Genomic DNA, 72089 nt, shown 5'->3' with positions numbered 1-72089 from the left:
CTTATCGTCAAAGTAATCAAAAGTGATTGAGGAAACTCTGCTTTTAAATAAAGATGTAAGATTGATTATGGATAAACTAATGGCAGTCATAACTAGACCTGCTGCTACCCCAATGCTGAATGCATACAAACTTTTTTAGATCATTTTTTAGTAGCAATAAACAAAAGAACTATGTCAATTGGACATGCTTTGATACTATTTATGCACTTGAATTTTTACTTGATAACATTTTTGTTCGCTTTGGAGATTCCGTATATCGTCAAGTTATTGGAATTCCAATGGGGACTAACTGTGCACCACTTATTGCGGACCTGTTTTTGTATTGTTATGAGTTACAATTTATGACTAAAATTAGCAAAGACCCATCAAAACAACATTTGATACAAAAATTTAACAATACTTTTAGATATTTGGATGATATATTGGCTCTAAATAATGACGACTTCAGTATGTATACTAAAGAAATTTATCCTGTAGAACTTACTTTAAATAAAGCTAATGATAACAATGACCACTGCCCTTTCCTCGATCTTGATATCTATATCATAAACGGGAAGCTTAATACAAAAATTTATGATAAAAGAGATGATTTTTCATTTCCTATTGTTAATTATCCATTTTTAGATGGTGACGTTCCCTTGTCACCATCTTATGGTGTTTATATATCTCAACTTGTACGATTCGCTCGTGTATGTAACAATGTATTAGATTTTAGCGAGAGAAATTTATGTATTACTGAAAAATTATTACACCAGGGTTTTCGATATCACAAACTGGTCAAAACATTTACTAAATTTTATCACCGGTATAAGGAAATAATTCGTAAATATAACTCAACATGCAGACATCTTATACGTTCAGGTATTTCACATCCAAAATTTTATGGAAATATTCTTTATAAAGCACAAAAATGTCAGTATTCTCCTCAGAAGCTAACAAAACCTTTAAATAGACTTATTAAAAGGGGATATAGTTACGATACTGTTGTCAGGTCATTAAAGATTGCATATTTTGGCTTTAACATTGATTCACTGATAGGGTCTTTGCATCGGAACTAAACACATTTATTTCTTAATAAAACAGTTGTTGGCATGACACGGGTTATGTTCTTCTCATATATTTTATGATAGTATGATACTAAACCCCTAACGGGAGGGATTGTACCTGATATTCATATGATGAAGACATAATCTTTCAATCAGTTTAATTGAGGTCTGGAGCTGGCATGTCAGTTAACTGCTAGTAGTCTGTTGTTATTTATGTATTATTGTCATTTTATTTATTTTCTTTTGTTACATCTTTTGACATCAGACTCGGACTTCTCTTGAACTGAATTTTAATGTGCGTATTGTTATTCTTTTACTTTTCTACATTGGCTAGAGGTATAGGGGGAGGGTTGAGATCTCATAAACATGTTTAACCCCGCCGCAATTTTGCGCCTGTCCCAAGTCAGGAGCCTCTGGCCTTTGTTAGTCTTGTATGATTTTAAATTTTAGTTTCTTGTGTATAATTCGGAGTTTAGAATGACGTCCATTATCACTGTACTATTATGCATATTTTAGGGGCCAGCTGAAGGACACCTACGGGTGCGGGAATTCTCGCTACATTGAAGACCCATTGGTTGCCTTCGGCTGTTGTTTGCTCTATGGTCGGGTGGTTGTCGCTTTGACATATTCACCATTTCCTTTCTCAATTTTATTTTCTCAAATTTGTAATAAAGTATAACGGCTATTACAATTCCTACTGCAATGAATCCTGCTGCGACTCCAGCTTGCACCAGAAGAGACGGTAATGTGGAATCACTGATTGTGCATAAAACTTTACATGGCATATTAGTATTTTTAATTACAAAATAGCTTTTGTTCGTTATACAATTTGTAACTTTGTCCAACTCAGTATTGACCATATTCCATTGCTGGTAGCTAGAGTTATCTTGGTGTTCAACAGCAAGGATCGACCCAGAAGAAAGTACAACATTACCATATATATCCACAGCGTGCAAATAACCATTTTGGTATTTCCATTTCTGATTTATATCCCCGTCGTGTGGCAAGGCTCGAATAGAGCTACCAGCAGTTGCTGACGAAAGATATTCATGATTGTGTGCGTTTCGTATATATTGTCCATCCCAGTACCATAGCTGTCGTTCAATGTTCTCTTTATTTACATTCTGAACAACTAGATTTTCAGTTTCCGTGTTTTCAGTTAGAACAAGGCATGACTCATTGCTTTGAATAAAGAAGAAGCAAACCAATTTGTTAAAAGTTTCTTCTGCAGATTCATATGGTATGAAATACCAGATTTGATTTGCACCTTCACAATTTGTAACAAGAGTTGCTCTGTTAGAATCGTATTCAACCTCTATAACACAATTGTTCGTTACATTATCAGAACTTAAATGGTATCCATTGGTGACTAGTTTTAATTCCGGTACAGATTTTGAAAGTGCAATATTGCTATCGACATCCAGAAAAAATTCAGTTTCGTAGTTCTGTATTGTTCCATTTACCAATACCCACAACTGATTATACATATTTTCTTTGTCGTAATTGTCGAAAGTTAGATAGAATTTGTCCAAATTTCTTTTAACCATCAGTATCTTGCATGGTATCATAGAATTACGAAGAAAGAAAGGCGTGGCAGTTAAATCATATGTATCCAAAACTGATCTTTGATAGCGTTTTTTTAAATTTGAAACAACTTCATTTGTCTTTCCGATGTTAATATCGTCATTTATAAATTTCCCAAGCAACTGTTGGCGTTTATGTTCGAAATGCTGTTGTACAATTTTGTTCGTATGAAACTTCTTTAAATGTATGCTAGTAGAAAACCTCGACTGCTGGGTTCTATCCACGCTTCTTTTTTTTCTGTGAAAATCTGAATCAAGAACATTAGAGAGTACGTCATATTCTTTAATTGTTTCGTCAAGAATTGATTCTAAACCATCAATGCTTCTGGCTGTTGAACTGTTCATATTTTGCATGATGTCTGAAAACTGAGAAATACTATCAATATTGTCTGCCACGAGGTCTGAACCTTCCACCATCTGGATATTTACTTCATCGTCAATATCAACGTTTTCAGTAATATTGTCAGGCAAATTAAACTGAAAGTCGTCTCCAATCTGTTCCAGAAAATCGATAACGTCAGGTTTGTCTACAAGATTTATTAATTCGTGTATTCTTGTGTCAAGTTCATTAGAACATCCAATTGAATACAACCCAATAGTTGTTAATGATAGGTACATTGGATACACAGAATACTGTCCTTTCCAAAAGTTTAAAGTTTCAACATCTTCAACAGACGAACAATTCGGAAACCATTTTTTGATACTTGAATCAAATGAAGTATCCCTTTGGCGCAGTTTATTTGTAGTTTTTTCAATAACAGAAAGAACGTCTCCTATACCGTTATCAGTATTTCGTTTTTCTCTAGCAGATCTGGAATGCATCACATCATCCTTCATTTTGTTAATATTTTGCATGAGGACAAATTGAAATAACTGCAGTATCAACAGACATGTCCAAATAATCCCAAACCGACATTTGAATCTAGTAGAAAGGAACATGTTACAAAGCCTGAAAAAGCAAATATTGATTGCATCAATACAATGTTTGAGGATAATAATATTTTCTCGCGGTTCGAAGTAAAGCGGGAAAATATTGTATTGACGTTATGGGTAATATGCGTATGGTCCAATCAGAGGGGTTGATTTAGATCCGGGTATGTAGGTATGTTTGATTTGTTTGTCACTTTCTAGCCGTCGTTCGTACGTGCATGACTTAAACTTAAGTCATAATGTATATATATATATATTTTGAAGTATTTTATTTTTGTTCAAAATTGTTTGTTTGTCATCTCTCTCGTTATATAAGGTAAGGTCTGACTACCTTTTTCCTGAGATAGGCGTGTGCATTGTTGTCGGATGCAGGTTTCCATTTTTAAAAAATTGGTTTTTCCTGGACGGCATCGACTATCCGTGAGGGAAATGTTGTGAAAAATTTAAGAGAGAGTGTATAGAAGCATGGAGTTGCGACATGTTTATTATTTGTTGTTTGAAACAATATTGTATGTGTTATAATAAAATTACATCCGGCGTCCATCAAATACGGCGGGCTGTCGACAAATCGATATTTGTGTTTGTCTTGTTTTATGTATAGGCATATGAAGTATAGATAATACTATACGGTTAACCAATACATTTCAAATTACACACGTAGTCTACTGTCATGTAAAGAGTTTCGTATAGATGAAATATGGCTTAAGTCGTCTTATTATATGATTCTGTAATAATTTACGTAATTGTACATACACGAATACAATTACTCAGCCTTTCAGGTTTTTTGAAAATGATAGATACGTTATATGATTTTTCACGTTATGAAAAAGAACTAGAAATTATAAGGATGTGATGGGATATAACGTTGTGTAATATCTACGATGTGTAGCGCTTTTTCGAAATGTCCCGTTTAATCGTTATCAAAGGTTTAACTTTCTGTATTGATATTTTCTATAAGAACAGTTTAAATTGAACTGTCAAAAAAAGGAAAATTACAAAAATACTGAACTCAGTGGAAAATTCAAAACTGAAAGTCCGTAATCAAATACATTAAACGAATGGAAAACATCTGTCATATTCCTGACTTTGAACAGGCATTTTCAAATGTAGAAAATAGTGGATTGAACATGGATTGAACAATTGAGAGACACTTCATTTTCGTAATGTAAAATATATGTTTCAATAGCCGTAGAATGCATTAAAAAGCTCTATAGCACACATACAACCCTTAAAATATGACGAAAAAAAATAATCCACTATTGGGTCATGACTTTTGTCAAAGTCATTGGTTGACGATGTTATTACAAACGACTTCATAGGTATAAGACATTTGGTTCAAAGTTAATTTTTTCTTTTCAAAAACAGTTAACAAGGATTATGCCAATTACCGATAGGTCAAATCTTTTCGTTCAAAATGTAAAAAGGTTGCACCTTTACACGTATGACCGAAATATATTTCACTATTTTCGATTTATAAAGTATAAACGATTTTGAGAAATCTAATAAAAAAGTTGTGAGGTCAAAACTCAAGGTCAACTTTTAAAATCTGAAATCGACACGCACAAAATCTTTTAAATAAGGTCAAAAATAAATAATTTGCTATCCTGGGACATGACTGATTTTGTCTTTTAGAAACCTTTAACAGGGGTTATGCCCCTTACAGAAAGGTCAAATCTCTTTCTTTCGTAGTTGCGCCTCCATAACACGAACATTTCACACTAATCAAAACTTCTGTAAGTATAATGGTTTCTGAGATTATGTCATAACAAGGTGTTAAAGGTTAAGGTCAATATACTAATTTGACCTTGAGGTATTTTTTAAAGTCAAATGAATTAATGATCATTGGCGAAGATTCTTGGTAGCTACGACTTAAGATTTCTGAGTATAATTGGCCAACCGACATCGGTTAATTTTCAAAGGGACATTACCCGACTAATGAGCCGTTGAATCTTTTCGATTCAAATGTAGCTAAGAACCTCTGTCTAGTCCTGAACAAATTTCACCCTTCGCTTTTTTCTACCTATTACTGTGACGGTGTTTGAATGAAAATAAGGTTTTCAAGTTTCGGGGGGATTTCTCAAACCGTCAAAATTTTTCAACTCACAGGATGAGTTTGAGATAGGTATTTATGACACGGATACAAGGGGTGAATCTTAAAGCTACACGTTTACGGTAAAGTCTGCTAACTTCGTCGAAGTTTGGTAGAAAAAAAATAAACATAAATCAATTGCTGTAATAAAAAAATCACGATTACTTTGTTTGTTTGTTTGTTTCTTTTATTTTTTCAATGAATTTTAACGTCTACCAGTCAATTTTTCACGTTTCAAGGACAGAAGAAGAAAAAAGACCGATAGGTAATAGAAAGAAAGAAGTGGAATAGGTCCCCCTAAATTTAAAACGGGGATGGACCAAAGATCTACTTTTTAGACAATAGTCCATAGTATTGTGTTGGCATGCTATGACATCCTCGCTAAAATTCTGATGGACCTCCTACGGCAACCATTAGTTGTTGAAGATTGGATTTCTTTCAAAAAATTAATGTATGACCTTCGTGTAATTTGCTTTATGGGATGTTTGCAAAACTTTTACGTAGGCAATGTCTTTGCATGTTAATTATATATTTAGTTTTGAAAGTTTATATTCTATTTCAGTTCCCGCGCGTGTTCCTCGCGCCAGATTTAGACATCACGTATCGCCGGTTTAGAATAGCGAAAACATTATTTCTTTTTAGGTGGAGACGTTAGACAGACAACACTTACAGCGAAGGAAGAACGCACAATGTTGTTATTTTGTCATTGTAGGTAACTGATGTTTTAATCACAATTCACCCGCAGTGCATGCTTTGAATGTAATTGATCCTTGGTACATGTAAAACACGTTTATCGATTATTTTGTATACCAATGTACATTTTTAAGCAGCAGTCTGTTACACAGATTTGTATTTCAATCTAGGAGCAGACATTTAGCGTTTTAAGATTTAAGGAGCTAGCAAGCGATTTTTACGGTATTGAAATTTCTTTTCTCTACGACAATTCTTGGGAGGTAGCTGCCCAATGTTGGGAAAATTGGATGAACTACATTATACTCTGGTGGCTGCAAAGTGTTGGGTCGACTAGACATGTAGTTTTAGTGACGTAGCAGACACAATAAGTAGGTCAATGTTTTTTTTAAAAGAATTGCAATAAAAATATAAAAAAAACAATTGTTTTTCAGAGAATAATTGAAGGTCTTTTTACCTCAATGATAAAGCATGCACAATTGAAGGTTTTTACACCTTGATAATAAAGCTTGAATAATTGATGGTCTTTCCACATCGATAATAAAGCATGAAATTTACAAAAACGGTGTTAAAACCAAATGTCACACCTGGTTCATGTCATTTGTTACTTGTTAAAATAAGAATACTTTTCATAGGATAAGTCTCATATAGGCTACTTCCGGTTAAAAATCCGGTCATTTCCGGTTGACCTGATAAATGGTGAAATGTCTCAAACAAATGCAGTAGACTTAATTGTTTTACAATGAATCATTAGGAATTTTTAGCAAAGGTCAAAATTAGAACGTCAAATTGACCTTTGACCTTTACCTCAATTTCAAGGTAAAAGATCAGTGATATCAAATCGAAAGAACTCAGGTCAATCACTTGTATAGAGGCAGAATAATAGACATAAGGATTGGCTAAAACACTTCGACTTAATTGGGTTGAAGTTGCGCCCAACCGTTAACAATTATTTGGTAAACACACCACATCATTAAGGATGTTTGTTTGTCATGTTTTGGAATTTTTGTCAGATTTCGAAATTTTCTGGTTTTATCCATTTGAAGGCCTTAAAATTTTTTGCCCATGAATCCCCATTTTTCTTTTCATTAATCTTCTTTTGTAACGAAGTAGATGCACACAGATGATTAACAGTGAATAGGGAGATAACTCTTTCAAAGAAAATGGTTCGGCTTAGCAGGGTGAAATTTAAAAGCGCATAAACTATACAATACAATATGAGATATATCTAAGAGACATATTGCGAAACAAACATCAATCACAAGAACAAAATTTATCAGAAAAAAATAAATAATTAAAAACCAATTGTTCAGAGAACAATTAAAAGTCTTTCCACATCAAAGAAATTATGAAAAGAAGCAAGTTTCTTCATACTGATTCAATAAATGAATGGTTTTCATATACTTTTAAGATCAATAAGGGAGATAATGTACTACTTTTTGTGAAGTTAATGTCTCTCCCAGTCTCATATGATAGCTTCTTTAACAGTGATTCCGAAAAAATAAAGTTTCTATATACTTTTACCTTTTAACCAGAAGATAATTGGCCACTTCCGGTTTATCAAAAGTCACTTTTAGTCTACAGTGATAAGTTAATGTATTTAGATTACAAAGTATATGGATTCCGAGTACTTTTTCATGAAAAATGTGCAAAAATGGCTACTTCCTGTTTTCTCAATGTCACTTCCGGATGAATTTTTCAAGGTAATATGTCACCCAACATTTTGGTAAAGGTCATATTGCTATATAATGAACCAAGTTGCAGTAATAATACAAAAAAAACCTGATAATTACCCATTTCAGGGGCACTTACTCCTATAAGATGCCATTAGATTGTTTCAGACAAAATGTAACATAAATCCATTACAATTAAACAGACATTTTGCACGAGTTCTTTTATACATATCTTTGAAGGTGTTGGAGAAAATTCCAAAACAAGGAAGAGTCAACATTGAGAACTTGACCTTGACCTTTGATCTTGACCTCATTTTCTAAGATAGGAACCAGGGGCCTCAATTGAAAACATTCCAGGGTTATGTAGTTAGCAGTTTATGAGTTAAAAAAACATACCGACAAATTTATTTGGTAAAGGTAGATAACTCCTATAAAATTTCATCGAATCACTTTGATTCAGATAAGCCAAATATTCCTGAGGATGTAGCGAACAAGTTACATAAAGAAATTTGTCGATATTTTTTTTGTTACAAAGAAGATGCACACATTTATACAGTGAATAGGGAGATAACTCGTACAAAGAAAATTGATCGGCTAAGCAGGGTGAAATTTAATACGCATTCACTGTACGATACAATGTATGAAATATCTAAGCGACATATTGCGAAACAAAAATTTATCGCAACAACAAAATTAGGCGTAAAAAAGAAAAATGCATTGATCGTCCAAAAAAAGGGGGGTTCGGACAAAAAAAAAACCCAACCCTACCCTTGGACACTCTCAGGACAATAATTTTTGCGTTGATAGAGACTCTCTTTAAATATAATATAACCATGACAACAGTGATCGCCTTGGAGAAGAAACCTTTTCATTTTTAAGAGCAAATATACTTTATTTATAGTATACATATCTTCATAGTACAGTGAAACCTGTCCAAACCGAACACCCACGGGACTTTGCGTTTTGTTCGGTTTTCACAGGTGTTCGGATTGTAGAGGTAAACGGAAGTCGACACCAAATAATTTAGGCATATACTGACAAGGGATAATGGGTGACACAACAGACGACAGTTTCTTTTTGTGTTGATTTAGATGTAAATGTAAAAATAAAAGAAGATGAAGATAGACGTTTTGCTACATTTTTGTTTATAAATCAAACGCCACTCCGTCAATCACGCTCGTCGTTGGGAGATGTCCGACGTGGAGCGATTTTGCTTTTTATAATTATTTTCTCATCCGTTAATTCACTGACCAATTCAGATTCACAGTCAATGTCAAATGACGATTCCGTAGTTGAATCGGGAACATCATTGTACACACGAACTCTCGGACTAAACTGGTCACCCGCTGATTGATACTTCGGCACACGATAACAGTGAAACAACAGCAGGGGTCCAGTTTATTCTCGGACTTTATCGTTGCCAAATAGCTAAAGAAAGTCTTCGGGGGCATTCGCATCAAATATATAGGGCCTATAAAGGGAATCCAGCAATCGAAATCCATTGACCTTGTTGTGTTGCACGACTTCTTAATCCGGTGAAAGGCTTTAAAACTATTATTTAATTAAACAGTTTAGCTACAGAATGGCAGTTTCGATATTGTGGTCGTACTTATTTGAAAAAGGTGCATTTAATTGATCTGAGGGAAAGTTCTTTTCTCGTCATTATCGGCGATGGGGGTAGCTGACGTTTCTGTACAAAAAATCACTTTATACATGGACACAGACATGCTAATTAGTTTGTAATAACAACTCACAAGTTCATTAAACCTCAAATACCTTCGGGGATACTCTGCCATCCTGTGTTTGTTTAATTAAATCATGCAAATAATTAATAATATGTTATTGTTTTGATTGGTATTGATCGATTTTGACAGGTAATTTTTAGATAATAATTTACTAACGAGCCTTCAAAAAGCGTGGGACTTTGAAAATTGTTCGGGTTAAACTGAAATTCGGTTTTATCATGGTTCGGTTTACCCAGGTTTCACTGTATACAGAAATGGAATAATGGAATTTAACAGAAAAAAAATAACGGACTTTGGAAAAAAGGAAGAGGGCTAAATAAAATTGTCCTGTCTCCAAATACCTATGAATTTTGTTACCTTTTCTGAAATTTTCCAGACACAACAACTTTTGCAAAAATACTCCCTACAGCAACAGTCTGCATACTTTCAAACCAAGCTCTAAATGATGCCCTCGATTCCAATATATAATATTCCAGTGATCGCCTCGGAGAATAAACTTGAAATTGATAGTTGATGACATACATATTATTTATCGTATACGTATGTTCATAGTATACAGAAACGCGAAATGATGGAATTTAACAGAAAACAAAAAAATAATGGACTTTGGAATAAAAAAGGGAGAGGGCAGAATAAAATTGTCCTGTCACCAAGTACCTATGAATTTTGTTACCTTTTCTAAAATTCTCCAGACATGAAATCATTTACAATAATTCTCCCTGCAACAGTTTACATACTTTCAACCAAGCTCTTAATGCCCGCAATTTCGCTGGTGTGTTCTAGTAATAATTAAAAACCAATTGTTCAGAGAACAATTGAAGTTCTTTCCACATCAAAAATATTTTGAAAAGAAGCTTGTTACTTTATACTGATGCTATACATAACTGGTTTCGATATACTTTTGAGTGGAAAAAGGGATATAATTGACTTCTTCCGGTGAAGAAAATGACTCTTCCGGTTTCATATGCTCATGATGATAGCTTCTTTCACATTGATTCCAAAATAATATTGTTTATATATTCTTAAGTCTTTAAACCAGGAGATAATTGTTCCCTTCGGTTGATCGAAAGTAATTTCTAGTATTGAGTGATAGGTTAATGTGTCTAAACAACAAAATATATGAATTCCGAGTACTTTCTCATGAAAAAAGTGCAAAATGGCTACTTCCGGTTTTATCAAGGTCACTTCCGGTGGTTATTTTTCAAGGTCATATGTCACCCAATCTTTTGTAAAAGATCATATGGCTTTATAATGAACCAAGTTGAAGTAATAATAAATTCACCTTATAATTAAACATTTCAGGGACAATAACTCCTATAAGATGCAATTGGATTGCAAACATATCTTCATTACAATAGAGCAAAAATTTGTCAGTTTTTCTTTTATATTTATCTTTAATAGTGTTGTAGAAAATGCAAAAAATAAGCAAAAGTCAAAATTTAGAACTTGACCTTGACCTCATTTTCTGAGTTAGGTGCTAGGGATCTAAATAAAAACATTCCAGTGTTATACGGTTAACGGTTTATAAGTTTACAACACATATCAAAACAAAATTTGGTGGAAGAAAAAAAAGAATAAAATGATTAAAAACCAATTGTTAATAACCCTGTATTTTAATATGAAAGTAGTGAGAATAGGTTTAAAATGTCATTCTAATCGTCTAATGGTAGCTTATTGTACGCTGATTCCAAAAATATATGGTTTATATTTTTTAATAGGGGAGATAATTTGTTACTTCCGGTTTGAAAAATGTTACCTCCGATACTATTTGAATATTTAATTGAAACTAGTATTCCAAATAGGTCTGGTTCTATATACTTTTATATAAAAAAGTACAAAAAAATGCTTCTTCCGGTTCACACAAGGTCACTTCCGGTTGTATTTTTCAAGGTTAAATGGTTCGAAACTCATTGTAAAAAGTCTCATGGCTTTATCATGTATACATATCAAATAAAAGCAAAGGCCAAATTCTAGAAAGTTAAATTCAGCTATGACCTTGAGATCAAAATCAAGGACCTCAAGTAAAAAGACCATAGGTCTAAATTATATTTTGTTAATGAGTTATATCACCGTACGCGTATTTTTGAGTACAATAGGGGAGAAAATCCCTTTTACGTTCAATATACCCTTGCATTCAAAATTTACGTGTTAGGACATGTCGCAACTATCAATTCAGTAAAAATAATTTGTCGATATCTTATATTGTTTCAGAAAATGAGTGAAAATAAGCCTAATTCAAAAATGTTAAAATCAATCGGGTCCAGGACCAATCCAGTATATCTTATCATAATCCTTCGTTTTTAATTTTTTTCAATTTTTTATGTGCATACATTTAGAGTAATTAAGAGCTGGAGTATGCTAGATATTTCCTGTTATGGAATACATTCTTCTGCATTTATTTCCATATTTTTTCTAGAAATTCACAATTGCATGTTTGTTGTATAATTATTGTGTGTGTACTAAAACTAAAGTGTTTCGGTTATGGTCATGTAGACCTAGGCTTATCCTCATCAAGTATTTTTTTTGTTTTTTTGTTTTTTATCTTTTTCGTCTTTCTCTTTTTTGTTTATAAATTGTTTTATTTATAAATTGTTCAATTAGTTTATTGTTCGCGATATTTTTTTCCTTTTTTATTGATTTCGTCTGTTTATATGTTTTTTTCTTCTGTGAATTCGTTAAATACTCTTTAGGGTATGTCTTTTTGTATGCTAAACGTTTTCTCATTGCTTTTAATACTCTATTTGAGGGATTAAATATCTTTTTTTTGTTATTCTTTTGAAAACAATTTAATTATTAAAGCAGTCTCTATTTGAGAGATTACTTTATTTTTGCTATTCTATTTCAAAATGTAGAATATGACCTTGACCTTTAACCTTGACATAATTTTCATTTTTTGGGCCAAAGATCTCAAATCAAAAGATCCTAGGTCTCTATCACTTATGGTTTACAAGAAAGAAATGCATATCACTTATATTAAATGCATAAGGGAAATTAACTCTCATATGGAGTGTTCATATCGCTTCTGTCAAAATAGGACAAATCATGTGAAGGATCTAATGAGCAATTTTTAAAAGAAAAATGTCGCTTTCTTCAAAGGTTACGGAGGAGATGTAGTCACAAGGAAAATAGTGTTCAGGGAGATTACTCCTACAAAGAAAAGTATATGGTTTCGAATGGGTGAAAATAAAAAGCGCAGAGAACACTGTATGATACTATATAAGAAATATCTTAGCAACATATTGCGAAACAAAAATATGTCGCGAGAACAAAATTTGGCGGAAGAAAATAATAATAATTAAAAATCAATTGTTCAGAGAACATTTGAAGGTCAATCCATCACTAGCAATATATTTTTATATGAAAACCTTGAAATTCAGTTTAAATTTTAATTCGTATTGCTTTAACATGCATACATATGAATATAAAGCAAAGGTCAAACTCTAGAACGTCTAATTTGACTAGGATCTTGACCTCAATTTCAAGGTCATAAACAAAGGACCTCAAAATGAAAGATCATAGGTCTGTAATATGTATGGTTAGTGAGTTATATCACTTTACACATTATTCTAAATATAAAAGGGGACAAAACTCCCATTTACGGTCCACATACACTCGCAATAAAAATTTAGGTGTTACGACATGTCGCAACTAACAATGAATTTAGTATATATCAAATACACAAGGTGAAATAGCTCTCATATGGAGTGATCATATCCCTTCGGTCAAAACAGGACAAATCATGCAAAGGATAAAACGACCAATTTTATAAAATAAATTTGCCGTAATCTTTTACGGTTGCGAAGAAGTAGTGGACACAAGGAAAGCAGTGTTTGGGGAGATAACTCCTAAAAAGAAAAGTATTCGGTTACGCAGGGTAAATTTCAAAGGCGCATAAACTGTTTGATATCATATACCAAATATCTAAGCGACATATTTCGAAACAAATATTTATAGCAAGAACAAAATTAGTCGGAAGAAGAAAAAAAAAATAATAATCAGAAGAAATACAATAGGTCTTCCACAGAAAAGTGGAAAGACCTTATAATAATTAAAAACCAATTGTTCTCTGAACAATTGAAGGTCTTTCAACATCAAAACTATTTAACATAATCTAGTTCCGATTTACTCAATGTTAAAATTGGCATCCAATCATAAGTTTCCTCATACTGATAGGATAGATAAATGGTTTCTATATATTTTTGAATGAAATAAAGGAGATTATGTGGTACTTCCGGTGAAGTAAATATCGCTTCCTGTCTCATATGATAGCTTCGATCAAAATTAGTCAAAAGTTCCTGAGGATGTATTGAACAATTTGTAAAAAGAATTTGGTCGATATATTTTTCTGTTATGAAGAAGATGCACACATTTGATAAACAGTGAATAGGGAGATAACTCTTACGAAGGAAATTGTTCGTCTTAGCAGGATTATATTTAAAAGCGCATAAACTGTACAATACAATATAAAAAATATCTAAGCGACATATTGAGAAACAAAAATTTTAGAATTTGGCAGAAACAAAAATAATAATCAGAAGAAATACAATAGGTCTATCCACAGAAAAGTGGAAAGACCTACATGTAATAATAATAATCAGAAGAAATACAATAAGTCTTTCCACAGAAAACTTGAAAGACTTACATTAAAACCAATTGTTCAGACAACAATTAAAGGTCTTTCCACATCAAAGTTATTGAAAAAAATCTAGTTCCCGTTTACTAAACGTTAAATTTGGGTTTCTATATATTTTTGAGTGATATAATGGAGATAATTTGCTACTTCCGGTGAAGTTAATGTCACTTCCGGTCTCATATGAAAGCTTCTTTCACACAGTTTCCAAAAATATATAGTTGCTATTTACTTCAGTGTGTAAAACGGGAGATTATTGTCAACATCCGGTTTATCGATAGTCATTTCTAGTCTTGAGTGATAAGTTTGTGTATCTATATATAACAAAACATATGGATTCCGAGAACTGTCATATGAAAAAAGTGCGAGCATAGGTACTTCCGGTTTTCTCAAGGTCACAACAGTTTTCAAGGTCATATGCCACCTAATCTTTTTTTATGAGTTCACATGGCTTTATAATGAACCAGGTCGAAGAAATAATCAATTAACCTCATAATTAGACATTTCAGGGGCACTTACTCCCATAACATGTCATTTTATTGTATCAGACCAAATGTAACATATCTTCACTACAATTAAGCAAAAATTTTGCACATGTTCTTTTATATACAATACAATATTTTTATTGTCAATCAAGGACGCCCTAATAGAGTCGTATAATTATATATATCTCTAAAAGTGTAAGAGAAAAAGCTAAAAACAAGAAAAGTCAAAATTAAGAACTTGTCCTTGACCTTTGACCTTGACATCTTTTTCTAAGTTAAGGCCTTTCGGCCTCAAATAAAAACATTCCGGGGTTATACGGTCAACGGTTTATGAGTAAAAAAAATCGACAAATTTATTCTGTAAAGATAGATAACTCCAATAAAACTTCATCGAATCGCTTTGATCCAAATAAGACAAAAATTCCTGAGGATTAAACAAAAAATTTGTAAAAAGAAATTTGTAGATACCTAATTTTGTTATGCAGTAGATGCAAACATATGACAAACAGTGAATAGGGGGATAACTCTTACAAAGAAACGGGGTGAAATTTAAAATCGCATAAACTATACGATACAATTTGAGAAATATCTAAGCCACATGTTGAGAAAAAAAACATTTATTGCAAAAACAAAATTAGACGGAAGAAAAAAAAAAATTAAAAACCAATTATTCAGACCAAAAACAATGCATTTTAATATGAAAGTAGTGAAATTAACTTTAAAATGTAATTTCAATCCTCAAATGATAGCTTATTGTACGCTGATTCCAAAAATATATGAAATTATATACAACATTTTTTCAAATAAGGGAGATAATTTGAACCTTCTGGTTTGAAAAATGTTACTTCCGACAATATTTTAATATTTACTTGACACTGATTCCAAAAATATCTGGTTCTAGATACTTTTATATTAATGAAGTACAAATAGTAGCTACTTCCGGTTTACACAAGGTCACTTCAGGTAGTTTTTTCCAAGGATAAATGGCTTCATACCTATTGCCAAAAGTCTCATGGCTTTATCATGTATACATATGAGGTAAAAGCAAAGGTCAAAATCTAGAAAGTCAAGTTAAGCTATGATATTTTAAAATAAGTGAAAATAAGTCATATTAAAAAATTAGAATATGACCTTGACCTTTGACCTTGACTTATTTTTTGGACCATGGACCTCAAATCAAAAGATCCTTGGTCTCTATCACTTATGGTTTACAAGAAAGAAATGCATATCACTAATTCCAATGAATTATGGGAAATAACTCTCATGTGGAGCGTTCATATTGGTTCGGTCAAAATAGGACAAATCATGCGAAGGATATAACGAGCAATTTTATAAAATAAATTTATCGCTTTCTTTTACGGTTACGGAGGAGATGTAGGCACAAGGAAAACAGTGTTCGGGGAGATAACTTCTACAAAGAAAAGTATTTGATTACACAGGGTAAATTTCAAAGGCGCATAAACTGTTCGATATCATACACCAAATATCTAAGCGACATATTGCGAAACAAAAAAAATAATCAGTAGAAAAACAATAGGTCTTTTCACAGAAAAGTGGAAAGACCTAATTAAAAACCAATTGTTCAGTGAACAATTGAATTTCTTTCCACATCAATTTTAAAATATATTGATGAGATGCTACTTCCGGTTTACTCAAAGTTAAAATTGGCATCCAATCATACTTTTCTTCATACTGATACGATAAATTAGTGGTTTTTATTTACTGTTTAGAAAAGCAAGGAAGATAAGCAGCCATTTCAAGTGAAGTAAATGTCACTTTTAGTCTCTTATAATGTATCTTTCACACTGATTCCAAAAAAATATATAGTTTCTATATACTTTTGCCTGTAAACCAGGAAATAAGTGGCCACTTCTGGTTTATCGAAGGTCACTTCGAATTCGAATCTTTAGTGATAATTTTATGTATCTAAATTACAAAATATATGGATTCCGAGTAATTTTTCATGGAAAAAGTGCGAAAAGGCTACTTCCAGTTTTCTCAATGTCACTTCCGGTTTTCTCAAGGTCACTTCTGGTTGTCATTTTCCCAGTTCAAATGTCACCCAGCCTTTTTTAAAAGGTCATCTGGCTTAAACAAATTGAACAAATTTGAAGTAATAATCAATTAACCTTATAATTAGACATTTTAGGGGCGCTATATCCTATAAGATGCCATTAGATTGTATCAGACCAAACGTAACATATCTTTATTACAATAATACAAACATTTCGCACTTGTTCTTATATATATATATTTAAAACTGCAAAAATAACACATAAGTCAAAATTTAGAACTTGACCTTGACTTTTGTTCCTGACCTCATTTTTTATGTTAGGACCTAGGGACTTCAAATAAAAAAAAAGTTCTAGGGTTATACGATTAAAGGTTTATAATTTAAAAAAACATACTGACGAATTTATTCCGTAAAGATGATAACACCTATAAAATTTCATCGAATCACTTTCATTTAAATTAGCCAAAAACTGTCGATAAAAATTTTTGTTGCGAAGGAGATGTACACATTTGATAAACAGTGAATAGGGAGATAACTCTTACAAAGAAAATTGTTTGTCTTAGCAGTGTGAAATTTAAAAGCGCTTAAATTCTCCCTCATCATGCTCGTCCGTATTTAAATTATTTCTTTACTAAATCATTGGTATAATAAATATAACAAAACTCTAGATATAGGTTTAGTTGCTATTATAATCACATACATTCTTATGTTCAAACTCTTTTAGGTCATTTTTTAGTAGCAATAAACAAAAGCTATGTTAATTGACATGCTTTGATACTATATATGCCCTTGAATTTTTACTAGATAACATTTTTGTTCGCTTTGGGGATTCCGTATATCGTCAGATTATCGGAATTCCAATGGGGACTAACTGTGCACCACTAATTGCGGACCTGTTTTTGTATTGTTATGAGTTACAATTTATGACAAAAATAAGCAAAGACCCATCGAAACTACATCTAATAAACAAATTTAATAATACTTTTAGATATTTGGATGATATTTTGGCTCTCAATAATGACGACTTCAGTATGTATATTAATGAATTTATCCTGTTGAACTTACTTTAAATAAAGCTAATACTAACAATGACCACTACCCTTTTCTCGATCTTGATATCTATATCACTAATGGAAAGCTGAATACTAAAATTTATGATAAAAGGGATGATTTTTCATTTCCTATCGTTAATTATCCGTTTTTAGATGGTGACGTTCCCTTGTCACCATCTTACGGTGTTTATATATCTCAACTTGTACGATTCGCTCGTGTATGTAACAATGTTTTAGATTTTAACGAGAGAAATTTATGTATTACTGAAAAATTATAACACCAGGGTTTTCGATATCACAAACTAGTCAAAACATTTACTAAATTTTATCATCGGTATAAAGACATCATTCGTAAATATAGCTCAACATGCAGACTTCTAATACGTTCAGGTATTTCACATCCAATTTTTTATGGAAACATTCTTTATAAAGCACAAAGGTGTCAGTATTCCCCTCAGAAACTTACAAAACCTTTGAATAGACTTATTACGAAGGGATATAATTATATACTGTTGTCAAGTCATTAAAGATTGCATATTTTGGCGTTAATATTGAGTCACTGATAAGGTCTTTGCATCGGAACTAAACACATTTATTCTAAAAACAGTTGTTGGCATGACACGGGTTATGTTCTTCTCATATATGTTATGATGGTATGATACTAAACCCCTAACGGGAAGGATTGTGCCTGATGTTCATATGATGAAATCATAATCTTTCAGTCAGTTTAATTGAAGTCTGGAGCTGGCATGTCAGTTAACTGCTAGTAGTCTGTTGTTATTTATGTATTATTGTCATTTTGTTTATTTTCTTTGGTTACATCTTCTGACATCAGACTCGGACTTCTCTTGAACTGAATTTTAATGTGCGTATTGTTATGCGTTTACTTTTCTACATTGGTTAGATGTATAGGGGGAGGGTTGAGATCTCACAAACATGTTTAACCCCGCAGTATTTTTGCGCCTGTCCCAAGTCAGGAGCCTCTGGCCTTTGTTAGTCTTGTATTATTTTAAGTTAAGTTTCTTGTGTACAATTTGGAAATTAGTATGGCGTTCATTATCACTGGACTAGTATATATTTGATTGGGGGCCAGCTGGGGGACGCCTCCGGGTGCGGGAGTTTCTCGCTGCATTGAAGACCTGTTGGTGACCCTCAGCTGTTGTTTTTTATTTGGTCGGGTTGTTGTCTCTTTGACACATTCCCCATTTCCATTCTCAATTTTATTATGACAAAATAAACTGCAAACTGTCGTAGTTACTGTGAGCACTTTCGATGAAATGACACCCACAAATTTTCTTTAAATAATACAACGGAACCCCACCTTTTAAACCGCCAAAGTATTTCACGTGCATAGATATCACCCATATATATTTATAACCAAAACAAGAACTCGTTATACAACTAATCTCACTAACCAGTTTGGAACTAACAAATAGTATAACTATAACACAGGGGAAAACTCAAGTCTTAACGAAACGAAATTTAAATAAACTGCACGATGCAATATAAGAAATATCTAAGCGACATATTGCTAAACTAAAAATTAAAACTTTGGCGGGGATTTTTTTAAAATTTGAAACCAATTGTTTGAGAACAATTGAAGGTCTTTCCACCCATAAAGATCAATTATGATAGAGGACTATGAAAATTCCGTTTGAAATATCATATCCAGGGTCAAAATATAGGTTATTGTACACTGATTCCAAGACTACATGGTTTCTATACGTTTTTTCCCAAATAAGGGAGATAAATTGGGTTCTTTCGACCTATGCCAACAATTTAAAATTAAGGTATAAATTGTATGAAACAATGTTGGTATAGGTTGAATAATTTGTTACAGATTAAGTGTTATAAAAACATGAATTAATTAGGGGTTAATCAATTTACAACCAGTTTAAACCTAGCGTTAAAGTATACTCAATATACAATTTATTTTACAAATACAAGTGAAAATGTAGGTAATTGTGTGTGTTGAGGATCTCTATTTCATAACGGAATTAATTTAAAATTAATGTAATGAAATAATTGGAAAAAAAGTCATCTAGTTATATTAAATATCTATTGGTGTCATTTTCATGAATAATATAAAAATATATGATAATAAAAATATAAAAAAAAATATAAAATAGATTCCTTCAAATACAACACTATTGAAACTTGTGTATTTCATAAACACTGACAGTTAGGGTACTACTTGTACAAGTAATCTTTATTTACTTGAAGAAGTAAAAAAAAACAAGTTAATTATAATGTTAAAATACTTTGCACTTAATTTTCTCAAAATATCACTTGTATAAGTGAATTATTTTTACAATCCCACAATTATTCTCACTCATTTTACACTTTTTACACCTTGTTTATTTATTTTTCCAAATTATCTTATTATTATCTAATTATCAATTCGGATGATGGAGTTTCAAATTAGAGACACAATATGCAACCATAAAACTCAGAACTCAATATAATGAATAAAAACAAACACGGAGTACTTTAATTTTCTAAACTAAAACTAAGTAAATAAATGGTGCACTGTCCCACTAGAAAGTTGCTGCCGATAAATGAACCAAAAAATCATGAAATGCCGTGTTTTGAAGTCGAAGTTTATTTACCGATTGTCACCTTATAGTAAAAATCAACAAAAACCATGGGTATTGAGTATGTGTTTAACATGTACAACCAGATAATTATTGTTTATTTTAATGACATATCCATGCGTATTGCAATCACCGGAATTTTAAGAGGAGGGTCACGCTAAGGTCACTATGCATACGGAAAATATGTCGGCGAATTGCTTCCTAGAACTAACAATTAAAAAAAGTAAACTCCTTCACAATGTGGACAAATTAAAGAATTTTCTTCAGAAAAAAGTATATGCACATAAGTTATATAATGAAAACTATCCATTTAGTTATAAAAAACACATGCATATTTTTTTTTAATTTGAAGTTTCATATGACTTCAAAATTCATTTCTCTTGAAGAATGGTATATTTGTATATTTTGTTGCTTGTTGAAATATCCTTCATATTAAAAATACAACAAAATAATGAACCAAAATTATCATAAAAATATGCACAAATGAAATAACTTTTCATCTCTTTTTTTCTCAAGTGTGGTAAGTGTTTGATTTAAGAAATTTAATCATATTTTTAATTATAATGATTTCATATTTATTTCAACACAACTTTGTTAGTATCAAGTGTTCTATTCTACAATTTTTGTCTTTTTAGATATTTTTTTTAATACTTCCATTTTTACTTCAACATAATTTTGCAAATACTTAATTGTTTTTCCTGAATATTTTTAAAATAGTAATATTAAATGCTTGAATATACTGACTGTATTTGACCTTTTATTAATTAATAATTGTTATAACAACACCTATTGTATTTTGTTAGTAGGCATAGGTTGAATATATTTTTATCAAATGTTAGCATGGTTATGATGGTCATGAGATAAAAGAAAAGGTCAAAATCTAGAACGTCAATTTCACCTATGACCTTGAGTTCAATTTCAAGGTCATAAACCAAGGGCTTCAAATCAAAAGTTCATATGTCTTAATTATTTATGGTTAATGAGTTATATCACTATATGCCTACTTTTCAATATAAGAGGGCAGAACACTCCGATTTAATGTAAGCGTACACTCTCAACAAAAATTCATGTTTTACGACATGTTGCAACTTACAATTTAGTTAAAATATATTGTTGATTTCTTATACGGTTTATGAAAAGAATTGAAAATAAGCCAAACTTAAAATTTAAAATACGATCTTGACCTCTGACATTGACTTAATTTTCTTATTCTTGAATCAATGACTTCAAATAAAAAGATCCTGGTCTCTATCACTAATGATTTATAAGATAGAAATTCATATCACTTACATCAATTGCATAAGGGGAAATAACTCTCATATGGAGTGTTCATATCGATTCGGTCAAATCATGCGAAAGATATAACGATCAATTTTATAAAATAAATTTGTCTCTTTCTTTTACGGTCACATAGGAGATGAAGTCACAAGGAAAACAATGTTCGGGAAGATTACTCTCACAAAGAAAATTGTTCGTCTTATCAGGGTGAAATGTAAAAGCGCATGAACTATATGATACAATAAGAGAAATATCTAAGCCACATATTGCGAAACAAATATTTATCGCAAGAACGAAACAATTGTTAGCCGAGGACTTCTCCCTCTAAAACATAATTGATTGATTGATCGAAATTTTCAAATTTATTAAAAAGAAGCTGGTTCCTGTATACTTATAGTTAAAATTGGCGTCTAATCATCAGTTTCTTCATACTGATGCGATAAATAAGTGGTTTCTATATACGTCTGAGAAAAATAAGAGATATAATGTGCTACAAAAATAAATGTTACTTCTGGTCTCATAAAATAGCTTCTTTCACACTCATTCCAAAATTACAGGGTTTTTATATACCTCTGCCTGTAAAGCAGGAGATAATTGGCCCCTTCAGGTTTATCGAAAGTCACTTCTGTCTTTAGTAAAAAGATTATGTATATAAATTACAAAATATACGGATTTCTAGTACTTTTCCATGAAAGTGTTCCATCTCACAGAGACATAACTTGGGAACTTGGGAATGTGATCCATCTCACAGAGACATAACTTGAGAATGTTACCAGTAGATAAACATGTGCATATTGTTTACATTGAAATCTATGGTAACCTTTCATTCGAGGTAGGGGTAGTTAAGAAAATTAGTGTTAGTTTAAACTCTGAGAAGTTCAGGGCATATAAAGGTTGGAAATATGCCGCACAGCCCTATCTTTTACCTTTGAAAAAAATGTGGTGCATATGAACTTTCAAATTTAGGACAAGATTTTTTTCAGAACTTCATAGTAAAAGTGGTACAGTTTTAGCCGTAAAAGGAGTTCCTATGAGAAATTGCATTGTCAATATTTACAGAAATGCAACCTTTAAGATTCCGCCGAATCGCCTTGAACCAATTTAGACAAACAATCATGAGGATGTAACGCACAATTTTTATAAAGAATTTTGTCGATATCTATTTTTATTACGAAGAAGATGCATCAAATTGATAAACAGGTGTCTTTTACGGTTACGGAGAAGATGAAGTCACAAGGAAAACAGTGTTCAGGGAGATAACTCTTACAGAGAAAATTGTTCGGCTTAGCAGGGTAAAATTTAAAAGCTCATACACTGTACAATACAATATAAAAAATATCTAAGCGACATATTGCGAAACAAATATTTAGCAGAAGAAAAAAATAACAATTAAAAGAAATACAATAGGTCTTATCACATAAAACTGGAAAGACTTATAATAATAAATAAAAAAACAATTGTTCAGAGTACAATTGAAGATCTTTCCACATCATATTTTTTTATAAAGTTTATTGAAGAATCTTGTTCCTGTTTAATCAAAGTTAAATTTGGCGTCTATTCATAAGTTTCTTGAAACTGATTCGATAAATAAATGGTTTCTATATACTTTAGACTGAAATAAGGGAGACAGAGGGCTACTTCCAGTGAAATTAATATCACTTCCGGTCTCATATGATAGGTTCTTTAACACTGATTACAAAAATATATAGTTTCTATATGATTTTGGCTGTAAACCAGGAGAAAATTGGCCACTTCAGACTTATTGAATGTCACTTTTTGTCTTATGTGATAAATAAATGTATGAACATTACAAAATATATGGATTTTGAGTACTTTTTCTATGAAAAATTTGCAAAAAGTCTTTTTCCGGTTTTCTCAGGGTCACTTCCGATTGTCATTTTTCAAGAATATATGTTACTCAACATTTTGAATGATGATATGGCTTTAATATGAACAAAGTTGAAGTACTACTCAATTAACATTATAATAAGACATTCAGGGGCACATGCTCCTATATGATGCCATTAGCAAATGTAACATTTCTTCAATACAATAAGGCAAACATTTTACAATTGTTCCTTTTTACATATTTTTAAAACTGTTTGAGAAATTGCAGAAACAAGGAAAAGTCGAAATTGAGAACGTGATCTTGACCTTTGAACTTGACCTCATTTTTCTAAGTAAGAATCTAGAGGCCTCAAGTACAAATATACCAGCGTTATACGGTTAATGGTTTATGAGTTAAAAAGACAGACCGACAAATTTATTTAGTAAAGGTAGATAACTCCTACAAAATCTCATCGAATCGCTTCGATTCAAATTAGCTAAAAATGTCTAAGGACGAAACAAACAAAACAGAATCTATCTTTTAGTTCCTTTTTTTTGTTACGAAGAAAATGCAAACACAAGATAACCAGTGAATGGGGAGATAACTCTTACAAAGAAAATTGTTTGGCTTAGCAGTTTACACATTTTAAAACGCATAAACTGTATGATACTTTATGAGAAATATCTGAGCCACACACTGCGGAACAAAAATTTCAGGCTACCAAAATTTCAGGAGAGAAAAAAAGAAAAGAAATAATAATAACCAAAACATATACAATAGGTCTTTCCACCAAAAGGTGGAAAGCCCTAAAGATCAGATCAATGGCCTTTATAAAATGTCAATTGATCTTAAACAATTGAGAGGTCTTTCCTTTTTGTAATTTAAAAAAGTAAAGCCTTAATGGACCCAACGTTTTTCAATTGTCAATTTATATAAGTATAATCGTTTCTGAGATATCCATTAAAAAGTTGTCAGGTCTAAATTCAAGGTCAACCTTGAAATCCTGTTAATATGGTAAAAAAAATAGTTCACTGTCTAGGACATGAACTTGACCTTTGACCTTGTGACATTTGTCAAGGTCATTGTTCTTTTATGTCATTGCTGAAGATCCTATGGGTCAATGACCTTTGGTTATATAGTGAAAGCTGATTTTGTCTTTTAAAAAACCAAAAACAGGGGTTATGTCCCTTTCAAAAAAGATCAAATCTCTTATAGCAAATATAAAAAAGTTGCACATTCATAACACAAACATTTCCCACTATTCAACACTTCTGTAACTATTAAGGTAGCTTAGATATCCCATTACAATAAGTTGGGTCAAAGGTCAAGGAGAACATCAAATAAAACCATGAGCCGTTTTTCAAAGTCACATGAATTGATGATGATTGGTGGAGATTCTAGGTGTCTACAACATACGTTTTCTGAGTTTTGGTGGCTAACCGAATACGGTCAATTTTCATAGGGGCATAACACTACCAATAAGTCGTTCAATAATTTCGATCTAAATGAAACAAAGAACCAGGGTATGGTCCTGAACATATTTCACTCTTCGTGTTGGAATGATAACAAGTAGGGTTTTAGATTTCGATAGGATTATTCAGAACCGACAAATGTTTTCTTCTCAAATGGTGAGTGTCGGATAAGTATTATGACACCAATACAAATTGTGGATACGAAAGCAACACGTCTTACGGTTCATGCTGCTTATTTTATTAAAGTTTTGGGGAAATGAATAATAATGATAATTATCAGAAGAAGAAATACAGTATGGTATTTCTCTTTTGAAAAAGGAAAACATCTTCAGAGAACAATTGCATGTCTTTCCACCAAAAACCATGTTATAAATATGAAAGTAGTAAAACTAGGTCTAAAATGTCATTTCAATTTTCAAAAGATAACTTCTTGTACTGTAATTCCTAAAATATATGTTTTCTATACAATATTTTTAAATAAGGCAGATAATTTGTTACTTCCGGTCTGAAAAATGTTACTTCCGATTCTATTTGAATATTTACTTGACGCTCATTCCAACAATATCTGGTTCTATATAATTTCATATTAATAGAGTACAAAAATAGTAACGTCCGTTTTATACAAGGTCACTTCCGGTTGTTTTTTCAAGGTTAAATGGTTTGAAACCTATTGCAAAAAGTCTCATGGTTTTATCATGTATATATATATATGAGGTAAAAGCAAAGGTCAAAATCTAGAACGTAAAGTTAAGCTATGACCTTGTAATAATTTCAAGGTCATAAACCAAGGACTTCAAGTAAAAAGACCATAGGTTTTAACTATATTTGGTTAATGAGTTATATCACCATACGCGTATTTTTAAATATAACAGGGGAGAAAACTCCCTTTGAAGTTCAACGTACCCTTGCAATCAAAATTTACGTGTTATCACATAAACAACACAATGGGTGCCGCATGTGGAGCAGGATCTGCTTACCCTCCCGGAACACCTGAGATCACCCCTAGTTTTGGTGGGGTTCGTGTTGTTTATTCTTTAGTTTTCTATGTTGTTTAATGTGTACTTTTGTTTACTTGTCTTTTTCGTTTTTAGCCATGGCGTTGTCAGTTTATTTTCGATTTATGAGTTTGACTGTCTCTTTGGTATCTTTCGTCCCTCTTTTAAAGCAAAGGTCAAAATCTAGAACGTCTGATCAACCAATGACCTTGACCTAAATATCAAGGTCATAAACCAAGGACCTCAAATCAAAGACCATTGGTCTTTAAGATGTATGGTTAATGAGTTATAATACTGTACGCATAATTCTAAATATAAGAAAAGCGAAAACTCCCATTTATTGTCTACGTACTCTCTCAACTAAATTAACATGTCGCAACTAACAATTTAGTAAAAAAAAATTGTCGATATCTGTTACGATTTTTGAAAATAAGTGAAAATGAGCCAAAATCAAAATTCAGAATATGACCATGACCTTTGACCTTGACCTTATTTGAGCCAAGAACCTTAAATCAATAGACTACAAGTCTCTATCACTTATGGTTTACAAGATAGAAATGCATATCAATTATATGTCACATGCATAAGGGGAAATAACTCTTAAATGAAGTGTTCCTTTCGCGTCGGTCAAAATAGGACAAATCATGCGAAATATATCATGAGCAATTTGATCAAATAGATGTGTCACTTTCTATTGCGGTTACGAAGTAGATGCAGTCACAAGGAAAACAGTGTTTACAAAACAGTTGATCGGCTTAGAATGGGTGAAAATAAAAAGTGCATAAACTGTATATTACTATCTAAGAAACGTCTTAGCGGCATATTGTGAAACAAAATATTACGCGAGAACAAAATTTGGCGGAAGAAAATAATAAAAAATAATAATAATCAGAACAAATACAATAGATGTTTCCACAGAAAAGTGGAAAGACCTAATAATGAGAAGAAATACAATAGGTCTTTCTCACAGAAAAGTGGAAAGACCTAATAATGAGAACAAATGCAATAGGTCTTTCAACAGAAAAGTGGAAAGACCTAATAATCAGAAGAAAAACAATTGGTGTTTCCACATCAAAGAAATTTTGAAAAGAAACTACTGTTAGTTACTTTATACGGACGCAATACTTAAGTGGTTTAGATATACGTTTGAGTGAAGTAAGAAAGATAGTTTGCTACTTCTGGTAAATTAAATATCTTTTCCGGTCTCAAATGATAGCTTCTTTTACACAGATTCCGAAAACATATAGTTTCTATATACTTTTGCCTTATACCAGGAGATAATTGGCAACTTCCGGTTGATCGAAAGTCATATCTAGTCTTAAGTGATAAGTTTATGTATTTACATTACAAATTATATGAATTCCAAGTATTTTTATGAAAAAAACTGCAAAAATGGCTACCTCCTGTTTTTTCAAGGTCCCTTCCGGTTGTCATTTGTCAACGTCATATGTAACCCGACTTTTTGTTAAAGGTCATATGGCTTTATAATGAACCAAGTTTAAGTAATAATTAATTAACCTTATAATTAAACATTTCAGGGACATTAACTCTTATAAGATGCAACTGGATTGTTTCAGACCAAATGGAATGTATTTTTATTACAATATAGCAAACATTTTACACCTGTGTTTTATATACATATCTTTAAAGTGTTGAAGAAAATGCAAAAATAAGCCAAAATAACTTTGACCTTTAACCTTGACCTGACTTTCATTTTTTTTAACCAAGGACCAAAAATCAAAGGATCCTAGGTCTCTATCACTTATATTTTACAAGATAGAAATGCTTATCACTTATATCAAATGCAGAAGGGGAAAATTCTCATATGGAGTGTTCTTATCGCTTCGGTCAAAATAGGACAAATCATGCGACGGATATACCGAGCAATTTTATAAAATAAAGTTGTCGCTTTCTTTTACAGTTACGAAGGAGATGCAGTCACAATGTAAGAAAACAGTGTTTGAGGAGATAACTCTTACAAAGAAAATTGTTCGTCTTAGTAGGTTGAAATTTGAAAGCGCATAAACTATAGGATGCAATATTAGAAATATCTAAGCGACATATTGCGAAACAAATATTTATCGCAAGAAAAAAATTAGGCAGAAGAAAAAAAAACATAATTAGAAGAAACACACAGAAAAGTAGAAAGACCTAATAATCAGAACAAATACAATAGGTTTTTCAACAGAAAAGTGGAAAGACCTAATAATAATAATAATAATAGTAATAATAATAATAATAATAATAATGATAAGAAAAAGAAGAAGAAGAAGAAGAAGAAGAAGAAGAAGAAGAAGAAGAAGAAGAAGAAGAAGAAGAAGAAGAAGAAGAAGAAGAAGAAGAAGAAGAAGAAGAAGAAGAAGAAGAAGAAGAAGAAGAAGAAGAAGAAGAAGAAAAAGAAGAAGAAGAAGAAGAAGAAGAACTAGAAGAAGAACAAGAAGAAAAGAAGAAGAAGAAGAAGAAGAAGAAGAAGAAGAAGAAGAAGAAGAAGAAGAAGAAGAAGAAGAACAACAAAAGAAGAAGAACTAGAACAAGCACAATAACAAAAGAAGAAGAAGAAGAAGAAGAAGAAGAAGAAGAAGAAGAAGAAGAAGAAGAAGAAGAAGAAGAAGAAGAAGAAGAAGAAGAAGAAGAAGAAGAAGAAGAAGAAGAAGAAGAAGAAGAAAAAGAAGAAGAAGAAGAAGACGACGTGAAGAAAACTTCTATAAGGGTTGACCAAAAACACTTCGACATAAACTGGTTGAAGTTGCGCTCTATCGTAAACAATAATTTGGCAAACACATCTTATCATTTACTGTTACAGTTTCTTTCGAATTAAGATAACAAGCGAAATTGAAAATTTAGAACATGATCTTAACCTTTGACCTTAACCTCAATATAAAAAAAATGGACCAAGGACTCCAAATCAAAAGCCTTTAGGTCGGTATGACTTATAATGTGTGCATTTATACACCATATCAACTATTTCAAATTTTCAAAGGCAAATAACTCCCATATAATGTTAACCGATCACATCACTTAAACTTAATCAAACCATTATAAAGAGTAGATGAACAATTTGGTGAAAACAGTTTGTTAAAATATTTTACGGTTGCAGAGTAATAAAAAAATAAGAAAAAGGCGACGTGGGTAGATGACTTCATAAGAGTAAGTCTTATGTTAGACAGGGTGAGTTTGAAACCCCTATCACTGAACAACATCATTGGCCAAAAGATGATATCAATATGTTGTAGAACAAATAAAAAACAACAATCAGACAGCAGAAAAAAAAACTATAATCAGAACAAAAGCAACAGATCTTTTTACGAAAAGTGAAAAGATCACAAAATGCTAATAATAATTAAAAACCAATTGTTCAGAGAACAATTGAAGGTCTTTCCACTTCTAAAAATAAAAGTTGAAAGGAAAACATCAAACTTCAGTTTAAAACGTCAGTTCCTATTGCTTTATGGTGTATAAATATTCATTTTAAAGCAAAGGTCAAAATCTAGAAAGTACAATCAATATATGACCTTGACTTCAATTTCAAGGTCATAAACTCAGGACCTCTAATCAAAAGACCTTTGGTCTTTAATGTGTATGGTTAATGTGTTATATCACTTTACCCATAATTCTAAATATTAGATTTTTTTGTTTCTCAACCAAAATGAAATATGACGACATGTCGCAACCAACAATTTAGTAAAAATAATTTGTAGATATCTTATAAGGTTTTAAAAATAGGTGAAAATAGCAAAATTCTAAATTTAGAATATGACCTTGACCTTTGACCGTGAATTAATTTCCATTTTTTGAACCAAGGACCTTTCATCAAAAAAGGTCTTTATCTCTTATGGTTTACAAGATAGACATGCATATCACTTATATCAAATGCATAAGTGGAAATAACTCTGATATGGAGTGTTCCTATCGCTTCGGTCAAACTAGGACTAATCATGCGAAGGATATAATGAGTAATTTTATAAAATAAATTTGTCGCTTTCTTTGATGGTTACAGAGGAGATGCACTCACAAGGAAAACAGTGTTCGGTGAGATAACTCTTACAAAGAAAATTGTTCGGCTCAGAATGGGTAAAAATAAAAAGCGCATAAACTGTATGATACTACATAAGAAATATCTAAGCGAGATCTTGCGAAACAAAAATTTCACGCGAGAACAAAAAAAACAGGAACGGAAAAAAAAAATAATTATTAAAAACCAATTGTTCAGAGAACAATTGCAGGTCTTTCCACTTCTAACAATATATTTTGAAAGGAAAACATTAAAATTCAGTTTAAAATGTCAGTTCCTTCTGCTTTAAGATGTACTAGAAAACACCCGCGAAATCGCGGGCATAGACAGCTTGTGAACTGTTGTAGGACGATTTTTTGTAAAAGATATTATGTTTTGAGAATAACATAAAAGGTATCTCCCATTTTCCAAAGTCCGATATTTGTTTCCTTTCTGTTAAATTCAATTATATTCGTGTTTCTGGTTTACGACCACAATTATTCTTCTCCTTTGTTACAATGCTTCTTTTGATAAAGTCAAATCAAATTAAAAATTTGCACCGTTTCAAACATGAAATAAATGTAACTGCTTATATAGACCATTAGTCTAAAAAATATACTTCTATGACAATCTATCAGTGCTTTTTTAGAGCCTTATTAATATACCAATGGTAGGATTTGAATCATGTATTATAAATGGCTAATACCGACTAAGGCTAATTTGAGGGGTTGTCGATCGTAGGGGTCCTGATCCCGAAATCCCGGGCATAAAACCATGAAATCCCGAGATGCAGAATTTAAAGAAATTCATATCCCGAAATCGAAAAATATATTCCCGGATCCTGTAAGGATCAGTCCCCAAATCCCGCGTTTAAAAACACCCGATCCTGACGCCCCGAAAAAGGTCATGTCTCCCTCTAATCTCTACCTTACTTTAATTTTTTCCAAATCACTATTTTCCCTTTTAACAATAAATTATATAGAGAAATTCCCTGACAGAATACAGAGAGTCTCTATATATCAAATTAGTATAATCGTATACGCCAAAAATATTTGTCCTCCCTTAAGGATATAATAGTTGTGATTTTTGCGATCTTAACACCGTGATATGGAGAACGCTCTACGATTGGTTGTACTTGTGTCACATGTTTTACTTATTTTAATATATATGCAACTGGTATGACCCCCTGAATAGTAACCATTTAAAAAAAACAGTAGACAGAATACCGAGATTCTCTATATATTAAAGAAGTATAATCGTAGTTTAAAGGTAGATAAACGCGAACAATAATTGTCCTCTCTAAGGAGGTATAATAATTGTGTTTCTTGCAAAAACACCATGAAATGGAGAACGCTCTGATTGGCTTATTTATTTTTCTTGTTATCTATCATACGATTGGTTGTATTTGCGCATGTTTCAAACAGGAAGTCTTATCTATGACTAAAAGTCAGTCTGATGACGGAATCATTTCCGGACTCCTTTTTTGTCGTTTTTCTCCCAAAATAACTCAATCTGAATAATCATTAGAATGGATGACAAATGCGACTATGCATGTTACCTATGGGACACAGAGGCATGATGATTGATTAATTGTGGAAGGAAGAGAAGCGACACCAAAAATGAGGTCTTCTCGTTTAATAGTATAGATAAACATAAATTTAAATCAAAGGTCAAAATCAAGAACATCCAATGAATCAATGACCTTGACATCAATTTCAAGGTCAGTATCTAAGGACCTCAAATCCAAAGACCACAGGTCTTTAGTATGTATGGTTAATGAGTTATATCATTTTACGCATAATTCTAAATATAAGATGGTCGAAAACTCCCATTTATTGTCTGCTCTTTCTCTGAAACAAAATTTACATGTTACGACATGTCGCAACTCACAATTTAGTAAAATAATTTGTCGATATGTGATACAGTTTTTGAAAATCGAAAATCAAAATTAAGAATATGACTTTGACCTATGTCATTGACCTTATTTTTATTTTTTTGACCAGGGGCCTCAAATCAAAAGATCCTACGTCTCTATCACTTATGGTTTCCTGTAAGAAATGCATATTACTTATATCACATGCATAAGGGGAAATAACTCTCATATGGAGTATTCATATCGCTTTGGGTAAAATTGGGCAAATCAGGCGAATGATGTAACGGGCAATTTTATGAAATAAATTTGTCGCTTTCTTTTGCAGTTATTGAGGAAATGTAGTAACAAGGAAAACAGTGTTCGGGTAGATAGCTCTTACAGGGAAAATTATTCCCCTTAGAATTGGTGAAAAGCGCATAAACTGTATGATACTATATCAGAAATATCTCGATATATATCGCGCATATTTCGAAACAAAAATGTTACGCGAAAACAAAATTTTGCAAAAGAAAATAATAATAATAATAATTCAAAACCAAGTGTTCAGAGAACAATTGAAGGTCTTTCCACCATCAGGATCTATTTTGACATGAAAATATTAAAATTTAGTTTTAAATGTCAATTTCAGCGTCAAATGACAGCTTAATGTACGCTGATTCCAAACATATATGGTTTGTATACAAAAAGATATTAATAAGGGTGATTAAACTCCGGTTTGCAAAAATGTCACTTCTGGTAATGTTTGATTGTTAACTTCACACTGATTCCAAAAAGATATGGTTCTATATACTTTAACATTAATTTAGTACAAAAAAAGGCTACTTCCGGTTGGCTTTTTCTAGATCAAATGGCTTGCAACCTTATGCAAAGAGTCCCATGAATTTATCATGTATACATATGAGGAAGAAGAAAAGGTCAAAATCTAGAATGTTAAATTAACATATGGTCTTGAGCTCAATTTCAAGGTCATAGACCTAGGACCTCAAATCAAAAGACCCTAGGTCTTAATTGTATATGACAAATGAGTTATATCACCATACGTGTAATTTTAAATAAAATAGGGGAGAAAACTGGCATTTAATGTCTATGTACCCTTTCAGTTCAAACTTTACTTGTTACGACATGTTGCAACTAACAATTCTGTAAAAATATGTTTTTCGATATCTTATAAGATTTCTAAAAATAAGTGATAACAAGCCAAAACCCTTTTTTTTCATATGACGTTTACCTTTGACATTGACCTAATTTTCATTTTTTTTTTATCAAGGACCTCAAATTAAAAGACCCTAGGCCTATATCTCTTTTTGTTAATCAGTTAGAAATGCATATCACTTATATCAAATGTATAAGGGGAAGTAACTCTCATATGGAGTCTCCGTATAGCTTCAGTCCAAATAGTCACCCTAATCCTGAAAACGTAGCGAGCAATTTGGTAAAATAAATTTGTTGTTATCTTTGATGGTTGCGAAGGAGTACTTGACACAAGAAAAACAGTGTTTGGGGAGTTAACTCTTTCAACGTAAAGTCTTCTGTCCAAGGGTGTAAGTTTTTAAAGCGTATAGTTTGTTCGATATCATATGCGTTATGTCTAAGCGACATCTTGTGTGTGAAATAATAATACCCCGAAAGAACAAAATCTAGGCGGAAGAACCAAAAAAATAATAATCAGAACAAAAACAATAGGTCTTTTCACGGAAAGGTGGAAAGACTTAATAATCAGTACAAATACAATAGGTCTTTCAACTGAAAAGTGGAAAGACCTAATAATTAGAACAAATACAATAGGTCTTTCCACAGAAAAGTGGAAAGACCTAATTATAATAATTATAATAATAATAATAATTAAAAACCAAATGTCAGAGAACAATCGAACGTCTTTTCACCAGTAAGGATCTATTTTGATATGAAAAATGTTAAAATTGTTTTTAAATGTCAATTCCAAGATAAAATGACAGCTTTATGTACGCTGATTCCTAAAGTCTCGGTCGCACCTTACCGGATAGCTCGAGCAAGTCATAAAATAAACAATACCCTTCGTCAAAAATGGTTGCTTCTAGCTAAACAACAAATTAGTCGACTTATGACAGGAATCAGAAGACGTTAAAATGCGGTTATCCGTTTGAATAGAGGCTGCACACAAAGTACTAATTCTTTGGCGTATAACGATCAACCATGATGTGAACAATCATCTAAAGATTAATTTTGAAATGTCTGACATTGTAAAGTTCGACTACAGTAAAAGTTGTAAAATGCATTTTTTTGTACAAAAAACACTTCATTTTGTTATAAAAATTTTGGTTAGATAAAATAATTTTTTTTCATACATTTTTTGTTCGTTTTAAAGCCAATGTTATCATTAACTATGTTTCAATATTATTTTACAAGTATTTTATCATGTTCCATCAAAAATAAAAGACTGATTTTTCAAGTTTTAAAAAATCAAAGTGTTGCAATACTTTTTTCCATGTGTATAGATATGAATATGGTATACGGAAAAAAAGAAAATTAGAATTTAAACCATTCAGGTATCCTCATTTCCAGTTTGAAGGCAAGGAGAATAGCATTAAATGTTAGGTTGACGTATATTTATTTGAATTTAAAGCATTACAGTGGTACATTTTATAAGTTAAACCTGTACCACCTGTTGCAAGAAGGTAGGTGTCAAAAAACTTATAACTTGTACAAAAACCCTGTACAAATTATAATTTGTACAAACTTACATCTTGTACACAACATATATATGGTTTCTATGTAAAAAATATAAATAAGGGAGATAATATTTTACTTCCGATTTGAAAAATGTCACTTCCGGTATTGTTTGATAGTTTAATTGACACCGATTCCAAAAGTACATAGTTCTATATACTTTTACATAAATGTAATGCAAAAAATAGATACTTCTGGTTTACAAAACGTCACTTCCGGATGGCTTTTCGTAGTCAAAAGGCTTTGCAACCTAATACAAATGTCCCATGGCTTTATCATACATGTATAAATATATATATGAGGTAAACGCAAAGGTCAAAATATAAAACGTCGAATCAACCTTTGACGTTGACCCCTATTTCAAAGTTACTAAGCAAGGGTCTTAAATCAAAAGACCCTAGGTCTCAATTATATATGATGAATGAGTTATATCACCATACGTGTAATTTTTAATATAATGGGGGAGAAAGCTACCATTTTATGTTTCCGTACCCTTTCAACTAAAGTTTACGTGTTAGGACATGTCGCAACTAACAATTCTGTAAACATATTTTGTCCATATCTTATAAGATTTCTGAAAATAAAGTGATAACAAGCCAAAATCCACATTTTTAACATGACCTTGACCTTTGAGCTTGACCCCATTTTTGCTTTTATGGACCAAGGACCACAAAAGACCCTATGCCTCCATCACTATGGTTTTCCAGTTACAAATATATTTCAATTATTTCATAGACAAAAAGAGAAATAACTCTGATATGAGTCTTCATAAAGCTTCGGTCAAAATAAAACCTAACATTTTGAGGATATAATTAGAAAGCTGGAAAAAAAAATTTGTCGCTTTTTTTTACGGTTGCAGAGGATATTTCATAATAAGATAAACAGTGTTTGGGGGGAGATAACTCTTACAAAGAAAAGTGTTTGGTGAAACAGGGTCAATTTCAAAAGCGTATAGACTATATGATATTATATACAAAAAAATAAGCAACAAAAATACAGCACAAGAAAATCAATAGGTCTTTCCACGGAAAGGTGGAAAGATACAATAATAATGATGATAATAAAATAATACTTATAGTAATGATGATGATGATAATGATGATGATGATAAAAAAAATAATAATAATAATAATAATAATAATAATAATAATAATAATAATAATAATAATAATAATAATAATAATAATATTAATAAGAAGAATAACAATAATAATAATAATAATAATAATAATAATAATAATAATAATAATAATAATAATAATAATAATAATAATAATAATAATAATAATAATAATAATAATAATAATAATAATAATAATAATGACAATAATAATAATTATGATAATCATATTAATAATAATACTAATTATAATAATAATAATAATCATAATAATTAACAAATTAGCTATTTACGGAATGACTTTAACTTCTGACCTTGTGTCCTTTGTGAATGTCATTGGTCCACAATAACATTATAAAAGACCCTCCAAGTCTAGGTCATTTGGTTCAAGAGTTAGAACTAGTTTTGTCTTTTCAGAAACTGTTATGCCCTTAAGGATGCGTCAAATTTCTTCGGTCATCATGTACAAAAAAATGTGCCTTGCCACCTTAACATTTTTCTCTATTTACTATCTCTCTAGGTATAATCGTTTTTGAAATATCGAATAAAAAGTTGTAAGGTCAAAGGTCAATGATAAAAAGCTAAATAGCACACTATGATCCTTTATATAAGGTTAAATCACTTAATTGGCTATATTTGACTTGACTTTGACATTTGACCTTGTGACCTTTGGCAAGGTCACTGGTCCCTTCTGTTATTGCTGAAGACCCCATGGGTCTTTGACCTTTGGTTATATAGTAAAAACTTATTTTCTTTTCAGAAACCGTAAACAGGACGATTGAAACAAAGTTGTGCCTTAATTTACCCAAACCTTTTTCACTATTGAAAACTTCTGTTAGTTTAAGGGTTTCTGAGATTATTTCATTACAAGTTGTAATGTTAAAGGTCAAAGGTCATCATATAAATTTGACCTTGTGGCATTTTCAAAGTTATATCAATTGATGATCATTGGTAAATATCTTAGGTGGCTATGAATTACTTTTTCTGAGTTTTGGTGGCCAACCCACTGTGGAACCAGGGTCTGGTCCTGAACAATTTTTACCCTTCGCTTTTTTCTACCTATTTACTGAATTTATTCTGATTATAATCATTATTAGGTCTTTCCACTTTTCTGTGGAAAGACCTATTGTATTTGTTCTGATTATTATTAGGTCTTTCCACTTTTCTGTGGAAAGACCTATTGTTTTTCTTCTTTGTTCTTGCGATAAATATTTGTTTCGCAATATGTCGCTTAGATATTTGGTATATGATATCGAATAGTTTATGCGCTTTTGAAATTTACCCTGCGTAACCGAATACTTTTCTTTGTAGGAGTTTTCTCCCCAAACACTGTTTTCTTTGTGTCTACTACTCCTTCGCAAACGTAAAAGTTTACGACAAATTTATTTTATAAAATTGCTCGTTACATCCTTCGCATGATTTGTCCTATTTTGACCGAAGCAATATGAACGCTCCATATGAGAGTCATTTCCCCTTATGCATTTGATATAAGTGATATGCATTTCTATCTTGTAAACCATAAGTGATAAAGAGCTAGGATCTTTTGATTTGCGGTCATTGGTCCAAAAAAAAAAAAAATAGGTCAAGGTCAAAGGTCAAGGTCAAGATATCAACAAATTACTTTTACTAATTGTGAGTTGCGACATGTCGTAACACGTTAATCTTAATTGCAAACTACGTTGAACGAAAAAGGGATTTTTCTCCACTCTTGTATTTAAAAATATAAGTCATTAACCAAATATAATTAAGACCGATGGTCTTTTGATTTGAGGTCCTTGGTTTCTGACCTTGAAACTGATCTGAAGGTCAAAGCTTAATTTGACATTCTAGATTTTGATCTTTGCTTTTATCTCATATGTATACATGAAAACGCCATGAGACTTTTGGCAAAAGGTATCAAACCATTTAACCTTGAAAAAAACATCCGGAAGTGACCTTGTGTAAACCGGAAGTAGCCTTTTTGTACCTTATTAATATAAAAGTATATAGAACCAGATATTTTTGGAATCAGTGTCAAGTTGATATGCAAATATTATTGGAAGTATACATTTTCCAAACCTGAAGTAACAAATTATCTCTCTTATTTAAAAAATATTGTATAGAAACCATATATTTTTGGAATCAGCGTACAATAAGCTATCATTTGACGATCGAAATGACATGGTGGGAAGACCTTCAATTGTTCTTTGAACAATTGGTTTTTAATTATTATTAATTTTTTTTCCCGCCAAATTTTGTTCTTGCGATAAATGTTTGTTTCGCAATATGTCACTTAGATATTTGTAATATTGTATCGTATTGTTTATCCTCTTTTAAATTTCAGCCTGCTAAGACAAACGATTTTCTTCGTAAGAGTTATCTCCCTATTCACTGTTTATCACCTGTGTGCATCTCATTCGTAACAAAAAAAGATAGCAACAAAATTCTTTTTACAAATTGTTCGTTACATTCTCAGGAATTTTTAGCTAATTTGGATTACGAGTTTGTTGACCGTTATGGAATACCCGTTTCATAAATGATATCGGATATGTTCCTTACGTCGTAACTATAATCCTCTTCCCTTTCCTGAATGTGAACTACCGAATTAGACTATTTACCGGATTTGTTATCACATAAGCAACACGACGGGTGCCACATGTGGAGCAGGATCTGCTTACCCTACCGGAACACCTGAGATCACCCCTAGTTTTTGGTGGGGTTCGTGTTGTGTATTCTTTAGTTTTCTATGTTGTGTCATGTGTACTATTGTTTGTCTGTTTGTCTTTTTCATTTTTAGCCATGGCTTTGATAGTTTATTTTCGATTTATGAGTTTGACTGTCCCTTTGGTATCTTTCGTCCCTCTTTTGGATCAAAGCGATTCGATTTTATAGGAATTATCTACCCTTACAAAATAAATTTGCTGGTTTTTTTTTAACTTATAAACCTTTAACTGTATAATCCTGGACTCTTTTTATTTGTGGTCCCTAAGTTAGAAAATGAGGTCAAGGTCAAAGGTCAAGGTCAAATTCTAAATTTTGCATTTTGCTTATTTTTGCATTTCCTCAAACACTTTTAAAGATATATATAAAGGAACAAGTGCAAAATGTTTGCTTTATTGTAATGAAGATACAGTACAGCCTGTGACATCCTCTTAGTTATGTCCACCCTCTTGCATGGTCAACATCCAATGGTGAACATTTATTGGGGTATTCAATCTTGAGATGTTGGCCATTTATTGGGGGTCATAAAACATAGGTAGATGTGTTATCTGATTATGTTACCTGTTAAAATCAATCAGGGTTGGAGTTTTAAGTTGGTATGTTTCATTAAAATTTACCTGTACAGGTAACTCAGGTTTCTTTTAAAATTGACATTTCACCTTTTATTGAAAATGTAGAATAAAATATTGTTTTACTCAATTAATTATTACTTTTTTTTGTCTTGAATTTTATTAAATTTCTATTTTTAAATTGTTTTTATTTTTCATTTATGTTTGGTTTTTTTCATTACTGATTACTTTTTTGTTTCTTATTCTTTTAATTTCTTCTTGGTAAGTAATAACTAATAATCATGCCAATGACATTTAAAAAAAAATGAAAGTAATTAAACAATAAAATTGAGAAAGGAAGTCAGTTTCTTAACAAAATAAGATGATCAATATCAATCCTTTTGCAATAAATTTTGATAACATCTAATACATGTAATATTATTTTCGAAAACTACAAGTATCATTTATACATGTATATGGTTTAGGAAAAAACTAATTTTGTTTATCTATTTTATTTTTAAATCTCAAAACAAGAGTTGTGCACAAACAATCACTGAAAAGACTTATTTTCCAAATGCCCACCTAGTTATCATCAAAATTTGATAAAAGTTCATTAAAAATTCTAATCATAATGAAAAATGTTCTAATATCTGAATAAAGTGAATTTTAAGAAAAGAAATTATTTAAAGAAATTGTTTTAAAACTTATCAAATATGTTATTTTCAGTTTAGTTAATTTCTGTCTAAATTTGTTTCCAGAAAAAATAAAGTACTGTGACTTCTAAAGATGGTGACACTTTTATGGTCTATTAATTAAATCATATTTTTTGGTGTATTATATTGTCGAAAGTGCTGGACTGGCATGATACATATTCTTGGTATACATTTGCAAAGAATATGTCACTCGACCTAGGCCTTTTAGATAAAGTTAATAATTGCAGGGACTTGAATGAATTAATATAAGACTTTTGAAGTCCTTGATAAAAAAAAAAATTAAAGAAAGATCTAAGAATAAAAACTTATGATAAAAACTGTAAACTTGATTGTGTGAATAGGTAGAGAATAAATGGTCATTATTTAGAAATAGAAAATAGTTGACAATATATAATTCCTAGAAAGGATAGAATGGCCTAAAGACAATTTTGAATGCAGATCAGTCTATCTACAATAATAAACCATTTTAATTTTAGAAAATTAATTTGAGAAACACCTTTTCAATAGAAAAAGGCAGGCATTGTAAATAATTTCAGTTATATTTGAAAATGATATTCATTTATTCTTCACTTACCAAAAAATAGACTTAATACATATAAAAAAAATAACTTTAATTGTTTAAAAATCATATAAAAGGGATAATATCAAAACTAATAGTCATGAGACAATTTTTTTCATTAAGCTATTTTTACAACTAGTTTTATTATTTATTTAACTTTTGAATTTCTTGTTATAATCACATTTAATAAATTTGACAAACACATACGTGTATATTTTACCTGAGACACATGACCTGTAAGTTACATAATTTTAACACTTCAATGCATCCAAGATTTCCCTTTATCCTTGACTAGTTTTACTAGTTTTTGATTAATACCTTGTGTATTAAAAAAGTAACAAGGGGTATGATGATGAACATATAGGGCCACCATGGTGAACATATTTTTTATGGCCACCATTAATAAGATAAAGTCACAGGTAGTACTGTATGTTATGTTTGGTCTGAAACAATCCAAAGGCATCTAATAGGAGTTATTGTCCCTGAAATGTCTAATTATAAGGATATCTTTTTACTTCAACATGGTTCATTATAAAGCCATATGACCATTAAAAAAAGGTTGAGTGACATATGACCTTGAAAAATGACAACCGGAAGACACCTTGAAGGAACCGGAAGTAGCAATTTTTGCACTTTTTTCCTGAAAAAGTACTCAGAATTCATATATTTTGTAATTTAAAAACAATTACCAATCACTCAAGACTAGAAATGACTTTCGATAAACCGGAAGTGGCCAATTATCTCCGGGTTGAAAGACTAAAGTATATTAGAAACTTTATATTTTTGGAATCACTGTTAAAGAAGCCATCATATGAGACTGGAAGTGACATTTACTTTACCGGAAGTAGCACATTATCTCCCCTTTTTATCTCAAAAGTATATGAAAACCATTCTTTTATTGAATCAGTATGAGGAAACTTGCTTCTTTTCATAATTTCTTTGATTTGGAAAGACTTTTAATTGTTCTCTGAACAATTGGTTTTTAATTTTTATTATTATTCTTTTTCCGCCATACTTTGACGAAATTAGCAGCCTTAACCGTAACATGTGTCGCTTTCAGGTTCATACTTTGTATCGGTGTTATTAATATCTCAGGCTGTGAGTCGCAAAATGTTGTCGGTTTCAGAGTAATCCCTCCGAAACTGTCAAACCTGGTTATCATTCAAACACTGTAACCATTATAGTAAGGTCTTTCAATTTTGGAAAAGGAAAGACCTTAATTAAAATGTCAATTATTCTTTAACAGTTAAGAGGTCTTTCCTTTACGAAATGTAAAATATATTTTTCAACTGGATGTCACTGCTTGTGGAGGTTTCGTCACCGAGGGTATCACTAGCTCAGTAGTCAGCACTTCGGTGTTGACACGACTATCAATTATGTGGTCATTTTTATAAATTTCCTCTTTAAAAAACTTTGAATTTTTCGAAAACCTAAGGATTTTCTTAACCCAGGCACAGATTACCTTAGCCTTTTTGGCACAACTTTTTTGAATTTGGTATCCAAAATGCGCTTCAACTTTGTACTTGTTTGGTTATATAACTATTTTGATCTGAGCGTCACTGATGAGTCCTATGTATATGAAACGTCTGGCGTACTAAATCATTATCATCGTACCTTTCTAAAGAATACATCGAAAAGCTCTTAATCACATATAAAACCCATAAAATATGGCAAAAAACACATTATTCGCTATTGGGAACCTGACCTTGGCTCTTTTTCAAGATCATTGGTATACGATGTCATTACAAAACACTTATTTGGTATAGAACCTTTGATGCAAGAGTTTAAGCAAGTTTTGTCTTAACAGAAACCGTCAAAAGTGGTCATGCACTTACATATAGGTCAGAATTCTTCAGTAAAAAAAATTAAATAAATTGCGCCTTAAGGATGTAATTAGGTTAGAGTTGGTGAAATTTTAAAAATCAAGAATTTAGAATTGAGACTAAAGTTGGATTTCAGCTATTAGTCAAAAACATCTCTTTAATTGAAAAAGTATTATTTAATATTAATTGCATTTTATTAGTACATATACCAACAATTGTTTATTTTAAAGAAAATATTTGTCCCAATTTTGGTTTGTTCTAATTAGATAATTTTCTTTTATCATATTGCCCAAGTACAGATGGCAGCAGTCCTTTTGCGCCAATTACAGTTTTTCATGGGTATCATTTACGCCAAATTATTTTAGTAGTAGTAAGAAGAAAGTATGTTTCAGAAAAGGAAACATTTGCCGTGTAAACTGCCAGTTCCAAGTCCAAATAAAGGAGGAGGGAAGTCATTTTTTTTTCTAATTGGCGCAATCGTATGTTTTATTTTTGGCGCAAATGATACCATGTAATTTTAAAACAGGTGGCGCAAACGTAACATTGGAGAAAAAAGTTGTGGCGCAAAAGAACGCATTTTTGGCGCAAACGGATCTCTCCCGTACAGATTAGGTAAATGAAATAAATACATACTTTAAATTATCTACTTCCTGTCAATCCAAAGGGGCCAATTATCACAATATTAACAAAAGAAATAAAATTCGAGTTCAAAAAGAAAACATGAATACAGCAGTCATTATCAAATAAACATTTTTTAATTGTAAGTATAAGTATTAAACTTTTTTAGTTAAGCTAATAAAGATTTTCAAAACTGTACATTTATTTTTTAAGAAGTAAATTGATTAATACTACCATGCACTATTTACAATAAAAACCTATGCTAAATGAAATAGTTGTTCCTTGAAAAAAACTATAATTTTTATAATACAAATCTAGAATTTTAAGCCTTTCACAATTATATCAGAAACGCAGATTTTTAATCCTATTAGTTTGTTATACATATTATATGCATTCCTGCTTCTTTTGATATAATTAATAGGCATTGAAAAAGGTCTTAATTGTTCTTATTATTCTCAAATAAATCCAATAAATCAAACATATTATAATAATAATCTTATCTTGAGATCTGTCAATAAGATTTAAGTTGTCTTTGTATGTCAATTTATAACACCTGTACAACTTATAAATGTTAACACAATTTTTTTTCCATTTGTAATCGGAATGTTATCAGGATGAAATCTTGAAGTTATCAGGATTACAAGGTATTTTGAAATGTAATTGTGATTGATTAAATTAAGGCAGTGGTTATTTTGCCAGTTCTAATAAAACATTCTTCATTCAATTCGGCAAAATAGCATTTTTCTATAGAAAAAGCTATTTTACCGACAACAGCAATATATAGTGAATTCGTTGCTGGTACTTTAAAAATAGAAACATGTGTTATTTTTCTGGCATCAGGTTAGCGGATGTCAAGTTAAAAACTATTTTGATTACACATATATATATGCATTCAAATTAGTGACTATTATTCCAAAGCAAGTTTAATTTAAATATTTTTCATTTTTGACGCTATGTGATTGATTTTCTTACTTTGTATAATACTTGATTAAATTATGATGCAATACATTTTTTAACTTTTGTCTTTCATTAAAACACACACACAGGCACTTGTCTCAGAATTGTTTTATACATACACCTTAATATAACTATTTTTGAGTATATATAAAAACATTCTGAGACAAGTGCCTGAGAACACCCAGTTAAAACTCTGAAATTTTATTCTTATGCATACATATAGCATTCGACTGTCAGGGACTAATTTTAGAAATAATTACAACTTCATGTTAAGATATGATTTCATTGCAACGAATGGATTCTCAATATCCTTTTATCTTGCTATACATTCTTATTATTTTATATACTTTGAATGATCAATGTTATTTAACGATTATATGTGTCTCAAATGATGTAACTTGATATTTTGCTGTTTACTTATTTAATAACTTGTACATCAGTAATTATTTGATTCTCTTATGCTGACAGTGCACATTCACATATTACTTTTCAAAAGTAAACATAAAATTTCACTCTGAACAAGGAACCTACAAATTAACAAATTCACTATATTGCTGGTGCTGGCAAAATAGCCATTTCCATAGAAATATTCTATTATGCCGGCTTGAATATTAAATGATATTTTAATCCGAGCCGGCTAAATAGCCACGGCCTTATATTAAATAACATATAATCAGACTTTTATAACGATTTCTTGTATTCGAATACAGCTGAATAATGATTGCACTTACCCCAAGTCTATGGTATGAATTTGCGATGGTACGAGTTGACGTCGTATGAGTTTGTGTAATGTCACGAGTTATCTTGCTTCCGATATAACGATGAAAACCTTGAAAAAATGCCGTCAAATAAAATAATCTGCACAGGTAATAGAAAATAATTTTGTAGAGAAAAAGAGAACGTAAATATTTTTTTATAAAATAAACAACTTTGTTATGCATAGTACGAGTGCAGCATACAGTTATCAAAGCTGGAAGAATAAATTGCACATCTGTTTTGTGCTTCTTCATAAAGTACAGAGAATGCTGCACAGAAAATGTAAAGCTCCATGGCCCATAATTTACATGCCCACCACCTGTCTATTGCTGAACACGTTATGTAAACCTTTAGATGACGTTTTGTTAGACATTTATTTGGTTGCTTTCACAATGATATTCACCCCACTCAAGATTTAATTACTAGCAAAAGATTAAAATCTGATGAGATGACATATACTCGTATGTAATCACAAAAAAAAAATAACATGCTAAATGTTTCCGAAATTATGTGCATGGAAAGCGTCGCATGTCAGTTACATACTCTTACGGTAAATTGTAAGCATATAGTAGGTCATGATGCATTGAAAATCAATAAACTGATTGATAAATTATTTTTTTATATGTACATATATTTCTTATATATTTTCTTATATATATTTCTTATATATTTTCTTATATCTATTTATATACAACACTGTTGGGTGTAATGTTCAGACTCATCAAATATAGAGCAGATTTTAATTGAGCACAATCGTAAAAGAAAATGACATTTATAGATGTTTAACTCCATACAAAATGAATTGATAATATACACAATATTTGTAATTGTATTTCAACAGATCTACCAAAATGACTTTAAAGTCGGTGTTCGCTAGCTTTGAACTTTGTTCCTTATAATAAACTATACTTATTATACAGATGTTAGAGATATCACGTACATTGTCCTATCGTTTACCATTCTACCATGTTAATGCTGTATAGAAAGGTTATTATTGTATACGTGGACGGAAAATGTAAAATAAACAAATACTGAACACCAAGGAAAATTCAAAACTGAAAGTTCCTAATCAAATGTCAAAATCAATCGAATGAAATACAACTGTTATATTCCTGACTTGCAACAGGCATTTTCTTATGTAGAAAATGGAAGATTATACCTGGTTACATAGCTACCTTAACCTCTCGCTTGTATGACAGTCGCATCAAATTTCATTATATTGACAACGATGTGTGAACAAAACAATCAGATATAATAGATTTAAATGTAAACAAAAATGCGATATAATCCTAATCACTGAAAAGGTTGGGTTTGAGTGGGTTGGGATTGTAATACATCTTTTTGATATTTTGCATAAGCAACAAATAATTGAGTTCTATTTCAAAGTAACGCTATTTCCATCGGTATCATACTATGCCATCAAATACATATTTAAACAATCATTTGTTATTTCTTTTGAATCGGAAGAGAATAACAAGTATAAACATTTGGAAAAATATCAAAATCGTGTCATTTGTACCTTTTTATAACACCAATTTGGGGTAGGGATGGGGATCGGAATCCGTTATGTACCCTTTTTATATTGACGTTTATATCATAAGTAAAATGTATTACAAATTGTTTTACTTTTGCTTTAATTGTATTACCTTCGCTTACTTTGAAAATCAGTTCAAGTAAATAGACACCGGTCTTTCCAAAATGCCACTTGACTGCCCACCACGTGTTTCGTGAAGTTTATGCTGAAAAAAAGCATAAAAGCTCATATCAGGTAGCAAATAAAAGTATTAATTTTGTGTGATTTTCATAATTTACCTTCTCCATGTTCGCTCAGACAAACATTTGAAGACATAGAGGGTACAATACGTTTTGGCATGTGGTCAAGTTCATGAAGGTACAATAATGTTTGTCAGACAGTATATTATATTTTAAGATTAAGTTTGTAAATACGTGGTTTTGTGAATTCCCTGAAAATTTGGTCATTTGTAAAGAACTGAACATATTGCTTGATTTTTTTCATAATACCAATTAGTTGGTTCAACTTATCAAATGTATGAATATTTACGAAATGTACTTTGTTTTTGTAATACAGAATAACATATTTATATACGGTGATCATGCATAAAATATGTTCTCAAACCCAACGATTACAAACTACAGAAAATGATTTTACTTACCAAAAATTGTCTGACGTGTCCACGTACACGATAACTCTGAATAGTTGGTGCATATGTCTACTGTGTTTATAGTGTCGGTTTACATTTAAAATGCTGTGTTAAACTTTGTCGAACTCAAATGATAGATTACGAAGCTTGACAAAAAGATATCAACCCTTTTGAATAACCTGTCCGCAAATGATCGGATATCAGCATACAAAAATCCGTTCATAACATTATATAAAAAGATATAGCAAAATAATTAAGATTTGTATTCTTGACCTGAACTTATTAGAAATTGCAAAATGCATTTTTTTTTACGAATGCACACATGTGAAAGTACAAATAATAAGGTTGAAAAAAATAACTGTCATATATTAATACTTTTAATCAAATGTTGTGAATGATAATAATTGATTCAATCAACAGTCTCCAAAGGGTAACTGGGGTAATACATATGGTCTCTTGGGCTTCTTCAGACCATCTCCGTAAAACACTCGCCAGATTTGGGCGTCCATTTGGCTGTGCGTGGTGTACAAGTTTGCAGCTAAGGCCGGTCAGAATACGGACGTCTAGTCCGATGCCTTGTGAAAAGAGAGTACCACACACGTTAAGTAGTTATCAAAAGTACCAGGATTATAATTTTATACGCCAGACGCGCGTTTCGTCTGCATAAGACTCATCAGTGACGCTCAGATTAAAATAGTTAAAAAAGCCAAATAAATACAAAGTTGAAGAGCATTGAGGACCCAAAATTCCAAAAAGTTGTGCCAAATACGGCTAAGGTAATCTACTCCTGGGGTAAGAAAATCCTTAGTTTTTCGAAAAATTCAAAGTTTTGTAAACAGAAAATTTATAAAAATGACCACATAATTGATATTCATGTCAACACCGAAGTGCTGACTACTGGGCTGGTGATACCCTCGGGGACGAAACGTCCACCAGCAGTGGCATCGACCCAGTGGTGTAAATAGTTATCAAAAGTACCAGGATTATAATTTTATACGCCAGACGCGCGTTTCGTCTGCATAAGACTCATCAGTGACGCTCAGATCAAAATAGTTAAAAAAGCCCCCTTGAAAAAACTCTTCGAGTAGTCCGTAATTGGCCTGTTTCAAGCCAAAATATCGGTCCCTGTCGAATATACTTTCATTTTTTCTTGGCAGTTCAAAATTCCACTGACCACCATCCCGGATGTCCTCTATTACAAGACATACCAATTGTAGTCATTTCTAGCTTGTTCTCGTCCAGAACATGCATGTAATATTTGCCACTGGACAGAAACCGACATACACACAAACAATCAATCAATCAATTTAGCAACAGTAGTTTATCGATTTTCTTGTCAGGACAAAGAAACAAAAATTAAAAAAAAAAGAAAATCGCATGAACTTTTAAGGTATCAAGACTGGTTGTGTCAACAGGTTAAGCGACTCCTAATATAAATTCTTCATCAATCAGATAATCAGCACTAAGTCAAAATATAATAATTGAAACTAGAACATAGTCGAAAATTATTACAGATTAAACTATAAAGATTGGTATCGCAGAAATCATTATGTAACTGAATATTTATGCAGCCGGATAATAGTTTGATCAATGTCAATACGTTAAGCGCATACACAAAGTTTAGATTTAACTTTTCTAAGAGCTACATAAAATGAATTCAAATATAAGTTGACCTTTATGAAACAAGAACTGGAAAAGTATAGATATCGGTTCTAAAGCAATCGTTCATTAATAAATACTCATATGAATAAATTTAGATAAATGAGCAACGCATATGCAAAGTCTACACTAATTAGGATGCAGTGACCTTTGATTAATGTTGGAATTGCTATTTGTAGACCCCAAAAGCAAGGAATTGTGTTAAAAGTTGTCCAATTACAACATCATAATAGATACGGATTAAAAAAAATTGTTTAAAGAGAGGCTTATATTATCAAAAGAAAATTCACACTGATAAGTCGAAGTTAAACTGACTACATACATACCCCAGAACATCGAAAACTTAATAAGAAACCCACTAAAAGACAAGAGGTTAAATTCAGAAAGGTAAGAAGTTCCTGCTCTACATGCTGCACCCGTTGTACATTTTATGATCAAATCCGGTAATAAGTCTGATTCAGTTGAGGAAAATGGTCAAATGGACAACTTGACTACAAGGTCGTCATCGGTGAGACAGATATTCAATAGTGGCCAAACAGCTGGTTATGGCATACATAATATTTTAGAAGGGTTGGAACCGCGCGGATATTTTCGTTTAATAGCTGCCTCGTGAGCAGCAACACTCTCACTAGAAATCATGGTAGCAAATGCAATTGCTGGAATATCATATCAACTAGGAAATTGATAATTCATACACAGGCGCTGCTGGCTTATTGTTACAAAGAAATTGACATTTCACGATAGGGAAAGCTAAAATCGTCTTTTTTTGTCAAAATATTTTGTTTTCAGCTGACCTTCATTGTAATTTGTTTTGATGTTATCAAGGCATGAGTTAGCTATGAGTTAGACTAAATTGTATCAGTATTACAATTTGAATGCCGCTTGTTTGTTGAAAAACACGTCTTTAAAACGTTTCAAATAAGTGTTCACTCAATAAGTCAAGAAATTGGAAAATGTTTGATTCGGAGAGTGTTTTGCTAGAATCAGAGTTTTTTTTTACGAGGTACAATTTTCTGTTCTAAAAGACGAAATATTATTTTACGTTGGCCATTTGTTTAATGAAACAAACAAGGAACCAACTTTTTAAATGTGTTTTAAGCTTGGAAAGGGAACTACTTGTGTAAAGAATAAAACAGTCAAATGTTTTATATCACTGCAAATTGAGAGAGATTGTACGTTTACAAATCTTTCGAATTGTTCAGTATCGACATCTGTTTTCCAGCGCCAGTTTTACTTATGTCTTCACGATCCCAACTGTTTTCCAACGACAGCAATGCCATATGTCATCATGGGCACCGTAATAAGTTTATTATTCATTTATCTCATTTTTTTCAGAATGTCTGTTACAAATTTCATCCTTCATTAAAGTTCGACGAAAGAAAGAAGAAACACGATGGTACCGAGCAGGCTAGATTACGGATATAGCAGTCAGTTAAAGTATTTACACTGTAGTTTAACTCATGCAAGCATTATTGGATAGGATTGAAAATAGTTGAATGTATTGCATTAATTGGACTACAGTGAGTTCCCACTAAAAAACATTAAAATAAATACCAAGTAACTATCAATTTTTGTTGAAATGATTGGACATTTTTTGATATTTCACATCTCGTAAACTTTATTTTAATTTCATGCATAGATTGTAGTGGAATCAGTTCGAATAATTTAAATAAAATGATATGCTGATAAAAACTTGCTGATTCCACCATGTCCAATGCACGTAGTTATAGAGTGTTATACTTTGGCAGCTAATACTATTGCTTATAAACAATATTTGAATTTCTGATTATGCAATGTGTCCTCTGTGGTTTAAGGAAAAAAAAATAAGAATATTATCATACAAGGAATAATGTATGGTCCAACTATTTCAATTAATTTATGACTGTCGACAACGTGTAATTTATACGTTAAAAAACTTTGAATACCTTTATCCATTTAAATCTCTTGTTTTTTTGTCCTGTTTTTGGTTCTCAAACCACAGGCCGTACTACATTGTTACAATGCAACAATAATACTTTCATTTCATTTTAACTGCTTTCAACTCATCTATCATTTGAAGATTTTAAGTTTAAAAACTACACTTCAAGTATGCCGTGCTTCTGTTTTATTAACCTACATTTTGTCGAGCCTGAGAAAGTGAGACATAGCAATTCTATATTCCGTCGTCATCAAAAAATATTCAGTCTTTCGTAATAGTTGGTGAAAAATAGAATTTTTTAAAACAATTCTTTATTTCAAGCATACACCGAAGGACTGGCTGGTGAACTAAAAATACCCAACAAACTAGCCAGCAACCATTAACGGTATCGACAAAGTGCCAATAATAAATATAACTTTAAAAACAGTTGTCCTTGTTAAATATATTTTATTTTACGTGAAATTTAATTGTTTGTTAAGAATTGTGAAGCATGAAGTGAAAATTAAGTTTCTTACCATATTAGGGGTTAAGGGTAATTATACTCACTCCTTATTATTATGCAATTCTAAGTTTATTCGCATTCTGCCAATAGTTTCCCAAATTTTTACAAAATTATAATAAAAATATAAACTTACACAACCTTGCTGATTCCACCATGTCTAATGCAAGCATTTATAGAGTATTATACTTCGGCAGGTAATACTAATGCTTATAAACAATATTGTTTATGCAATGTGTCTTTTATGATTAAGAAAAAAAACCAAGAATTTAATCATACTAGGAAAAACGTATGGTTCACCTACTTCAGTTTATTTATGATTGTCGACCACGCAGTGTGATTAATATATACTTTTACGTGTAAACATTTAAACAAATATTTTTATCTATTTAAATCTCTTGTTTTTCGTTTTCGTTTTTTTTGTTTCTCAAAAACTACATGCAACAATAATATTTTTGAAAGGAATCTCTGTTGATCAAAATCTAATCTTTAGTTTGATTTTTACTGCTTTCAATCCATCTATAGTTTGCATATTTAAATTTAAAAACACAAATTCCGAGTATGCCGTGCTGCTTTTTCATGAAAAGAAATATAGGAAGATGTGGTTTGAGTGCCAATGAGACAACTCTCCATCCAAATAACAATTTAAAAAAGTAAACCATTATAGGTCAATTTACGGCCGTCAACACAATGCCTTGGCTCACACCGAACAACAAGCTATAAAAGGCCCCAAAATTACTAGACTTAGTGTAAAACCATGCAAACGGGAAAACCAACGGTCTAATCTATATAAAAAAACACATATTTGTCGAGCATATGACTTAGGGACATAGGGAGGCTGCCTTTCGTCGTCGTCGTTCACAAATATTCACTGTGAGGTTTAATTTTTTAAAACTTTCTTAAACTATTCCTAACTTTACTAAACTCAGACAGATGCTTGTTTATGGTCAGTAGATAGTAAATTTTGTAAAAAATATCTGTTTATCCATATTTTACTTATACATGGACTTATTTTTTTCTGGCATTTGGCATTACATTCACTCTGTGGTTAAAGTTTTGACAATAGTGATAACTACCTTTTGATATCCTGACTTTCTACCAAACTTGGACAGAAGCATGTTTATGATCATAAAATAGTATCCAGAAGTTAATATTGTAAAAAAATGCTGTTGTCCCACATTTGACACACTATGGACCTAGTGTTTTTCCCTGCCAGTTAAAATTACATTTGTTGTCAACATTTGTATAACTTTCTTAAACTACTGTGGATTCATTTTTATTCGTGGTATACCAACTTTCGTGGATTTCGTGGGTAACAGCAAACCACAAATTAAAGAATTCAACGAAGAATAATTCCGAGAAATGTGTATTGAGTCGGATGTTTATTTCCGGTTATGTAATGCAGTTCTAGTATAGTGTTGACTAGCGATAAACATTGTAACACAACACATGTTTTTTATTGAAAGAAGATACAAGTGTTTTGATTAAATCTATAATCAATATATCTAATATCAGTGATAATTTACTTTTTATAATTGATTAAAACTGTTCATGGAAAATAACTGCAAGTTGTTAATTACCGTGTCATAGTTTGGTTTACAGTGATTAAACATCAATAGGATTAAGTACGGGGATATTGCCCGTAGGTGATATTGTTTATGACAGGAACATTTATTTTCACACCTTATACTTATATCACTGTTTATTATATTGTGATTAGGGAAATAAGCTTTTAATCATAAAGTTTTGAATGCCTTATAGAATTCAGACAAGAATTTATAAATTGTAAAACAAACAAATAATTATTTGTCTCTGTCCATTATTGTAATCGAAGTTATCAATGAACACTTTAACCTAAAATGACCAAGCGAGCTTTTTCAATGAATTCCTTCTTTTTTGTTTTGTTTTATTATTGATCAAACCAAGGAGGTTATATGATTTCCTAAATCAAAAAGAAATCCACGAACTACGTATCTAATTTTTTGTTGTTGTAATCAGCGATCCACGAATTTACGTATACCACGAAACGTCTTTATTTCTCTATCCACGAATATTGATACCCACGAAAATAAATGAATCCACAGTATCCTGGATTTGTACCTAACTTCAACAGAAGATTGATTATGATCAAAAGCTAGTATCTAGAGGAAAGTTTATGTTTTCTCGTATATTACTTATAAATGGATTTAGCTTTCAGTCCAGTTAACATAACACGCAGTCTGTATTAATAGTTTCTAAAAACATTAATTAAATTCATAAACCATCCTTGACTTTTACCAAATTAGGACAGTATAGTGTTTTGACATTTTATGTGACTGTTTATTTTATCTTCTATTATAAATCACCGGTTTATAAATACTACGCAGTTTTTAACCTACAGCAGAGAATCTGACATTGTAAACAATAAGGCAATTAAATATCTCTGGTTTCTATTGTTCATACTTTTTTATGTACGTATCTATGAAATAGTTCAGTTTAATAAAATGTAGTTATAGAAGCAGTCACATTTATTAAGTATAGTTGTGTTATATATAAGAACCCAAATGCAGTTATAAATACACAACAGTTTGGCGACGAGGATAGCCATTAATTGTTTTTAATTTAAAGGACTTTTCCGAAATTAATTTTCTGTGAAATTACCTTGGTTAATTGGACAATGGCAGGATATATAGGGAAAATAGAGCCGTTTGATAATAGTACAGAAACGTGGAGTTCGTACGTTGAAAGACTGAATCAATATTTTGTAGTGAACGCACTTGAAAATGAGAAGAAGGCTCTAGCTTTATTGACATTATTAGGTGGGAAAACCTATGGACTTCTTAGAAATTTGACTTTACCGGATAAACCTGCAACTAAATCGTATGACGATATTGTAAAGTTATTGAAAGACCATTTAAGTCCGAAACTATTGATTGTCGCTGAGAGATTTCGTTTTTATAAACGTTATCAAATACAAGGAGAAACTGTAAATAGATATGTAGCAGAACTTAGAAAGTTTGCCGAATATTGTGAATTTGGGAACTTAAATGAATCTTTGATTTTCCTCTGAGTTCAGTATTTTTGTGATTTTACTTTTTAAGAGACCAGTTTGTGGTTGGACTTAAAGATGAACAGACACAAAAGAAACTGTTAACTGTGCCGGACTTAACTTTTGTGAAAGCTATCGGAATTGCTATAGCGCCGTAGAGACTGCAAACAAAGATGCAATTGAGTTAAGAGGAAAATTCAACACGGAAAGTTCTGTAAACAGGATACAACGACAAATATGTTGGAACATTTGAGGACAACATCTATATATCGGAACTTGAAGTTGAAGGATGATTTTTAGGTGTGAGCCGAGATATGAGGAAGATATAAATGTATATGTAAAGGGGGGGATATGTGGTACCCATAATACCCAAAAGTCGCATTTGGATAGACGCATTCAACATAGTTCCAAAAATTATAACTATTTAATTGAAGGAAGACACATTTATAGTAGAATAGTTCCTAACATAGAGATATATAATGCGATGTGGAACTATTTTGCTAAATAAGGAAATCTAACAAGCGACAAATGAATGAAAGCCTTTTAATTGGCTTTCATCATAGTTGTTAACTTTCGTCACACGTCTATGAAGTGTACGCTTTAAAATAATTAAGCTTAATTGTTAGTTTCCTTAGAATAGTGATTTCGTTTCTAATTAGTTAAAGTTGAAGTGTTTCAGCTCATTGTCAATCTCTTCCGCCTCTGTGTGCTTCCATTTTGGTATATATAGTTATTGGAGTTCTATTTATTTTCCAAAAAGCCTGCATTAGGGACCTATCATTATTTACCTCGGAGGCGGGGGGGGGCCTGGTCAATTTGAAATTAAACAGAAAATTTCTTGATTTCCCCATAATATTTTACGGTTTTTATTTGATCCCACCTGTAAAAACATTAAAAAAATGTAACCCCCCCCCCTATTAAACATGCCAAAATTTTAATATGCAAAACACTCATCATGTAATTTCATGAAAATATTGAAAATGAAATATTCTCAATGGATTGAGTCTAAACACATATTTGTGGGTAAACTGCTATGAAATAGGACTCTTCCATAAATATTAGTAGGTAGAGCAAGCCAGTGCTTTGAGTACTTTTTTTCTGATTTCCTTCAACTTTGTATTTGTTTGGCTTTATAATTATTTTGATATGAGCGTCACTGATGGGTCTTATGTAGATGAAACGCACGTCTGGCGTACTAAATTATAATCCTGGTACCTTTGATAACTATTCTTAAATTGGGCTATTGAAGAAAACCTGATCATAAGTAACTCTGTATAAATATACAGTCATTACGAAGTAAACGTTTTGAATAGTAACAAGCAATTATTTACTAAGAAGGATCTATTATGTCTCTCTCTTGAACGCTGTTTAAACTTCAGTTTTATGCAAGGCCTCCATTGAGTCGCTAAACTGTTATATGGATAGTTCAAGCTTTCTGCTTGAACAATTCAAATACTCATTTATTGTCACATTTAACACATAAACGTGTTGTAGTAACCTTAAAATTTGAAAATATTAGCCTAAAAAGTACATATTGCGAGGGAGTCACGGGCGGGCGGACAGGTATAAATGGACCCAAAGGGATCTTGTAATAAAAACAAAAAGATCTTTTGTATTACTATTCAACGGTTGTATTCAGATTAGATGAATATTTAATCATTTATTGGGGAATTTATTGCTCGAAACTGTCTTCTTTCGTGATGCGTGTGATTTGTATTTTTGGACAAACTTTTGCACAAATCTGTAGATATCGTTTTATTTTGTACTTTATATCTCAATCTATTAATCTGATTATAACATTACATCTTATGTGACACAAAATGGTAGCTTCCTTCATCACCAAAGTCTTGTGATGTCACTTAATTTTATATAAATTGTGTTAAAAATATATTTCGATTTGACTGTTGTAATGTTCTTCTTAACATTTTGTCTCTTTAAGTATGTGAACTACTTATTTCCATGTGCAAAAAATCTTGATCCCCCCTCTTTGAATTTATAAAAAAAAAAACATTTAACCCACCTTTTTCACATACAGAAAAAAACTTGATCCCCCTGTATTTTGACCAGCCCACCCTCCCAGATAAAAAATGATAAGTCCCCTATTATCTTTATTTGAATTTAGATATTATATGGAGACATGAAAATCGTGAGTTTGAATATCTTATGTGATTTATGCCTTTTTAAATCAACTTGTACATACTTGTAGGAACTATGAAACGAAATACATTTAATCCAATTACTATGTTTATATTTAATTGTATGGTAAGAATAAAACAGTGTTGTAACGGCACGTCTACTACCTCAAAAGAGAAACGATACAAGGCAACGTTTGTTGCATATACATTGTATAATGAAAAAGGATACACTGTACCAAGATACATTATTGCCCAATATTTACAAAGCGTTATTTTATATCAAAACCATTGATTTAAGGATGTATTTTTCTGACTTTTCAGTCTTGTTCAGTCTCGTTGAAATCTCGTTGAAATCTCGTTCTTGAATTATTTTCAAAACATGTGATACAAGTGAAAAATATCAACAAATTTTAAAAAGATTATAATCAAACATAACGCTGTCAAAAAATTGTGTATTTACAATGAATGGTTTTTGAGAAATCCAGTATTCAAATTTTACGACCAATCAAGTCTGTATTTTTAGCCAAAATTTAGAGAAAATGGGTGAGGGATACACAAAATGAATTTACAAAAATCATGTACATCCCATATAATTTTGGTCTTTTCAAATTTCTTAGATATGTATTTTTTCAATTATTTATAACAAAAAAGTTGAAATAATATGCATCTTTGTAGAAAGTTTGAAAAAAAGTTTAATTGTGGAACTGTGATTTTTTTCACGATTATAGCCCAAAAATAGGTAAAAATCGATGAAAAATGGGAAAATCAGCAAAATTGGGCATTTTCAAAGGGCTGTAGCAAGAAAAGAAGTGCACCACCATATGCTTTTTTCTTTACCAATTATTTTATTACAGTCTTATAATCCAAAAAATCAGGTTAAGAAAAAAAGTTTAATTCTAGAAAGTTTATTTATCATTCGTCTCTTTCAAAACTGACCTTAGATAAGTTTGGCTATATATTTAGGGTTTACATGTTTTGCTTTTCGATTTTCTTATTGAACACACATGACAAATGAAACATTAATGACATTTGATACATGAATAATGTGAGGAATATACGAATGTTAAGTGATACACGAATGACAGTTGCTGAATGAATAATATGAATAAGCTATAAATGTAAAGTGATACAGTTTACATGAAAAACAGGTGAAGTACGAATGATATGTGGAACATATACAGATATGAGGAAGATATTAATGTAAAGTGATACAAGAATGACAGTTGATTCATGAATGATATATGTAGTATATTTGATTGTTAAGTAATACATAAATGCACAAAATGTTGAATATGGGAATGTCAAGCGATACATGAACAACAATTGATGAATGAATTATAAGTGATAAATAAGTGACATGTGATACACAAAACAATTTGATGACAGACGATGCATACATGACAGGTAGTACGTGACTGACAGACGATACATACATGACAGGAAGTACATGACTGACAAACGATACATACATGACAGGTAGAACATGACTGACAGACGATACATACAAGACAGGTAGTACGTGACTGACATACGATACATACATGACAGGTAGTACGTGACTGACATACGATACATACATGACAGGTAGTACAGAACTGACAGACGATACACACATGACAGGTAGTACGTGACTGACATACGATACATACATGACAGGTAGTACAGGACTGACAGACGATACATACATGACAGGTAGTACGTGACTGACATACGATGCATACATGACAGGTAGTACAGGACTGACAGACGATACATAGATGACAGGTAGTACGTGAATGACATACGATACATACATGATAGGTAGTACAGGACTGACAGACGATACACACATGAAAGGTAGTACGTGACTGACATACGATACATACATGACAGGTAGTACGTGACTGACAGACGATACACACATGTCAGGTAGTACATGACTGACAGACGATACATACATGACAGGTAGTACGTGAATGACATACGATACATACATGACAGGTAGTACAGGACTGACAGACAATACACACATGACAGGTAGTTCGTGACTGACATACGATACATACATGACAGGTAGAACAGGACTGACAGACGATACATACATGACAGGTAGTACGTGAATGACATACGATACATACATGACAGGTAGTACAGGACTGACAGACGATACACACATGACAGGTAGTACGTGACTGACATACGATACATACATGACAGGTAGTACATGACTGACAGACGATACATACATGACAGGTAGTACGTGAATGACATACGATACATACATGACAGGTAGTACAGGACTGACAGACAATACACACATGACAGGTAGTACGTGACTGACATACGATACATACATGACAGGTAGTACATAACTGACAGACGATACATAAATGACAGGTAGTACATGACTAACAGACGATACATACATGACAGGTAGTACGTGACTGACAGACGATACACACATGTCAGGTAGTACATGACTTAAATGACAGGTAATACATGACAGACAGACGATACATACATGACTGACAGACGATACATAAATGACAGGTAGTACATGACTGACAGACGATACATCAATGACAGTTTGTACATGAGTAATAGGTGAAACATAAACAACATTTGTTGCATGAGCGACAAGTGTATCATCAATAACAGGTAATACCGTAATGATAGGTGGTACATGAATGACAGGTGATGCACAAATAAAAAAAATGAATGACAGAAAATGCAAAAAAAGACAGGTGTCATTTTCCAGTGACATGCAACATCCCCATTTATCCCCGTCGAACCCCTATTGGAAAACCAATTTTTGTTTCACTGCAAAATAAGTACATATTTAAATGGTCTAGCCTTTTGTCTACCTCAAACGTTTTTGTATATCTGCTATTCATTACAAGTTAGATTTAAATTTAATTCAAATAGCATAAGAAATAAATTAAATTGAAATACAATTTGTGACATTTGTAAATATTTATATATTTTATTATTTTGTTCATTTCAGAATTTACCTATCAATACTTAGTAGATTTTTGAATGAAATACATGTTTATAGAATTGTCAAGTTTTAGCATACTGCGGACATATATGGTACATGATGAAGTCTGCATATATATAAACCTCAGAACATGTGAACATGATATATATATCTTTATTCGAAACTCATATCTCTTAATGAGAGATTTTGTTAGAATAGTAGAATAGTGACTTAAAAAAACCAAACACAAAATCATACCAGATTCATAAATTGAAACCCAGTACAATTTTTGATATTGAGTTCATGTAATACAAGTTGATATCTTGGAACTTAGTCAATGATTTATATAAGTATAACACATTATATGCAGTTATTTAGAAATGATACCAAAGCTTTCAAATATATTACTTTTGAAATGGTCAGAGGACGTCCAAATATTTACGTAATTTATGGTCTGTACATTAGTTAGTACTCAATTAAGGTATTCATATATTTCATTTCCAGCTTTTGAAAAAGTTTTCTTCTATTGAAAACGGAGTTTTTTGTAATTTTTGTCAATTTGAATCAATGTTCATGTTTAAATTAGGTTCCATACAATGAAAATATATAAGTAGAAAACATTGTTTTACATATTTTCAGGTCCTTTATTCATCATCAACATGGAAATATCTTGTACTCCTGATTCAGATAATATTTCAAAGTTTCTCTACTGGTAACATAACTATTCCTGAACATTTCCAGTGGCTGGAAACGGGCGTTGCAAGTGCATCCAGGCTATATTGTCCGAAGTGTTGCCCTCACGCATGTGGTAAATATGAATTCATACCAGAAAGCTCAAAAGTTGCTTTGTGTTGTGCAGAGTATGCAAAACCGTTTTGGAATTTTCCAAAATATTCTCATCTACAAACAAATTTACATATGGAGTACAATGACGACTTTAGCGAATTGTACATTAATCAACCTAAACAGATTAATAGTGTCACATTGTATGTCCTACGTTATAACGGAAAACGTCTAGTGTCATTTTTACCGTATAACATATGTGAATATTACGATTTGGTAACAGTCAACCTTAGCGATAACAAAATACAGTACCTACCAAATATCAGTTGCCTCTTGAATTTGGACACATTAGATTTATCAAAAAATAATATAAGTAATATCAATTCGTCCAATTTTAGTCAACTTTCATTTTTACGATACCTAGACCTATCAGATAATGTTATATCTTATCTTAAACCAGGCGCATTCAATTATCGACCAGGGAGTTTAATGCATATCAAACTGAAACGAAACAGGTTACATAGTATCGATATAACGAATTTCTATCTTGGTTATTGGTTCTATAAATTGGATTACTCGCACAACAAAATATCCGAAATAACAAACAAACTAAACTGGAATGTATTCAGAAGAGATAAAATAGTAGGCGGAGGATTAGTTAAATTGAATGCAAATCATTTGACCCATTTTCCAACGCCCGAAGAAGTCGGTTTAACAGATGTGACTCAGGCATTTAAATTAGCTTTTACGTATGCATATCAAATCGGCGATAACCCTTGGCATTGTGACTGTAGATGCATCAAATATATCAAGAGCGTAGACCTGGCTTCACGCAAGTTTAAAGGTTTCAAAAATAACAACTTATCTTGTTACAGTCCACCACAGTTAAAAGGTTACACACCAGGTTCATCAAAAGGCAACTCGTCATTTTACGATCTTTTTATTTGCAATATTACAATGAAAAACAAATGCCCACCCCGATACTGTTTTCAACAGCCCTCACAAAAGCGAGTCGTAGTAAACTGTGATCTCAGTCAACAAAGGAAATTACCGACTCATGTTCCTGATTTCGACAACTTAGATATCAACTTAAGTCGAAATAAAATAAAAACTGTAGAGTATTTCGTTTACTTGCGAAAAACAAAACGCATTGACTTATTTTATAATAGAATAGTTTATATTGATCCTTTAATCTTTGAAATTAAAACACTGACAAACATCAATCTTTCCCAAAATAGAATGAATGTTTTGGATAAGTCTGTTCCTCCTGAAAAGTCCTTGTAATATTGCATTTGGGGAAATAAAAATAGTATGCACATGTGAAATGCTTTGGATAAAAATTTGGTTAGAACGTGGCAATAGTCAAAACTGCAACAGAAATCATGTCAAATGTGAACTAAAATCTAAACATATAAATGCAATGTTGTTATCAAGAGAAGATTTTTGTCCAGTGGAAAGAAATGACACTGTTATTTTTATTACCTTACCCACGGCGACATTTTTGTGTTTTATCTGTTTTGTAACCTTTATGAGTTTAAAATATGAAATCAAATTAATTGTGAGAAAGATACAAAATCGATTCACTACAACAATAATGAATTCGGAAATAGATTTTGATGTTTATATATCGATGAATATAGAAAACCAAGATGGAACAGCATGGGCCATTCAAACCTTGAATGTGTACCTTGAGCAGCATGGACTGAAAACGTGTATTCCATATCGGGACTTTGAGCCCGGTGGTTTCCATGTTGAACAAATATACACAAATATTATACGGAGTCGTTTCTACATCGTTGTCCTGACAGAGGATTATCAGGAATCTCAACACCAAAATATAGAATGGAACCATATATGGAGTTCCTTCAAATGCGAGGATAGAAAGAACATCGTTGTGATTAACTTTGATGCTTTAGATAGTGCAAACATTTATGATAGGAGACTAAAATCATTTTGTAGACTAGGTTATACGTTTGAATTTTGTAATTTTGATCACCGTTTACTCTGCAATATCCGAAACTCATTGAATCTATCTCTTCGAATTAATCAAAACACAACGTCCTATTCAGGCAATAGATCGGATCAGAATATAAATTCAGAAAATTAAAGAAAAACAAAAAAATAAAAAGCCATATACAACAATCGGATGTCTAGGATATTATTGTTAGCCATTTATAGGATAACTACTTAAGGATATGCTATCAATAGTTAATATACACATATACTCAAGGGTTGATTTTAAACAGATCATACACTTTTTACTTTAGTAAGTTATATTAGTTACATAGTGTGCTAGTGACCTAATAAGATATACATGCTATATATGTGGTCAGTAAATTACATATGGGGTGAAATCGAAGGTCACTAGCAAACTGTGTAACGAATTTATCTTTCTGGGTATCTTTACATGTTGTATTTTGACTAGTGATTTATCAAAGTGATCAAGTAGGCAATATTAAGAACCAACCTCAATTGGTCTATACAAAACAAATGCCAAAAGTAAAAACTTGTTAGCTTTTAATGTGTATTTGAATTTTTTTCAATCGTTCATCATAAATTTATTCGTTTGTGTAAACCTTTCATATTTTTTCTAAACACCGTGTTGTATTTTTTACAAAGGATTGTTATATCACTACTAGCCGTGTATTGAAATAAACCACGCTTACTGACCACATATTAAATCTAAATGTCATCACGCGGTTGCTCTTAACCAATGATGTTCCTAAAAATGTATAGGAGGTAAGATAATGTTTAATATCCTTGCGTGACTACTTGAGTACTATGTTTTGTAATATGTCGCTTTTAATATAAAGTATATATTTTTATGAAGTTTGTGTGTGGTTTTTTTAAAAAATAAAATGTGAATATATGAGACTAATATAGTGATATGGTAAATTGTGTCATTTGCCTTACAATTAATAGACATCGAAATGTGCAATTGTCGTACGAGAAATAGGTTTTTTTTAATGTCAAAATTTTCAATTTTAGTGTCTTAATGAAACTTCATAATCTACAATTTAGTCAATAAAAAAATCAATATTTGCAAACATCACATATCACTAAATTTAATTGATTTCAGTAGATAAATTGTAGTAGTTTCGAAATTTTCAATAGATATTTCCCTAAATATTGAAATAAAGTAGAGGAAATGCAAACACGTATCTTTAAAGTGATATTGAATATTTTTAAATCTGTAAAACATAGTGTATTTTTGTGGTGTTATTTATATGTAATTTTCCTATTTTATATGTCAAACTCCGAATCATCTTGCAGATGCATTCTTCATTTGGGACCGGAAAATCACAAGGCTGTCTGCAAAATTAATTATAAAGTATATCAAACTCTTAGATATGCATCAGTAGATCATGGGAATTTAAATTTATTTGTAAATGACTTGGTTATTATGAGGTCATTCACTTCACAGTTTGAGTATTATTACAGTATCACTTCATGCAGGATTTATTATTTTTATTTTCATCCAAATAAATTTTATGAAAGAAACTTAATCAAGTGTATTAATAATTAAATACTGTACATAAAACTAAAATGGTTTAACATCTAATGTATAATGAATCTCGCGTCTTAAACTATTGACGGAACAAAATGTAGGAAGAAAAAAAATGTTAATTGTTGGGACTCATCTTTCGGACTTTAATGATCATATCTTATTATATAATATATGTTTATATATTATATAATTGTCTTCTATAAATCAATTGTTCCCATATAACTATCTTTTGGTTAAACATGTATGTTACTACTAATCCGATAGTGGACTGCGTGTCTACTTTGCAAATACAGTTTTAGTATATTATCTTAAAAATGGACATTAGCTGTTCCTGGTACAACACCCAAACGTTTTGCAAAAAAATATCAAGGCTGCTACCTAGTGTTCACCAATTCAATTTGTTAAGATAGTTAGAAGAGGTATGGACTCTTTAAAATATATATATTTTTAAAACAAAATGATATATAAGTATACTAGTATACAATTTAATTATTTAATTACAAAGATTTACATTATATCACGATTATACAAACATGAAAAATAGAGGTTTTGATTTTTTATATTCTTTACAAAAAATCAGTAAAGTAAAGCAAAATCTATTTACACGACAGACAGTAAAACTTGAAAAGGCAACCTGTAAATCAATCACCAGTACAAGGTCTAAAGTCCAATTCGTTTTCCAAATACAAATGAAGAGAAACAAACATTCTAATTTAAAAGAAAATAATGTTTGTTTGCTTTGATTCATTGATACGTGACAGCAGGCCAAATTCTATTATAACACTTTTTATTTAATGCAATATCCTTAAAAATTGATATCTGGGTTGACAAATTCTTAAAGTAGGCTTGAAACATTTCTCAACAGACAATTAGTTTTGAATTTCTTAATTTATTCAAACCTCGACAAAAAGTCTCCCTGTCGTCATCAGACTTAGATAAATCTGACAGAAGGTAAATCTATGGGATATAAAGATTTACTTTTATTGAAGTTTCCTTTACTATCAAAGCCAATTTATTTGTCAATACATATAGAAGATGAAAACTCATTCAATGTGACACTTGAGATATTCTGCTATCATGCTTAAATGTACTGATATTATTTATACTGTTGGAACCCCATTACTTCTAAGGATATTGCATTGATTAACTCATATAAGATCTAGATTTTACATATTCCAGACGATTTTGACATTGTGATTTTTATTAGAGGACTCACAAAAAAAAACTAGTCTAGAGTATGCAGTGTTGCAATGCATGACAGTATTTTCTAACACACTTCCGAGATACCAATTGAGTAAAATATTAAGTTTGTTTTGCGGAAAAAAATATTTTAGATTTTAACTTTGCCAAATCATACAAATTTATTCCAGATTAATCAGATACATTCTAAGATGCCAAAACATATACTGATGATATTCTCTACTAGCACTGAAATTTGTTGGAATGAAGAAGAATATCCTATCATATGATATAAATCATTGCTATATCAAAATTAGTACTCATAAATGTTCACTTCATACAGTGTAGCTTTGTCTAAACTATTTTCAGGTGGATGACATCCAATATACAGTTGTCCTTCAGAGTTGAAAGCCATAGACACAGGATTAAATATTCCTACATCTTCAGTCTTATAGTATGTGATGAATTGTCCATCACTGTCTAAAACATGCAATAGGCTATTGGTAGTATCTGTGACTACTACATAGTCTTTTGGGGTTGTTGCTATTCTAATAGACTTTAATGGACGCCTTGTATTTATGTCCTTATTTCCTTCATACATATTTAGAATTTTCATCGCAGCTCCGATCACTACAACTTTGCATGTTTCTGCTTCAGCGTTAAAATCAAGAACAAAAATGTTACCATTCTTTGTACTTGTTATATTTAATGGATGATTGAAGAGGGGTATGTTATTGTTATGTCTGTAGACAGCTAGCTTTTTCCCCACTAGATCCATAACAATGACAGCTGGTGTGTGTCCCCCGCATACTATTACATTTTCTCTAGTGATATGGACAGCAACTGCATCAAAAGGTGAGACATTATATTTGGAGTCAATTATATCATTTGCTTCATTCTTTATCTGTAGTATTCTCGAATCTCCAATGCAAAGAAGGAGGTCATTGGAACTATTTATAGCCATCCCGTAAGCCTTAATGTTGAAGCTATGTAAAATTTCATGATGATTTCCGTCATGTTTGATTTTCTGCAACACGGATGATTCAAAGTCAGTTATCCAGAAGGAGTTATTGTTATCTACTGCAATATAGTGAATACATTTTAACTCTGTTTGAAATTCTTTTGATGCTTCAAGCATGATTTCACACTTTGGAATTTTCTTCATTTTATGCAATGAACCAAAATTCGACTGCGTGATCTTCCCCGAGTCAAATTCCATCACTGTGTCATCTGGGAATGCGAGTAATGGTAAATCCTTTTCCATTAAGGTTAAATTTTCAAATTGTTTGAAGAATTTTGCTGCATCTGTAGTACGTGAAACATCTTCAATTTCGTTAATATTCTTGTTAATCCTTAATTTCATATTTTGTATAGTTTCTTTATCTTCATCATAAGCTTTTGTTATATATTGGTGATCTCGATCCAGATCAGAAAGAAGTTTGTCTGAATACAAAGCAACAGCATCCGTTAGAGTTGTCGTTTGGGATATAATATCTTTCTTAGCGTGAATGTAACTTTCTGATTTAAATTTATTTATTCTAGCCAAAGATAGTTCATCCTCTTTTAATCGTCTTTGCTTAAATTTAACGTCTGTTTTGACCTTCCTTACAGTGTTCATTTTTATTTCATAAAACTCCTTTATTTCCCCCATTGTATGCCCATTGTGTGTTGTTGAAACACAAGTTGCACAAATTAAGTAATCACAAGCTTTACAGAATACGCAACAGTCTTGACCCTGGTGTATCTGGCACGGAATGTTGGAGAAATCTATGATTATATCTTGTTCTTCGTTGATAATACCAACTTCTTTTACATCACATATCCTATGTTTACAAGCATTTTTAAATTTTGGATGTATTTTATCATTACATGTCTGACACATAAGGAGATTGCAGTCTTGGCATTTCCATTGGATGTTGGGATCAACTTCACAGAGTTGGCAATTTATAGGAAACTGACTCCTACGTATGGACTGTGAAAATGTCATTGTTTTGACATTCAAATGTGATTGTTCCTGTCACCTGAAAAAGAATAAGAATATAAATAAAAATATAAGGATTTGCTATTCAACTCGACAATATTGTGGCTGCAAGGTTAAGATCTACAACAATAATATAAATGGTGTTTGCATACTATCGAGATGTCAAAAGTTTGGTTTCTTGGCAAATGTTTTCTAGTTATAACTACGTGACGAGAAAGACACCTTATAATATCATGAACAAGAACAATAGGTATAACCTTTGTTAAGGATGTTTTCTCGTTAACTTGTGTCTTAATTTTGCCAAACATGGAGATAATCCGTTTGAGTGTAGGGTCAATTAATCGAAGGTCATATATCTCCCAATTGATATGATATTCCCGGGCTTGTGTTTCCTTTCATGATTTTCTTGATAGAGGGTTGCTGCTCAGAAGGAAGCTACAGATGGGTGCGGTCCTAACTTGTACACAAGTTAACTTAAAGCAGTCCTTACGACTACTCTATATGTTAAATTAGGAACATTTAGCAGACCTGTAAGTTAACTTTATCCCTAACAGACCGGAACTAAAGTCTGCTTTTTAAGGACTGCTGCAGACCAGATCTGGGGACAAGTTTGCTAGAGCAGTCCTGTTCCCAGGACAGGTCAGCTAGATCAGATCAGACCTGCTGAAAGGTCTGCTTGACAAGACCAGACCTGTGGTTAGGTCTGCTCGATTAGACCTGACCTGTGAACAGGTCTGCTTGACCTGACCATACCATAAACGTCCTGTGGACAAGTTTGCTGTTTAACAGAGCAGTCCTTTAAGTCAAGGGGACATGTCTGCTTTTCAATCGGTACTTTGGATATTCCTTACCACATTGATACATACAATAAAAGCAAACCTGTTAACAATTTAACTTTGGATCATGTTAACTTTATCTTGGAGGAGCAGACCAGACCAAAGTTAACTTTTATAAGAACAGGTCTGGTTTGAATTTTGATAGCAGACATGGTCATAAGTTAACTTGTGTGTAGAACAGCTTGTGGCAAAGTTAACTTCGTCCAAAGTTAACTTCAATTCTTGGTATGTACCTGTCATGAAGATAACTTTTCTGGTAATCATTAAAACAGTCCTGGGACCAAGTCTGCTTTTTAGGTGAACACAAAATCTGTCCTAGGACCGTCCACAGGAGTCATAAAACCGGTCCTAAGTTAACTTTAACCAGTCATAAAGTCTGCTTATTAAGTTAACTAGCTGTTCGGGTTATGACTGCACACATCTGTACTGTAAACCGGTAAATTTTCGCAGTTATTTTATTTTCTCTATTTTCGCGGTAAGAATTAAAACGCAGAAATAAAACGACTTCAAAAATATTAAGGATTCTCTTTTTATAACATGAAGACATACAGTTTCTTCTACAAATTGTGAATTAAATGGAGGTTGTCTTATTGGCATTCATTGTGAAAATGTTTTTATAGGCCACTGGGAAGTCGCGAATTCAAAACATCGCGAATTTAGATGGTGTTTTTAAATCGCGAAATATAGACGGAGCGAAAGTTTTCTAGTTTACAGTATTAAACCAATAGTTCCGAATGGTGAAGTTGAATCATGCCTTCTTAAATTTTACGGACGCCATGTCGAGTTTGTTGACCGTTATAAATTTTCACAGATGATATCGGTCAGTTTATTTTTGATCTATGTGGTTGACTATCCATCTGGTATATTTCGCCCCTCTTTTACATAGTCTACGTAAAATTGCCGTAAGAGGATATTTTACCAAAAGGGACATACAAAGGATGGCATGTCAACTTGAATCAAGAGAGTTGAAACCTTAGTAATAGTTTATTAAAAATTTCGTTATTTGTCGAATGGAATTATTATTTATATTACATAATTTATTAGTAATAAATCATGTTCGAATCGAAGTAATGAACACACCCTTTGTTAGTATCTTAAAATAACACTTTATTAAATTCATGCATTTTTATCGAGCTTTTCCTGTTTCAAATTTGGTCAAACCTTAAAATATTTGAGGACCAGAGTTGTATAAAAACCGTATAACAATATAAATTAGGAACTATATAATCAAAACGAAAAAAATCCACTTTTCGTAAGGGAGTTTGAATTTTAATTATATTCTAATTTTTTCAACGGTAACTTTTCTTAAAAACATATTATTTAATAAAATCATGTTAATACCAAAGCTCTTCTTTCTGATCAATATTTTGTGAGTCATAAATGTGTATTTACCTACCAAAGTCAATACTTCTCTATTTTTACAACATATAAAGCTATTCATTATTTTGAACACATATAATAAAACTAGTAAAACTTTGATTTATACGTCAATTAAATCAGAGTTCAGAATAAAATATAAAACTTCTTCTGTAATAAATCAAAGATATATATATGATATAATTCCTTATGGTGAATATTGTTCTGGAAACCTCAGTGTCAACTATAACAAACTAGTTTTAACATAATGAAAAAGTGAATAAAATTATCGTCCTCTATAGAAATTAAATTAAAAAGACTGTTATCAGGATATCAAAGATGCTTTTTCGTCATATTGAAATAATTTGTTGAAATCAGAGATGTCTGACAATCATTTAATTCTTATTTGAATAGTTGTTCAAAATATTGACATTGTTGATATTCGTATATCACGTTTTGATCAATAAATTGTTTGTAATTATTTGCTTTGGACGCTTGAAATGTATAAAGTTTTGTTCTAAAGTTTTAAGGAAAAAGGGTTAAAACTATGCACATTTCTAAGGCAAGAAACAAACTTGGCAAATATCGTCTGAAAATTGATTTTAAAAATTATTTTGTGTATTTTCAGGGTATCATTCAAAGCAATGAATATTCAGAACTTATTGATCTGTTGAGGGGATTAGTTTCGTACATTATAAATTATTGCATTGTTGAATTGATGTGGAAATCATTAATATTTAATATTATAATAAAAATTAAATAATAAATTGATCGATTGGCGATTGCATAACATCCAGTGGCAAACATTCCTTGCATCTTCAGACCGAAAACAATTAACAATAACAAATATGATTCAGGTCCTGAAATAAATTTTACTATTTTTTTATCAATACAAATGCAAATTTAAACGCTTTGGCACACTGCCAGAAGCACGGACACACAGATGATGTTTTCATACTTGAATTTACGTGGTTTTCATTTGCTTCCATCTTGCAAGAACAATTCCGGATATGTTTCAACTTATATCAGTTTTAACTATGGGGTATATCTTACATCAAAGCAAAATATTTAGCTTGGCAACTGACTTTAATATGTTTATTTATGCCTTGGAATAACGGTGATTTTACTCTCAAATTGACACATTTTGATTTTGATTTTAATTTAATTCTTAACATAGTTGGTAATCAAATGGCTCATAAAATCATTTGAAAAAGTGAAATATTTTTGTCTAAAAAACGAAATAAGACGATTTTGTACTGCAAGTGCAAAAATCAATAAATTGTCTGGAACCCGGAAGTACATCTTTTAGGCCTCTCCATTGACTTATCTCCCTTGGGTAAGATCTCAAACTAAGAGTCATATATTTGTGTCTGTCTTGGATTTTTAGCAAGTTCCAAAATCATTTAAATAGAAAACTCTATGCCTACACTAGCTGCAGTTTTTTTTTCATCTGCTGTTATTTTTTTGAAACAGTTTTACAGAAACATCGACTAGGTTATATATCAGACCCATTGTAATATATCTATATTTATCAATTGAATTTGAAAGCTATGATTATATATACATTTTGCCTTTAATTATAGAGTTGTGTTCGACTTTTTGATCCCATTTTTTGTATATATTTAATTAAGTGACAATAAGAAGACTTACTTTTGCATTTCAATCCGTTATTAAATTAAGCGTTATCTTTCTTGCTGAATTCGAACTAAATATCTGAGGAACTTGAAGAAGTAAGTCAATTTACATTTCATATCTTGATTACCGCATAACTTATGATTTATAACCTTGAAATCAGCAAGTCATTGTGTACCTCCATTTTATACATCTTTAGATACAGTAAGCGTGTACACATGCATATCGGCAAAAGGGTCTAGGGAATCAGTTGGATCTACTTGGCAGATTTTAACAAATCACTTTCCCTGACGTTTACAACACACTTTAAGGTACTTTGAGATGAAATATATTTTCACTTAAAAGTATTGACATTTTATCTTACAGGAGTAGATCAAGTTACAAGCGTTTTTCTTACTTTGTTTAATTTGATAAAATGATTATATTCCAGGTTCTTTGTATGGCAATGGTTTTGTCTTTTTTTATTGAGGGTAAAAAAAATAGCATACAATACAATATAAACCAAAGTGTCATGTGCTTGACAGCTATCTCTAGAGAGTAAGTAAAGTGAGACAAACATTCTCAAGATTAAGCATATTCATACGCATGTCAATTGATTCATTTTTATCGTATACTTATATATATTCAGTTTTAAATTGATGTGTATATGCATATTCTTATTTATAAGAAAGCTAATGTTTATGAAAAATACTTAATGTTTGGAAGGCATATAAACAAACTAGTTTAACCTCGCCACATTCTACATGTATTTGTCCCAAGTTAGGACCTTGAAAGTGAGTGGTTGTTGTTACACTTTATCAAATTTGTTTTTCGTTTATTGTTTTGTTTTGTGTATTCTTCATTGTTCTTGTTTTGTATTGTTTAACCACTGTCGAAGATTAATGGGATGGTTTGGTGCCCTTTTACTACTTATTTCAGAGTCTTTTATAGCTAGCTATGCGTTATGAGCTTTGCGTATTGTAGAAGAACGTACGGTGATCTTTACTAGTAGTTGTTAATTTTCTGTGTCATTTGGTCTCTTGTTGAGAGTTGTCTCATTAAAAATCATACCACATCTTTTTATTTCTATTTATGAATATATCTGTTCCAAAATCTAAATTCAACTACAACTATATAGACAAAGTGTTTGTCGTTTGTTACTGTACGTATGAACTATTTGCTTATCGTTCATTATTAGCTCAACTTTTAAATAATTCCTGAATAAATTTATTTGTTATGCAATGTTAAATATTAAGTTTACATTGTACAAATGAAAGCCATGTAAAATTTACCCTTCAATGCTCAAGAGCACTTTAGATAAAACTTAATATGATTATGTATTTCCCTCTTGATATATTTTGCATGGAATGATATGTTTTACTTGAAAGGGAGAAATGACCATTCATGTTCTCCGACTTTGTTCACTGCTCATGCTTCATTGTTTACATGTTACTTTAAGTTAATATACAAAACTATTATCGATCTTTACGTGGGATCCTGGTACCTTTGATAACTATTAAATGATAAAAAAAAACATATATAATTAATGAGCAGTATCCACAACACAGACATAATATGAACATAAACACACATTCAGACGGGGAAAACACAAGAATTTACAAGTGTTTTATATTCTAGATGGATAATCACTTCTCATAGGAATGTATGCTGTTGTTGAAAAATTCTTTTAAATGAAAATGTAAACACAGAATCAATTATACAACATAAAACTGAAATTTGCATAATGCAGACGTGATCACTTTAATTTGAAATAGATAGCTTACAAAACATTTATGAAATTTTAATAGTTATTCAATATTATAGACTAAGATAATAATATCTAACAAGACTATAAACAATTATATTATAAGAGAGAAGACGTTATTAAAATCAAAATATATTTTTTTTGGCGAAGTAAGATCATGGCTTCTGTCGGTTACCAACCACCAAACAAAGGGTCTTTGGGGAACCGTAAATTAGATGCAAATAAAATAGATAAATAAAATTCAA

At 31.4% G+C, this 72089-nt stretch overlaps 2 protein-coding genes across 2 annotated transcripts; one reads left to right on the top strand and one right to left on the bottom strand.

Moving 5' to 3' along the window:
• The first annotated feature begins 28036 nt into the window (after positions 1-28036).
• Positions 28037-61715, top strand: LOC139526451 (uncharacterized). Its single transcript, XM_071321600.1, has 4 exons — positions 28037-28103; positions 28456-28814; positions 59465-60357; positions 60884-61715. The coding sequence occupies exons 1-4, from the start codon at positions 28037-28039 to the stop codon at positions 61713-61715; spliced, it is 2151 nt and encodes a 716-aa protein (XP_071177701.1).
• Positions 61716-64608: 2893 nt separating this feature from the next.
• On the bottom strand, positions 64609-66282 carry LOC139526450 (uncharacterized). Its single transcript, XM_071321599.1, has one exon. It carries the CDS (start codon positions 66280-66282, stop codon positions 64609-64611), a length of 1674 nt encoding a protein of 557 aa, XP_071177700.1.
• Between the last annotated feature and the right edge of the window lie 5807 nt (positions 66283-72089).

Source organism: Mytilus edulis, chromosome 6 (genome assembly GCF_963676685.1).
Source record: "Mytilus edulis chromosome 6, xbMytEdul2.2, whole genome shotgun sequence".
NCBI lineage: Eukaryota > Metazoa > Mollusca > Bivalvia > Mytilida > Mytilidae > Mytilus > Mytilus edulis.
This window is presented reverse-complemented; position numbering and strand designations above follow the sequence as displayed.

Excerpts from the sequence above, each read along its gene's own strand:
- LOC139526450 (XM_071321599.1), bottom strand. The coding sequence starts at position 66,282 with ATGACATTTTCACAGTCCATACGTAGGAGTCAGTTTCCTATAAATTGC.
- LOC139526451 (XM_071321600.1), top strand. The coding sequence starts at position 28,037 with ATGCAGTCACAATGTAAGAAAACAGTGTTTGAGGAGATAACTCTTACA. Across the intron at positions 28,104-28,455 it reads AAAGAAAATTGTTCGTCTTA|AAGAAGAAGAAGAAGAAGAA; the intron begins GTAGGTTGAAAT and ends AAGAAGAAGAAG. Across the intron at positions 60,358-60,883 it reads GCATTTAAATTAGCTTTTAC|TCCTTGTAATATTGCATTTG; the intron begins GTATGCATATCA and ends CCTCCTGAAAAG.